This window comes from Bubalus kerabau, chromosome 3 (genome assembly GCF_029407905.1).
Source record: "Bubalus kerabau isolate K-KA32 ecotype Philippines breed swamp buffalo chromosome 3, PCC_UOA_SB_1v2, whole genome shotgun sequence".
Taxonomy (NCBI): Eukaryota; Metazoa; Chordata; class Mammalia; order Artiodactyla; family Bovidae; genus Bubalus; species Bubalus kerabau.
Window position 1 is genome coordinate 22,367,356 of NC_073626.1, and position 71,289 is coordinate 22,438,644.

General features: G+C 41.4%; 1 protein-coding gene, 1 long non-coding RNA gene and 9 other non-coding genes across 12 annotated transcripts; 6 read left to right on the forward strand and 5 right to left on the reverse strand.

The window, feature by feature from the left end:
* Positions 1-2,277: 2,277 nt before the first annotated feature.
* Positions 2,278-2,388, forward strand: TRNAL-CAA (transfer RNA leucine (anticodon CAA)). The gene is made up of 2 exons: positions 2,278-2,315; positions 2,343-2,388. It is a non-coding gene; the product is annotated as a tRNA-Leu (tRNA).
* A 425-nt stretch (positions 2,389-2,813) lies between these two features.
* Positions 2,814-2,885, reverse strand: TRNAQ-CUG (transfer RNA glutamine (anticodon CUG)). The gene has a single exon. It is a non-coding gene; the product is annotated as a tRNA-Gln (tRNA).
* Positions 2,886-7,405: 4,520 nt separating this feature from the next.
* Positions 7,406-7,487, reverse strand: TRNAL-AAG (transfer RNA leucine (anticodon AAG)). The gene has a single exon. It is a non-coding gene; the product is annotated as a tRNA-Leu (tRNA).
* An 808-nt stretch (positions 7,488-8,295) lies between these two features.
* On the forward strand, positions 8,296-8,368 carry TRNAM-CAU (transfer RNA methionine (anticodon CAU)). Its single transcript has one exon. It is a non-coding gene; the product is annotated as a tRNA-Met (tRNA).
* A 2,179-nt stretch (positions 8,369-10,547) lies between these two features.
* Positions 10,548-10,620, forward strand: TRNAK-UUU (transfer RNA lysine (anticodon UUU)). The gene has a single exon. It is a non-coding gene; the product is annotated as a tRNA-Lys (tRNA).
* Positions 10,621-13,548: 2,928 nt separating this feature from the next.
* On the reverse strand, positions 13,549-13,621 carry TRNAM-CAU (transfer RNA methionine (anticodon CAU)). Its single transcript has one exon. It is a non-coding gene; the product is annotated as a tRNA-Met (tRNA).
* An 11,101-nt stretch (positions 13,622-24,722) lies between these two features.
* On the reverse strand, positions 24,723-24,795 carry TRNAF-GAA (transfer RNA phenylalanine (anticodon GAA)). Its single transcript has one exon. It is a non-coding gene; the product is annotated as a tRNA-Phe (tRNA).
* A 753-nt stretch (positions 24,796-25,548) lies between these two features.
* TRNAE-CUC (transfer RNA glutamic acid (anticodon CUC)) lies at positions 25,549-25,620 on the forward strand. Its single transcript has one exon. It is a non-coding gene; the product is annotated as a tRNA-Glu (tRNA).
* Positions 25,621-28,813: 3,193 nt separating this feature from the next.
* On the forward strand, positions 28,814-28,895 carry TRNAL-AAG (transfer RNA leucine (anticodon AAG)). The gene has a single exon. It is a non-coding gene; the product is annotated as a tRNA-Leu (tRNA).
* Positions 28,896-31,075: 2,180 nt separating this feature from the next.
* Positions 31,076-45,638, reverse strand: ZNF311 (zinc finger protein 311). 2 transcript variants are annotated; one of them, XM_055570965.1, is made up of 7 exons: positions 44,391-45,638; positions 44,045-44,251; positions 43,651-43,726; positions 38,103-38,194; positions 37,658-37,784; positions 36,919-37,023; positions 31,076-34,379 (listed from the first exon to the last, which is right to left on the reverse strand). In XM_055570965.1, exons 2-7 carry the CDS (start codon positions 44,096-44,098, stop codon positions 32,791-32,793), a joined length of 2,043 nt encoding a protein of 680 aa, XP_055426940.1. In that variant the 5' UTR covers positions 44,099-44,251; positions 44,391-45,638; the 3' UTR covers positions 31,076-32,790. The 2 variants fall into 2 exon arrangements, with proteins under 2 accessions (XP_055426940.1, XP_055426941.1); XM_055570966.1 differs by having other exon boundaries at positions 44,090-45,638.
* Positions 45,639-46,285: 647 nt separating this feature from the next.
* On the forward strand, positions 46,286-50,598 carry LOC129647468 (uncharacterized). Its single transcript, XR_008712339.1, has 4 exons — positions 46,286-46,341; positions 47,124-47,357; positions 48,988-49,102; positions 50,224-50,598. It is a non-coding gene; the product is annotated as an uncharacterized LOC129647468 (long non-coding RNA).
* Positions 50,599-71,289: the final 20,691 nt, after the last annotated feature.

Consider the following 71,289-nt stretch of genomic DNA (forward strand, 5'->3'; position numbering starts at 1 on the left):
GGACAGAAATGGTATGGACCTAACAGAAGTAGAAGATATTCAGAAGAGATGGCAAGAATACACAGAAGAACTGTACAAAAAAGATCATCACGACCCAGATGATCACAATGGTGTGATCACTCACCTAGAGCCAGACATCCTGGAATGTGAAGTCAAGTGGGCCTTAGAAAGCATCACTATGAACAAAGCTAGTGGAGGTGATAGAATTCCAGTTGAACTGTTCCAAATCCTGAAAGATAATGCTGTGAAAGTGCTGCACTCAATATGCCAGCAAATTTGGAAAACTCAGCAGTGGCCACAGGACTGGAAAAGGTCTGTTTTCATTCCAATCCCAAAGAAAGGCAATGCCAAAGAATGCTCAAACTACCGCACAAGTGCACTCATCTCACACGCTAGTAAAGTAATGCTCAAAATTCTCCAAGCCAGGCTTCAGCAATATGTGAACCGTGAACTTCCTGATGTTCAAGCTGGTTTTAGAAAAGGCAGAGGAACCAGAGATCAAATTGCCAACATCCGCTGGATCATGGAAAAAGCAAGAGAGTTCCAGAAAAACATCTATTTCTGCTTTATTGACTATGCCAAAGCCTTTGACTGTGTGGATCACAATAAACTGTGGAAAATTCTGAAAGAGATGGGAATACCAGACCACCTGATCTGCCTCTTGAGAAATCTGTATGCAGGTCATGAAGCAACAGTTAGAACTGGACATGGAACAACAGACTGGTTCCAAATAGGAAAAGGAGTTTGTCAAGACTGTATGTTGTCACCCTGTTTATTTAACTTCTATGCAGAGTACATCATGAGAAACGCTGGACTGGAAGAAACACAAGCTGGAATTAAGATTGCCGGGAGAAATATCAATAACCTCAGATACACAGATGACACCACCCTTATGGCAGAAAGTGAAGAGGAACTAAAAAGCCTCTTGATGAAAGTGAAAGAGGAGAGTGAAAAAGTTGGCTTAAAGCTCAACATTCAGAAAATGAAGATGATGGCATCCGGTCCCACCACTTCATGGGGAAACAGTGAAAACAGTGTCAGACTTTATTTTTCTGGGCTCCAAAATCACTACAGATGGTGACTGCAGCCGTGAAATTAAAAGACGCTTACTCCTTGGAAGGAAAGTTATGACCAACCTAGAGAGCATATTCAAAAGCAGAGACATTACGTTGCCAACAAAGGTCCGTGTAGTCAAGGCTATGGTTTTTCCTGTGGTCATGTATGGATGTGAGAGTTGGACTGTGAAGAAGGCTGAGCTCCCAAGAATGGATGCTTTTGAACTGTGGTGTTGGAGAAGACTCTTGCGAGTCCCTTGGACTGCAAGGAGATCCAACCAGTCCATTCTGAAGGAGATCAGCCCTGGGATTTCTTTGGAAGGAATGATGCTGAAGCTGAAACTCCAGTACTTTGGCCACCTCATGCGAAGAGTTGACTCATTGGAAAAGACTCTGATGCTGGAAGGTATTGGGAGCAGGAGGAGAAGGGGACGACAGAGGATGAGATGGCTGGATGGCATCACTGACTCGATGGACGTGAGTCTGAGTGAACTCCGGGAGTTGGTGATGGACAGGGAGGTTTGGAGTGCTGCGATTCATGGGGTCGCAAAGAGTCGGACACGGCTGAGCGACTGATTTGATCTGATCTGACTGCTGCTACCAAGAAGATGGAGCCGAGAAAGAGCTTTATTAACCAAAGTTTTTAGGTTTGATGGATTCCACTTTATCAACTTTTTTTTTTCTTTTTGGTTACTACTTCCTGTTTTTGGTTACTGCTTTCTGAAACTCACAACCACATCCAGTCTTCATGCTCAAGGTCTGTAAAACCCACTCACCTGGCCCCTTTCTGGTCTATACTAACTCACCAGTTTTCTCCCCAGGTCTACACGGGCTCCGTCACTACTTCCTCGTTGAATTCCCGCCAGTTCGGTTGGTTTGCCAGGAACCTTCTCGCGAATAGAGCCCGCACTCTGCGTCCTTTCTGGGAACGAGTAAATGGTGTTCGCTCCTGTCCAGTCGGGGATCGGTCCCAGGTCATTAGGATCTTTGAGTTTAAACATCCTGGGGTTACAGAGGGAAGGCGAGGGAAGAAACGTCAAACCATACTCGGGATTCAGAGGTTCAGAGTTGCTGACTCTACTGAGAAAGAAGGTTTGGTTAATTTACAAGGATTCCCATTTTTCCGGAGAAACCTTAAACTACAAAAGAATTTAACAGCTCGTGAGGAATGCAGGTCCAGCGAATCTGAAGGTTTTGTTTGTTTACCCAGGAGAGCCAACCTGTCAGGATGGCCGAGTGGTCTAAGGCGCCAGACTCAAGCTCACACAAGCTTCCTCTGATAGAGGTTTCTGGTCCCCGAATGGGGGCGTGGGTTCGAATCCCACTTCTGACAGACTTTTTTTTTCTCTCTCCTTATCACAAACACTTTCTCAGCCATTGCATTCGTTCTTCTTTCTACTTTCCCCGCCTTTCAGCCCTAACGACTGACCCCTAATGAGGTCCGACCCCTTTCTTTTCCGTTGCTACTTATCATGGATCCCGTTTTTCTCTGTGCTCCGATTTGTCATGAAAGGCGCTTTTCACCGAACGCTTATTAACCTAGGGGCGTCCTGGCAGAAAAAGGAGCCTGATGGAAACGGAAAGACATGTACACAGACTCGGTGATTACAGACTGTCCTGAGATCGCGGGCTCTTGGGATCGTAGTCTCACGCCCTTTCTCACTGGCCGAACGTATCAAAAATTAAAAGTGCAGAAATTGAAAGTAGCTTGGTTCACTCTGTTAAGGGATTGGAATGTGAAAAGAAAAGAAGCAGGGAAGGTTCCACCGAGATTTGAACTCGGATCGCTGGATTCAGAGTCCAGAGTGCTAACCATTACACCATGGAACCGCTCTTGTTGAAGAGTTGCTACACTGTCCATCTGATATCTCTTTGTGCTCTTTTTTTTTTTTTTTTTCCCCTTTCCCATTGAGGTATAGTTGACTTATAATGTTCGTTTCAGGTACACAGCATAGTGATCCAAAATTTTTATAGACTGCACTTCATTTAAAATTATTCTATCCCTGTGCTTTTTATTATTTATTTTTACCAACAGAGATGTATAAAAAACAATTTAAAATGAAACTTGCCACTTTAACCTAAAGCTCTGCTCTTCTTCCTAATTGATTTTTTCTTCTTTTTTAATTTACGGGGGCTTTTTTTTTTTTTAAGAGGGATGGAAAATCTGGCACTTTTAAGGCGAAGGGTGATAGAGAGGCCAAACACAAGGGTGGGAGGTTGTGGGAGGTTGTTGGGAGGGTAAACCTTCCCTGGTTGTTTTCCCTGAGACTTCTTCCCATATTTCTTTCCTTTGATGTGTGGGTAAGGGCAGGATCCTTATCTGAGAAAACGGTTACTTCTGGCGGTTTTGATTTTGCCTTTATTTCCGACACATGCAAAAGCAAAGTGGATTTCCATCTTGCCCTTCAAAAGGGAAAAAAGAAAAATTAACATATATGTATTTTTTCTACAGCTTCGCTTTTCATTCTAGCATACCTGCAGATGCCTCCAGAGCAACCTCAAAGTTTCTTGGTGCTTCCTGCTTAGGTGTAATTATGGATTTGCCATTTTAAAATCTGTCCTTTCGCTCTGAGATGCCTTAAGTACAGGACAGGTTCTCACCTCTCTTTGACACCTGATGGTTCTGGTACACAGTATTAATAGAAACTTAATCTATGGCTTGTTGCATGCTGCTGCTGCTGCTGCTGCTAAATCGCTTCAGTCGTGTCCGACTCTATGTGACCCTATAGACGGCAGCCCACCAGGCTCCTCTGTCCCTGGGATTCTCCAGGCAAGAATATTGGAGTGGGTTGCTGTTTCCTTCTCCAATGCATGCATGCATGCTAAGTCGCTTCAGCCGTGTCCGACTCTGTGTGAACCTATGGACAGCAGCCCACCAGGCTCCTCCGTCCACAGGATTCTCTAAGGCAAGAATACTGGAGTGGGTTGCCATTTCTTTCTCCGCTTGCTGCATGAACACATAGATTAAAGGATGAATCAATGAATGCATGCATGAATTAAAGAAGGAGTGAATAAATAGCCCAGAGTCGGACTTTTTTGGAGGGGTGTCTTTTTCCTTCTCGCCACAGGCTAAATCTGACAAGTCTAAAGGACATAATTGTGGCTTTTTGCCAAGTGGAGGGTTCCTTTCCAGGTTCTAGCTCCCAGGTACGACATTCCAGTAGCCATGAAATGAAATGAAATGAAATGAAGTCGCTCAGTCGTGTCCGACTCTTTAAGATCCCATGGACTGTAGCCATAGGGCCCCACAAACGTGTCCTGGAGTGTGGATGGCCAAGAGAGGATGTCATAGTGCTGGGCATGGTCATTTATTTCTCTAAATTTTCATTTTATTGACATAGCATGATTATTTATCTAGTAATTGTTAAGAACAACATATAATAAAGAGATCATATATGTAGCATCACTGGAAAAAATACTCAGTATAAATTACTACTTTAGTCAGTCTAAATATTAATTACTGACCCTACATTCTTCATGGACCTCTGGTAATCTTCTAAGAATGAATTGCTTATGAATTCCTGAATCATTTTTCTGCCATTCATCTTTTTGCTGGATTTACAACCGAGCAAGTTGCCTGTCACAAAACACATGCTCAGTAAATATGGATTGAAGTGAATATATCTTTGGGGAGGTAGAGAGGGCAACAATGAAATTCAAAGACTTTGCCCAGGTCACTATACAGTTCTCCTAAGTTCTTCCCTCCATGCACATCAACTCTCTATTCTATTATATCTGTTGGTTTTAAAATTAAACCAGAACCTCAAAAGCCTACTCTTCAGCGATATCCTTTAAATTGTCCTCTGAGGCTAGACAAGGCAAAAAGGGGGCATAAATCAATGTTTTTTCAACCTTAGCACATTTTTTATCTCAGGGAAGGATAGTGGTTATGGAGCTGGAAGATAGGGCATCTGGCCATGCTGCTGCTGCTAAGTCACTTTAGTCATGTCCGACTCTGTGCGACCCCATAGACGGCAGCCCACCAGGCTCCCCCATCCCTGGGATTCTCCAGGCAAGAACACTGGAGTGGGTTGCCATTTCCTTCTCCAATGCATGAAAGTGGAAAGTGAAAGTGAAGTCGCTCAGTCGTGTCCAACTCTTCGCGCCCCCATGGACTGCAGCCTACCAGGCTCCTCCCTCCATGGGATTTTCCAGGCAAAATTACTGGAGTGGGGTGCCATCACCTTCTCCGATCTGGCCATGGGTTGGTTTATTTATTCATGAGTTTGGAGTTCAGAAGATTGCTCTTTTCCCTTGGAATCATCCATGGTTGGTTCACAAGGTGAATGTGAACCTCATATCGCAAGGTGAATGTCAACAAAAACCACTGAGGGGAATGTCTAGGGGAAGAAAGGACTGGGTCCAACAATCCAGAAACAATCTGTTCCCTCATAATCTGAGCAAGAATGGTTTACACTTACCTGGTAGCAGAGCTGAATCCAAAAAGAGCAAGTCAGTGTGGCTAAATCAGTGGTCAAGAACCAAGTTCAGCTGGAGTGTCCTGTAGAAATGGGGCTTTAGAACACATGACCCTACCTCAAACTGAAGATCTCAAGGTCTTCCTGGCGCCACAGCTCTATATACCTTACTCACTTCACAAATGAGGAAGATATTCTTTCATGTATTTATTTATTCATTACTACTTACCAGAAATATGTTTAGTTTTCATGATGTGGAGAAGTGAGACATATGGTTCTATACCTGACAAAGCTTATGATGCATAGAGAAAAGCAATTACACAAAATTTTCCAATTCCAAAAGTTATGGTAAATACTAAAATAAGTGATGGCTAGAGTGATAACAGAGCATGACCAATGCAAAACAATAGGAATACGCCATTAGTGTCAGGTAGCAATGAGGAAAACCTGCCAGAGGAAGGGATGGCTGAGCTGAGGCCTGCTACAAGCTCCCCAGCTTGTTCCATTTCTTCTTTGCCTTATTTATCAGATTGGGCTTTAAAAAATTTTTAAGTTACAGACTTGTGAATTCACCTATTGGACTTATAAAATAAATATCCACTCAATCTAACAACTCAAACAAGTGTCTAAAGTACAGTTTATAATCTCCCTGTCCTCTAACACTGTTACCACTGGAAACAATTTGAAGTATGTCCTTCTATACATTGTCTTGAGGTAATGTTCTTTGTCTTGGTAACTATATATTACAATGTCATTCATAGTTTCGTTGTTGGATTCTTTACCAGTGGAAATTGTGCATTCTTGTGGCCATTATCGGAGAAGGCAATGGCACCCTACTCCAGTACTCTAGCCTGGAAAATCCCATGGATGGAGGAGCCTGGTAGGCTGCAGTCCATGGGGTCGCTAGGAGTCGGACACGACTGAGCGACTTCACTTTCACTTTCCACTTTCCTGCATTGGAGAAGGAAATGGCAACCCACTCCAGTGTTTTTACCTGGAGAATCCCAGGGACGGGGCAGCCTGGTGGGCTGCCGTCTATGGGGTCGCACAGAGTCGGACACGACTGAAGCGACTTAGCAGCAGCAGCAGCAGTGGCCATTATGCCTCTATTGCTTGTCTTCTCTCCTAGGCACCAGGGCAGGGACTTTCTTCCTTGTTCCCATCCAGGTGCTCAGTGCCTAATTGTAATTCTGGAGAGAGATCAAGGGAGGCTTCCAGGAGACAGCAACTACCAAGCTGAAGGGTAAGAAACTTTGAGGGCAGGGGGAATTGCTTGGAGCAGAGACCGAGGGCGCCCAACAGAAGACGCAGAGACACCTGCTGAGTGGGGAAAGCGCCTCGATTTAGTGTGAGGTGAAGGGCAGCGGAGTGTAAGAAGAACCCCCACATCTCAGATCAGCATAAATAGGATTTAAAATGTGAAATGAGAAGGCTGCAGTGATGCTGAGAACTGCGGCTGGGCAGGATCTGTCTCCAGTTGCAAATGGATTCAGGGGGACTGACCGCCGTTCATCAGTCCACCATATATGGAATAATGCATCCATAATAACTACTACTGCATTTACGGGGCCTAAGTAAGTACTTAGGAGGTGGTACACAGTAGGATCTGATTTTTTCTTTTTTTACACAAAAGAATGAATTAAAGAGAGTCTGTTATGTGTTCTATACTGCTGGGTGATGAAAATACGAGGGAGTAAATACCATGCACAGTAGATGCTCAGTAACTTTTTGTTCATTGGAATAATCAGTTGAAGGTTTATCATGAGGTGGACACTGTTTCGGGGGCAGTGCCTATAGCTGTCATCTGTCTCTGGTCTCTAGGAAAACAGATGTTGTAGGAGGAGAGGAACCTACCTGACGTTGGAGCCTGTGAGAATTGTTGTGTGAGTTGGACTTGGAATGCCTAGACAAGCTTGAGGTGCAAAAGGACTCTGGCAGCGGTGGGATTCGAACCCACGCCCCCGAAGAGACTGGAGCCTTAATCCAGCGCCTTAGACCGCTCGGCCACGCTACCTCCTATGAACCCTGCTTTTATGTGCGTATCATCTGACCCAAATTGCTACCTATTTCAGGTCCTTTTCCTCTCTCTCGCCCCGCAACGCCCTCGCCACTCTGCACTGTCCCCGGGGCCCTTCCTCCAGCGTTCCCCTCCCCACTCCCACCACAGCCCGAGAACCCCCTGACCCCTGACACTTTACTTTCTCATGGCTCCCAGGTTCATCTTGAATGGTGACGCCGCAGGTGGCGCGGGAAGAGGCACCTGCCCCATCTGTCACCAATATAGGAAAAAAGAGTCACGCAGACTGAGAGTTCCAGTGAATGCTGTGGGCTCCAGATCCACTTGGATTCCGGAGTAAGCCCTCGGACTACAGGAGTGAGCAAGTCCGGGAGTTTTGTTTGAGCCTGGAGAAAGGCTGACAAAAAAAGAGGAAAGAATCACGAGGGTCCCGCCTTTCCCGCCCTCCTTCATCATCTCAAGAGACCAAACTCCTCCACGGAACCTCATGAGGGAGGCAGAGAGTGCAGTCCTTGCTATTGAAGTCCTGTTTGCTTTTCAGAAGGTAGCGCATCTCCACAGGTCCTGGTTATAGCAAACAGAACTTCTGCAAAGTCCAGATTCAGTTGCCCTCACCGCCCCTAAGTCTTCGCAGGACAGTTTTCAGGGGAAACGAGCTGGGCTGAGTGGCTCTGCCTTCCAGACTTTGGATATTTTAGACGCGAATTAAACCATAGTTCCATCTTCTTTTGAGGCATTGTGATTCCGAGAATTTTTTTCTTGCAATAAAGTTGGTAGACCTTTTGTTGAAGGGGGTGGTACAGTTGCCTCCTTAGCGCAGTAGGCAGCGCGTCAGTCTCATAATCTGAAGGTCCTGAGTTCGAACCTCAGAGGGGGCAGCGTGTAGTTTTACTTTTCTGTTTTGTTTTCTTCTCCTTCTGTAGGTCTTAAAAAAATAAACACAAAACCGAGGAAATTTGCTTTGATGAAACCGAACGGGTAATTGTTCTTTTACAGAACCGTGTAATATTCAGACACAAAATAGTAATTTTCAGTAGGATTACCCCAAAATTCTTGTTCCAGTTGTAGACCTTGACTGATAACATATGGGTTGAAGGATACCACACTGTATACAACAGAAGATGCTCCTGATCTCATGCAGTTTATTTGCTATGTTTGAGTGGGACAGGGCAGACAAGACAAATCTGGATTTTTAACAGCAACCTCAGGAGATCCGATCTGAATGCAATCAGCTGAACAAGTTTTTTGAATCCTTCAGCACATATGCAGTTATCTCACGTTGACAATTGTGGAGAAGGTCACTTCCTTCCAATATTCTGATCACTCAGAGCTTGCCTGCTGCTGCTGGTGGCAGAACCCTCAGGTATCCACAAGGCAGATCAAAAGCAGAGCAAACACTTTATGCTTTCCAGAGAATTTGCAAAAGATTCAAAGTGCCCTTTCCTATTCTCTTTCATTTCTGCCTCTCCCAGTAAAGTGCTTATTAGGGCAATGAGTTACAGAGAGAAATGATTTTGACACTTCTTCCTCTCTAGGTCCCAAGGAAGAGTCTGGGCCCAAGTGTTCCCAGTACTGCCATTCCCCAGCACTGCCACATAGTCAGTCAGTAGGCCAAGTCTATCATCTCTTGTCCCATGCTGCCACATTCTTTATGTGAAACCAGTATGCTCTATTTGAAATTATCTCTGACCATGTTGTTCTTCCCTGCTTAAAATCCCCAATGACTTTATATTGCTGCAAGAATGAAGTCTGGATGATGCATTCCTAGCCATAACCTCTGAGCCTGTCAGTCTCTGTTTTGTCTCTGTCTTTCTGTTCAACTTGCCCCCACTTTTATCAATACTGTCCCAAGAAGAGATCTGCTCATAAGTACAACAGGCCTTCATTAAGTTCTCAAAGTGTTCTGCTCTTTGCACTTCCTGGAATGTGGGAGCCACATTTTTGTCTAGTTTATTACTATCAACTTTACAGTACAAAGCCTTTGACTCTCAGTTTAAACATTGTCTTCTGGGAAAATTCTTCTCTGAGCCCTGGAAGAGGTCACCTCCCCTTATAATCCACTGTCTTGGAGATCTGGAGAGGGGGTGTACTTTACTGTGCAGACTTTTAATTTTCTACCTCTATCCTTTATCCTAACTCAAGTCTAGTAATGTTTTTCTTTTTATCTTATTACAGTGAAGTTGTGTAGACCACCTCAAATCTATTTTGAATAGTGGCATGAATAAATACATAATTGGAAATGTATCTCCTATCATCATGTTAAATGCAATCTTTGAGGAAGAAATTTCTGTTGCAGGATTTGAGGGAGGAAAGTGGATGAGAGATTAAGTAATTTGCCTAAGGTAGCACGACCAAATGATTAAATATGATGTTCTAATTCATGTAGTTTACAATAAAAAGAATAATGATGATAACACTTACCTTTCACCGAACCATTAGCAAATCCCAGACACTATTCCAAGAGTTTACTTGTATTACTTCATTCAATTTGGAAACTCAGGTCATGAGATTATATGTTTGTTTCTCTACACATCTCAGTAACCTGTACTTTTTCTTAAGCACATTTATCACAGTAACCAAACATTTATTATGTAATTCGTCATTTAAAAGGCTGACTCCCTTCTAAAGAGTAAAAACTCCACTAGGGCAGAGGTGGTGGCCTTCCACTCTATAAGCCGAGGGCAAAGCTGAGCTGCTTGCTCAAAATAAGTTCTTAAAGCCTACTTATTGAAGGCTTTTTTTGTGCTAGGCATTCTTAAGGGCTAGGGGGAGACTTGGAGCTCAAATTTCGAAGATGAAGGACAAGATGGACCAGGTGACATCTCTAGTTATATACAACATTTAGAAGAAGTTGGTTACTATCACTCAGGTATGAGAATTATTTTTTTCTCATGACCTGGGGGCAGAAGTAGTTGTGAGCCCTATTTAAGGCTGCAAAAATAGATTTAGGAATAAAGATAAAGGAATATGGACAAAATTAAACTTTGTACTTTAAAGTCCGTGTACTTTACTTTTTTTCACGTTAGGATATTTAGGAAACAAGCTACCAGTAAGGGAGCCCGGATAGCTCAGTCGGTAGAGCATCAGACTTTTAATCTGAGGGTCCAGGGTTCAAGTCCCTGTTCGGGCGCTTTCCTAGGCTTTTGGTATCCAGCTCTGACTCCGCCTCCGCGAGTATTTCCGCAGAGGAAAAGTGTAAGTGACTCTCAAGCAAACGCTGAGCTGAATATATGGGATCTCTACATCAGAACGGTCGCAGCTAACGTTTAAGAATGAATCTTAGGGTACATGGCCTTGTACCAGAACAAAAGAATTTCCTAAAAGTGAGTTGGTTGATAATGGATGGCTGAGAAGGCATTTCTGGACTGCAAAGCTCCGTAAGGGTAAAAAGAATATCTACCTGATAATGTGGCTGTATTTAGAAAAACATCATAATAGGATCGGAATTCTATTGTTTTGAGGGGCTTGGCTTGACTATTTCGGTGGTGAGTGCACTGGACCATCCTTGCCTGATATCCTAGTCATTAATATTTTATACTTCCATTACTCTGATTACAGGTGCATAGAGCAATCTTCTAATATTGGTTGCTTTCCACTATAGAGTTTATTTTACATGAGAAAGAATATGCTAATCAAACATCAATATGGCTATATGTTCATATTCTGGCTTGGAATTTCTCTAATATTTGGCTATTGTGATCAGTCCTGCAAGTCTGAAGAAATCTGAGTGAATTAAAAAATAGCTTCTAATTCTATAAAGGAGAGGAACAGATTCAGAATAGTCGTGGCTCCAGTAAGAATCAAGATTCTCTAAGGAACTGCCTAACAGCCAGACAATCCAAACCTTTGGCCTCTCTGCAATCCGTAAGTGCATTGCTTAAACTGTAGCAGATGTAGGCTCCTGGAATCAGAGACTGAGGCTCAAGAGGACGTGGTTAAAATGTTCCCCAGTATACACCTCTTCCATTCTGCACCAGAATGAACTAAGAGAACTACACTGAAATATAGACTGTCTGAGGTCTGGATAGTTAGCAGGAGAAGCCTAAGTATTGTGCTCTCTTTTTCCAGCACAGACTAAGCCAGAGAAGTATAACTGTAGGACGAATTTCAGTAGGTAGGGCTCCTTGCGGGGATTATTGCAAAAATCCAAATTTGTTGTGTTGATTGCCTGGAGTCGCAAAGAGTCGGACACGACTGAGCGACTGAACTGAACTGAATACAGTGATAGGGAATGTTGGAAATGCTCTAGGGGTCTCAGGAATAAGACACAAAATCGAAAATGGCTCGGCAAGGCAGTTTACTTTTGCAGAAGGGAGTCCTATAGACTAAGGTCTGGAGGCAAACACAGAGTTCACTCGGTTTTTGTCCCAAAGACGCAGTTTCCCTCCTTTTGCTCCTCATAGGTTGAGGACCAGAGTTAAAATCTTTCCTGGAGGTCACCTAAGTTTTTATTGGACGACTGGTCTCCATGAGGGCCACGAGTAGCACTTGTTAAGTTCCTGATTGGAGGGTTTATATTAACTACTTTCCCCATTTTTTAGTTCTTTGCGCATGTCCAGGATAAACCCGGCAAAATTAGCCCGCCAAAATGTTCTTATGAGGAAAGAGAATCAAGAAGTGCAAAGAACAGGATTGGCAACGAGCCTCCATTTTAGGAATCTTATTCACAAGATGGCTATATACCTTTCTGTTCAACTATTCTAAGAATGAATCACTTCTTTATTTTTTATAACTTCTCCTTTGATAGAAAAAACCTTTCTTACAGGGAATATGGCAAACACACACACAAAACAAAAACAGCAACATTTAATATGCTAATTAATTCACTGGCTTATTTGACAAGTCTTTATTGCAGAAGGGAAAGGCTACCCACTCCAGTGTTCTGGCCTAGAGAATTCCATGGACTATACAGTCCATGGGGTTGCAAAGAGTTGAACACGACTGAGCCACTTTCACTTTTATTGTTTGTCAGATACTGTGCTAGGCATTGGAAATACAAGAGTGGATGAAACACACTTTCTTATAAGGACACCAGCCACTGAATTTAAGGTACTCCCCCCACCCCCAATCCAGTATGCCCTCATGTTAGTTTAACTAATTACATATGCATACATGTGTGCTAAGTTGCTTCAGTCGTGTCCAACTCTGTGCGACCCTATGGATTGTAGCCCGCCAGGCTTCTCTATGTTCTCTCCAGGCAAGATTACTGGAGTGGGTTGCTCTGCTCTCCTCCAGGGAATCTTCCCGATCCAGGGATCCAACCCTCCTTTCTTAGGTCTATGGTGTTGACAGGCGGGTTCTCTACCACTAGAGCCACTTGGCAAGCCCGATTACATCAGGCAAGCCCAAAACAACTGCAAAGACTAATTCCAATAAGGTCCTTTTCTGAGGTTTTGGGTGCGGATGTTTTTGTGGACCACTATACCGTGGGCTTCCCTGGTGGCTCAGTGGTAATGAATCCGCCTGCCATTGTAGGAGAGGCAGGTTGGATTCCTGGGTCAGGGAGATCTCCTGGATAAGGAAATGGTAACCCAGTCCAGTATTCTTGCCTGGGAAATTCCATGGACAGAGCCTGGCAGGGTACAGGCCATGAGGTCACAAAAGAGTCAGACATGATTTATCTACTAAAGAACAACAACAATTTACTGTAGTACAGGTGGGAAACCAGTTAGAACCAGATTAGATAGGGAGGCCAGGGCAAGGAGACGGCATGCATATTTGAAGAGGAAACAAAAAGCTTACTGAGAAAACTGAATATCAGATTTTAATATATCTGTACATTATTTTTTTCAATAAATTAGAGTGCACCAATAGGATACTGCTCCAAGAAGAAATAGTAATCAGAGGAATTTGGATAAGAGGTTGTCCATTGGAAAGAAATGAAGAAAACAAGTCACTACACATAAAGAGGCACATGTCTGCATATTTTTGTACTTACCAATTGGGAGGAAGATAAAGTTAAATCTTAACCTCTTCGAGGGCACTTTCAACTCAATGGCCAGTAAGCAGACTTTGACGAGAGGCTATAACTTTTTGACGCCTAAGGGCAAAAGTTAGCTGCCCCCTCTGAGGTTCGAACTCAGGACCTTCAGATTATGAGACTGACGCGCTGCCTACTGCGCTAAGGAGGCAGATGGGGACACTCCCTCATTAAATATCTTTAGCACTGGATTTTACTTTGCTTAAATTTTGGTCTTGCTGTATATTTCCCTGGCTTTAAAATTTGGAAATGAAAAGCTGTTCTGCACAAGTGCAACAGCTTCTACAACCTGCGTCAGATGAGGATTGTCGCTATTGATCTCGCTCGTTCTGAATTGATGACCTCCACTTCTCACAACCGAAGGAAAATTTCCTTAACGTCTTGCCCAGAAACCTGCACTAAAACTACACCGGCGTCCATCTCTGTGGTCTCTAGAGAAGAGGAAAACTGCCCACTTCCTCTCTCATGATTCCTCTTTCCTTCAATACTCGATTCTTCTGCATCAGTATTTTGAACACTTTTAAGTGTTTACTGTCTTCAACATTTCCTTTGACTCGGCGCCTTGGTCTCAAGCCGTCGCTCTATATCGTTTGCTCCTTCGCAGGCAAATTTCCCAGAAAGAGGTTTGTCCTCCTTTTTAAACACCTCCCCCAGTCCCATCAGTTTTTCAACGGACTACAATCTTCCTCAACCACCGCTCCTTCCAGAGGAAGTCCAAATGGGGTTCCCGGACTATGTGGCACTTGATGGTTCAAAGAGTAAGGTGTCCTTGCTGCGAACTCGTGGAAATCTGCTGGTATAAGAGTTGTAGTTACAGAAACAAGAATAGGTGAAAAGCCTGGTTTGCCTGCTGTCTTGGAGAAGGAAATGGCAACCCACTCGAGTATTCTTGCCTGGGGACAGAAGTCTGACGGGCTACAGTCCATGGAGTCGCACAGAGATGGACACCACCGACGACTAACACTTTCACTTGGTTTGCAGGAAAAGTCTCGGGAAAGCCCCACCTGCAGGAAACCTCTTCTCTAGTTGAGAAAAGTCAGTGTTTTCGGGCCATTCAGAGAATGGCCATTTCGTTTGGGCTACGGACGGTTGGGGAAAGTACAAAAAATCCTATTACAACTTTATAGCCCCGGGGTTCTCCACCCCGGAAGGCTGAAAGGAACACTGATTTACCTAGATGGATGCGGCACATCTTTTTCAGCTTCTGTAGTTGCAGTCGCTGTTTCCCCCTGGCAGCTGATAAGGGCAATGGTAATTTCTGGTTCGCAACAATGGGCGGTCCATTGTTGCATCCCTCTGAGTGCTGCGGCTTAAATGTGCGAAATAAGTGATCCGTAGTCGTGGGCGTCAACAGTTTGGCTGTGTCTGTAGATTAACTGTTGTGCTTTTTGTCCAAATAGTGTTAGCTTTATGTTTAACATTGCGGATATTATGACCATATTTTCTAAGAGTCTAGATAATGAAAGTGGGAACAAACGAACTCCCGTGGAAATTCCAGCATGACCCAGATCACTGAAAAAGTCTAAATGACGGATTGAAGAACACATACAACTGGATTAGGGAGGTAAATTACAGAAGCAACTGCACAGTATGTAGAAAAGGATTTGGATTTGGGCATGGTGAAAAAGGAGGTGTGAAAGTACATGGGTAGACCGAATCTCCCAAATCTGGGTTTAGACGGGAGAGAACTTTCCAATCAGTTTTTTTTTAGTCTCCAAATGACACCAGTGCTCATTGAAAAATAGAGTTGGGTATAACACTTGAAAAGTCCTAATTCAGAGGTTGCAACCGGGAGGCAAACAAAAAGGTAAATTTCGATACCATGTATTGGTCTCTTGCAACCTGGAGTTGATTCTGTCTGATGAGCTTGCTGTCTACAATATAACAACTTCAAGTGATGTGTCAAAATACGGCAACCAAAAAATGTTTCCCTAGCTCCTACGACTTTCGCTTGAAACATAGTGTCGAAAATCGTATTCTTGACTTGTATGTAGACTTAACAAAACCGCTACATACTTAAATGATTGTTGATATCTTGCTTAACTACAAAATAGGCCTTGTTCATCTGCGGCTGCTGCTGCTAAGTGGCTTCAGTAGTGTCCGACTCTGTGCGACCCCATAGACGGCAGCCCACCAGGCTCCCCGGCCCCTGGGATTCTCCAGGCAAGAACGCTGGAGTGGGTTGCCATTTCCTTCTCCTATCTGCACAATTTGCAGAGGTGCAAATGTGAATTTTGGCAAATTCTATTTAGCCTTACCAAAGAATATGAAAAGGTCTTATCTGCTAAATGTCCTGCACTCCGTGTGCATATAGCATTGCTTTAAAAGATTGTGGCTTGTTTACTCATGATGTTGAGGTTTTCATAGTTTATTGAAGTTTATAGTCAGTTTTATTTTCTTCAAAATGTGCAGAAGCACTTACTGAGACTTTTAACCTCATACAAATGTAATGAGATAAACTTTTTGGGCCTCCAACGTGGCTGTCATTGTTGCTGGCCATAGAAAATACGTTGAGGTTTGGCCTGCTGTAAAATCTTTATTTTCAAAGAATGAGATAAGAAGAATGTACTTCTCTAATTTGGAAATGCTTTAAGGATGGGAATAAGAAAAAGTACTATAGTAAATCAGAAATGTATATGCTCTTTCTCCAGTATTGTTTGATGTTATGTTGATCATGACAAAAACTCATACACTGAAAAAATGATTCATTTTCTGGGAAATATGACTACTTAAGAATGAAATAATAATAATAATACCAGAAAGGGGCAGCCAAATAGCAAGAAAAACAGAATTTTCTTATTTGCTAAAAGTACAATATAACTAATTTGGAATCTAAGTTTTATTTCACACATTTTAATTACTGCTATGATTATTTATCAAGATTAAGAGAACTGGAGAAGTAGCAGGTTTGGGGATGGGTAGGAAATCAAGAGACCTTTGAACATACCAAGTTTGTGATACCTTTTGAACATTCAGTGGAAATGTCAGTCATGTAAATGGATCTGCTTAATGGAGAGGCGGGGTTGAAAATTAAAGTTTGGGAATCATCAGGGTGTAGGTGGCGTTTAAAGTCAGGTGATCAGGTGAGCTCATGAAGGGAGAAGATAAATGCCCGGAATACATGAGGGGTCAGGTAGGGACTTTAGAGAACTCCATAATTTAGAGACTGGGAAGAGGAGGAAATAGAGAAGGAACTTTGAGGTAAAGTTCAAGTGTGTGGCATTGAAGATAAGGCTCCCACTGTGTCCTCATTATCTACTAATATGTAACAAAGAATTCCAAAACACAGTGGCTTGTGGTATGCAGAATAGCGGCCATTCTAAAAACATTCTCTAATCCCTGGAACCTGTGAATGTTACCTTCCATGGTAAGAGGTACTTTTCAGATGTGATTAAGGACCATGAGACAGGAAGATGATCCTAATCACGAGTCCTTAGAAGTGGGGTGGGGGAAAAGACTAGGTAAAGAGATATGATTTTGAGAAGGACTCCGACCCATCATTCATGGCTTTGAAGAGCCAAGGAATGTAGCAGCCTTTAGAAGCTGGAAGTGTCCATTAGCTTACAGCCAGCAGACAAAAGAGACTTCTTTTGTAGTCCTACCACTGCAAAAAACAACTCTGTGAAGCAGGAAACAGATTCTCCCTTTAAGTCTCCAGAAGGGAATGCAGGCTGCCAATACCCTGCCCTCACTTCTTCTTCTTTTTTAATTGTTTAATTTTATTATTGGACACACAGCATGTGGGATCTTAGTTCCCCAACCAGGTGTTGAATCCAGTCTCCCTTCATTGGGAGCTCAGAGTCTTAACCACTGGACCACCAGCGAAGTCCCCAAATGTATCACTTCTGACCTGCAAAATTCTAAGATAATAAATTTGTGTTGTTTCAAGCCACTACATTTGCTGTGATAGCAGTAGAAAACCACTTTATTATCTCTCTTGATTCTGTTGGTTGACTGGGCTCATCTGGGCAACTCTGCTCCATGAGATGTCAGCAGGAACTTCGATCCTCTGAAGACTTGATTGGGCTGAGTTGTTCAAGATGGACAGCTCATGTGACAGGTGTTGGCATTTGGTGTTTGTGATCTGCTAGGAGTTTTGTTGAGACTGTTGCCCAGAGTGCCTGACTGTGGCCTTTCCATGTGGCTGGGTTCTGAAAGGGAGCTTCTCAGGTTGAACATTTCAAGAAACCTCATCAGAAGCTGCTGGGGTTCTTATGACTCAGATGGGCCTGGAATGGGCAAAACATCATTTCAATGAAATTCTACTAGGTCAGCCAAGATTCATTGTGAAAATGTGCTATACAAAGGTGTGATTACTGAGAGACCTGCAACATTGGGGTCGGTTTTGGGAGACTAACTACCACACAAGCTAATACTTTTTTCATCTGCAACATCATCTTAATCTTATTCTCTGGCCTGTACATTGTTGATGCTCTGCTCAGGTCTACTTGAACTTGGAACTAGGGATTTTGACACCTTTTCAGCTTTGTACCTGTCTGACTCTTTGCGAGCCCATGGACTATACAGTCCATGGAATTTTCCAGGCCAGAACACTGACCTGTATAGTCCATGCGGTCACAAAGAGTTGGACACGACTGAGCAACTTTCATCATTTCATCATCAGCTTTGTACCTGTTGATGCTTCATGGAAAGAATCTTTCCATGCCCTATGGATCTGACATAATTCCAACATGTGTGATTTTCCACCACATCACCAAGCAGTTCTTTATACCAGCTGGGTATCCTACAATTCAACTCAGTTCTAACACTATCTACCCAGAGATAATGTCAGATTTTACCAATTAGAGGCTGGGTTCCACAAGACTGCCCTCCACTTCAGATGCCAATCACGAGTCTAGGTTGTCAGCTGTGCATATGATCAACTGATTATAGATGATATTTTTAAAAAACTCCTCTCTCTGAGTTTGATTAATTTGCTAGATAAAAGAACTCAGAGAAACATTTTATATATGAGTTTCAGGTCAGTTTAGTTGCTCAGTCATGTCTGACTCTTTGCGACCCCATGGACTGCAGAACCCCAGGCCTGCCTGTCCGTTACCAACTCCCAGGCAACCCACTCCAGTATTCTTGCCTGGAGAATCCCATGGATGGAGGAGCCTGGTAAGCTACAGTCCACGGGGTTGCAAAGAGTCGGACATGACTGAGCGACTTCACTTTCACTTTTCATGTCCATCAAGTCGGTGATGCCATCCAGCCATCTCATCCTCTGTTGTCTCCTTCTCCTCCCACCTTCAATCTTTCCAGCATCAGGGTCTTTTCAAATGAGTCAGTTCTTCACATCAGGTGGCCAAAGTATTGGAGTTTCAGCTTCAGCATCAGTCCTTCCAATGAATATTCAGGACTGATTTCCTTTAGGATGGACTTATTGGATTGCTTTGCAGCCCAAGGGACTCTCAAGAGTCTTCTCCAACACCACAGTTTAAAAGCATCAATTCTTCAGTGCTCAGCTTTCTTTATAGTTCAACTCTCACATCCATCCATGACTACTGGAAAAACCATAGCTTTGACTAGATGGACCTTTGTTGGCAAAGTAATGTCTCTGCTTTTTAATATGCTGTCTAGGTTGGTCTAACTTTTCTTTCTTTTAATTTCATGGCTCCAGTCACCATCTGCAGTGATTTTGGAGCCCTCCAAAATAAAGTCTGTCATTGTTTCCACTGCATCTGTCTGCCAAGAAGTGATGGGACCATTTGCCATGATCTTAGTTTTCTGAATGTTGAGCTTGTATGAGTTTACTGGCTTATTATAACAGGCTCTGGAATAATTAGAAGGGAGAGTTGCAAAGGGCAAGGTATGGGTAAAGGGAACATGGAACTTCCATCCCTTCTCTGAGCTGGTCACAGTCCTCACATTTCCAAGTCCTCACATTTCCAGCCCCAAACTCTTCAAACCCTGTCCTTTAAAAAAAAATTTTTTTTTAATGGATGCTTCATTATATAGGCACTATTATTAAATCATAGGCCATCAGTAATTTAACTGACTCAATGGACATGAGTTTGAGCAAGCTCCAGGAGCTGGCGATGGACAGGGAAGCCTGGCATGCTGCAGTCCATGCGCAGAGTCAGACATGACTGAGCAACTGAACTGAACTGAACTGAACTAGCCCTTCTCCCCTCCCTGGAGTTGAAGGTGGGACTGAGAGTTTCAATCCTTCAATCAGAAGATTAGTTTCCTTGCAATCTGACCCCTCCAAGTGAGTTGTTCCAAAATTCCATCATTAACATAACAAAAGGCACCTTTATGGCTCTCATCAATTAGGAAAGTCCTAGGGTTTCAGAAACTGTGTGTCCTGTGAGGAAGACCCAATAATATTTATTATAAATCTTGACCACACCTTCCTTACCTGCCTAATCATAGCTCATCTTTAAGACACATTTCAGCTATCATCTCCTCCAGTAAACCCTCCCCATCTTTAGGTTAGGTGTCTGGACTGATGATGTCCTCTACACAAAACCCTGCCCTTACATCTATGGAAGAATACAATTTTTAATTCTCGCTGATTTACTTGTTTGCATTTTTTTTAAAATCAGGCCATAAGCTCCTCAGAAGAGTGCATTTTGTGCTCTCTGATTCCCCAGATGGACAGCACAAAGAGGGGTCTCAGTAAATGTTGGCTGACAGAGCAATAATTGAACAGTTCTCTACATTTATTATTATCTCTGTAAAGAATCTGCCTGCAATGCAGTAGGTCTGGGTTCAATCCCTGGGTCAGGAAGCTCCCCTGGGGCAGGAAATCGCAACCCACTCCAGTATTCTTGCCTGGAGAAATTCGTGGACAGAGGAGCCTGGCCGGCTACAGTCCATGGGGTCGCAGAGTCGGACACGACTAAGCAACTAACATACTGCGTTTATTTATTACTTAGCACAAAGCAGCAAACAAATGCATCCAACATGGTACTGTACATATGTCAAGGTTTCAACCAGGCAAAAAATTATGCATGCAGGAGGGCGGGGACTAAAAAGGGTGCAGGGTCGGGGGTGGTGGGGTAGATGCCTACGATCGTTTGGGAAGGCACAACTGTGGGTATCTTTTATTTTTCTCCATAATGTTCTAATATAAAGCTGTCACTGATAAATAAGAGTGTAGAATTTGCCGCCCGGGCCACTGATTGGCCACACCTGGGAGTTTCTTAGAAATGAAGAATCTCAGAGCTCACCCCCAGATCCATATCATTAGAACCTGCATTTTGGCGAGACCCCCCTGTGATTTTGTACGCATTGAAATTTGCGAAGAACGCTCAACGCTCATCCTCTGATTAATTTATGGCCGTTTATGCAAAGATTCCCAGGACAACACAATAAAAGAAGCGTATTCACATTTCTGCCCTTGCTTTCTGCGTCTCTTGAGCCCCTTCCAGCAATCTTGAGGGGGTAGTGGGCTGGGAACAGGGGAGTCGCCGCGTGGGTCCCGCACCGCATCACTGCAAGGGCAGCTGGCCGCGGCCTCCAGGCCCGCGGCGCCTCGTCTCCCCGCGCCGGGCTCGGTGGCGCGCGCCTGTAATCCCAGCTTCTTGGGAGGCTGAGGCCGGCGGATCGTGGGTGCCCGGGGGTTCGGGACTCCGGCGCTGTGTAGAGCGGGCGTCCGCACTGGGCCCGGCACCAACATGGGGCTCCCGGGGGAGCCCGGGGGTACCAGGTTGTCTAAGGAGGGGGGGACCCGGCCCAGGCCGGACACGGAGCAGGTCAAACTCCCCGTGCTGGGCGGCGGTGGGACCGCGCCTGCGAGCAGTGCCTGCAGTTCTGCCCGGACATCCGACGAGACCCGGTCTCTTTTGTTCACCTTCCCTTTACAGGATTCTCTCAAAAAAAAAAAATTTTTTTTCCCCTCAGCAGTATTCTCGGTCAACCACCTGACTTAAGGGCGCATACTGCTGTTAAAAAATAAACTGAGGCATCTTAAATTTTAAAAAAGATTTTATTTGAACAAAAATCGATGCCAGTGGAGCAGCATCCAATCTAGCGGATAGGAAGGAGCTCCGAGGAGCTGTATAAAATGGAAGGCTCTGGTAGAAGTGAGCAGGAACAAGGAAGGTATATTAGGGAAAAAAAGATGATTGCTGCTGCTGCTGCTGCTAAGTCGCTTCAGTCGTGTCCGACTCTGTGCGACCCCATAGACGGCAGCCCACCAGGCTCCCCCGTCCCTGGGATTCTCCAGGCATGAACCTAGTTATTGCTAAATTTCTTTCCTTTAGGGCATGGCAGGAGCTAGATTATCTAACTAATACTGATCAGGTAGTTCCTGATTGACTGATTTTACATTACATTTCCAGGCGGGCAAAAACGCTAAGTCTGGGCTTGGTGACAATGAGGCTTAGCATAAATGACTCCATTTTGGGCCTGACTTTATTTATTTTTTTTTAACACTACCTGTTTGCTTTATCTTTACATGTTGCACACAGGGGTAGGGTGGTGCAGTCAGGCAAACTGGAAGAAACTCTTCTTAATGACTTATTATCCCGGGGATTTCTCCACTCTGCAATTGGCCTTCCCCAAAACAGTAAGGCTATATTGCATTTTGTAAGTACTGCTTCATTATATTGCATTACCTGACAAGTGTATAATCCAAGACAGATGTGCAACAGGTCTGAACTTCAAGTTATTTTCAGGAACTTCTCACTCAAAAACCTGTACACAAAAGTTCTTCCTCGACTGGACAGAAGACCTGAGGATACATTTCACCAAAGCAGATATATAGATGGCAAATACACACACAAAAAAGTTTTCAACATCATTAGCCACTGCTGCTGCTGCTGCTAAGTCACTTCAGTCGTGTCCCACTCTGTGCGACCCCATAGACGGAAGCCCACCAGGCTCCCCCATCCCTGGGATTCTCCAGGCAAGAACACTGGAGTTGGTTGCCATTTCCTTCTTCAATGCATGAAAGTGAAAAGTGAAAGGGAAGTCGCTCAGTCGTGTCCGACTCTTAGTGACCCCATGGACTACAGCCTACCAGGCTCCTCCATCCATGGGATTTTCCAGGCAAGAGTACTGGAGTGGGGTGCCATTGCCTTCTCCGTCATTAGCCACTAGGGAAATGCAAATTACAACCACAATGAGATGTTACTAGATTCCTATCAGAAGAGCTACAATAAAACTAGTAACAACGCCAAAGGTTGATGAGGCTATATATGTTGCTGATAGGTTAGGGTTAGGGTCAGGATTAGGGTTTAGGGTTAGGGTTAGGGTTTAGGGTTAGGGTTAGGTGCAACCACTTTGGGAAACACTTTCTCAGTTTCTTTAAAAACTAAATATGCAAGTACCATGCTACCCAACAGCTGCACTCCTGAACATATATCCCAGAGAAATGATGACTGATGTTTACATAAAAACTATCTGCAAGTGTTTACAGTATATTTATTCATACTGGTAGAAACCTGGAAACAACCCAAATGTCCTTCAATGAAGAATGTTCAAACTGTGGTGAATAATATACAGAATACTATTCAGTAATAAGAAGGACAAACTATGAAAGGTTCAACAACTTGGATGAATCTCCAGAAAATTACAGTGAGTGCAAAAAGCCAGTCCCAATAGATTATATTGTATATATGGTTCTATTTATATAACATTCTTGAAATTACAAAGTTGTAGAAATGGAAAGCAGATTAGTGGTTGCCAGATGTTGGGGTGGGGGGAATAAGAGGTCAGCAGCTATAAAAGGGCAACCTGAGGACCCTAGTGGTGATGGAAATGTTCTGTACTTTGACTTTATCAATATCAATACCCTGCTCCTGATACTGCATTATAATTTTGCAATGTGTCACTATTGGGGGCAACTCAGTAAAGCATACATGATATCTTTCTTCATTATTTCTTATAACTGAATGTGAACTTACAATCATCTAAAAGTTAAAAATGAATTTTAAAAAGACAGAGGTCAGAACACTGAGAAGAAGCCATTTCTAAAAAGAGTCCTTAGAAGTGGGGGAGAGGGAAGATGGAAACAGAGCAGCCGGAGAGCACAGAGAAGAAAAGGTCCAAGGAAGACTGTGTCGTGAAGGAAGAGTTGTCAATAGTTTGCATTCTGCACAAAATTAAGTTTAGGGCGGGGGAGGCGGGGGGCGGCGGTAGCCAAAGCATTAGAAACTTGAGTGGCTGGTGGTAATGTTTTCTTAGGATTGGAAGGCAGAAGTAAGCTGATGAGCAATTAAGGCAAGGAAGCCGAGACAAATACTGTTCCTGACACAAGTTTGGTGGTGAGTGGAAGGAAAGCCTCTGGGGAAGAAACCTGAGGGCAAGACAGGAGAGCATGTGTTCTCTTCTTGTCTAAAGATAAGGATTAGGCATTTTGTAGTCTGAAGAGAGGCAGGTAAGAGGGAGAGAGATCAAAGACACAAGGGTAGAATGGAATTTAGGAGAAGGTTGTCAAAAGCTCAGCTGGAGTATTAATTAACCTTGGAAATGAGGGAAAACTTTTCCTCTGAGTAGCAAGAGGTTGGAATATGTGAAGAACCAGAAAATTAGGAGATAGGGAAAAAAATAAACCACAGGAGTATCTTGAGTCTTCTTTCTTTCAAGGCTCTGGCTCAGTTTACCACGCACCCTGCCCGGTACTCTCTTCCAGCCAGGAGCCACCTCTTCAATTCAACTCAGATGACTTCATTTTCTAGGAAACTTTCTTCAGTTCTCCTGCCTTGCCTCTCTCTTTCTCTTCAGAATTACATAGGAGTCCACTTATTCAATAAATTTTTACTGAAGGAAAATGATGTCGAAAAAAATATAATTGATATTCCTCATATTAAACTTATCTTTTTCATATCTACCTGGGAGACTAGTATCCTTTGCATTAGAATCTGGCAGAGAATAAGATTAGGGGGAAAGGGGACATCATTAAGTAGAAATGAACGAGAGAAAGTGGAGTCCCCTTGATTTTGGCTTACGGTTGCTGGACTAATTCCATGGGAATGAAGAAGATGTAGGTTTGAAGAAAGAGGAGCATAGCATAAATGGAACAGAATCTGAACCAAGAAAGAAGATACATACTAAATATTACAAAAAAGAAGGGAAAGTGGTTTTCCTTTAGCACATTTGGAACTATTTCCATTTAGTTAAATGTAGAAGTCCATCCCTAGGCTTCTCCGACTGAAAGAATCGTCTTATTGCACAATCCTCTTGTGTCTTCCTTTATGAATTTGAGAAAAAAAAAGTCTCCTATTTTTTTGGTTCTGTGTGTATTTTGTTTACATTAGTACATTCAGTATTTTAGTAAACACTAAAATGAACGGTTTGCCTGCCGAAACCCGGGATCGAACCAGGGACCTTTAGATCTTCAGTCTAACGCTCTCCCAACTGAGCTATTTCGGCTCCGCCCACAAGCCTTTAAAATAATGTGTAATGGCTTTATTCTCTGTCCTTTTAGTCACTACTTATTAAGAATTTGTTTGATAAACATCACGATAAGCACTTGAGGAAGTCAAAGATAAATTTTAAAAGGACTTTCATCTTCTAATGGCTCACCAGTTTATAAGGAGAAAGAGAAGACAATTACAAATTAATGTTTTAGGAACTGCTGTAATGACTTCATTAAATCTACAATTTATTCCTGAGTAACTCCACAGGTCTGGAGCAGGGAGAGAGACTCTGTGAAGCTACAATGCCCCGATTTCTTCTTCTTCGGCGTTGCCACATCTTCCTCTCTTCCATATTTTATTGGTTGGTGCGGACAGACTGCTGCTGCTGCTGCTGCTAAGTCCCTTCAGTCGTGTCCGACTCTGTGCGACCCCATAGACGGCAGCCCACCAGGCTCCCCCGTCCCTGGGATTCTCCAGGCAAGAACACTGGAGTGGGTTGCCATTTCCTTCTCCAATGTATGAAAGTGGAAAATGAAAGTGAAGTCGCTCAGTCGTATCCGACTCTTCGCGACCCCATGGACTGCAGCCCACCAGGCTCCTCTATCTATGGGATTTTCCAGGCAAGAGTACTGGAGTGGGGTGCCATTGCCTTCTCCGGGTGCGGACAGGAGGTCCTTGTAAAAACGAAAGTGATCCTGTTACAGTGTCACTTTGTACCTACGAAACATTAGCCTCGTAGGTTTTTCTTGACAGGTCTCTAGCACCTTCCCTGGTGGTCTAGTGGTTAGGATTCGGCGCTCTCACCGCCGCGGCCCGGGTTCGATTCCCGGTCAGGGAAGAAAGAGTTCGTTTTTGTTTTTACTACCAGTGTTCCCGCATAGGGGAAACTTTAGAAGTGTATGCAAGCTAACTTTTAATTTCCATATGAAACATTTTCGGTTTAGAAGCCCTGCAATGGTTTTGATATTCTAAGCTCAAAATGACAAATGATGTAAATTTCAATGGTTTACAAAGAATGGGTAAATGAGTTAGTTACTTGTCATTGATCAAAAAGCTGTCCACTATTCCTAAATGCCTCAAAATTTTATTTTATTCGATTGGATGATCCAGTGAGAGGGAAATTTTGGAGGCAATTGATTAGCTTTAGGAGTTGATCGAGATTAGCATAACATAATGAAAAAACAGTTACAAATGAAGATGAAAGAAACCGAGAAGCTATTTTCTGGACGTTTGTGTTCGCTGGTTGTGGGCGAGTTTCTGAATCCGGGAGAGCAGCTGGAATTTTGAAAAGCACTCTCTCTGGTGGATTTTCTAGTTTCACTGCTTTGGGAGAAGGGAGATCGCCAGAAATACTGGCAGGGTAATTGAATCTTGGGCCTAGGCGAGCTCCGGACTGCCTGATTTCCCCAGCGCCTCCACCTCTCTTTAGCTACGAATTTACAGTTTGTCTGGGGTTTGCTAAGAAAGAAATTGGGGAAGGCTAGATCATTAAAGGAAAACTGTCAAAAACTAAGAAACAGGCAAAGTATTGAGCATGTCTGAATGCGTACCTGAGAAATTTACTGATAACTACTTGAAGAAAAGCGGATCCTGTTATTCTCCTGACTTTTGACAGTTTCATGCCTTTGTGATAACTAGCTTCTGTCTGACAGTACTGGGGCACGAAGCTTTGTTACTTGGTTTGTCTAAATAACAGTCACAGGTGTATTGCTTATTATTTCCTTCTCATTTCTTATAAAAGTTCAGTGTGCATTTGAACTCTTCACAAATTTCCAAATAGAAATCATGGTGTCCCTGATCTTACTCTACAAACAGATGGTGTTTTTATGATCATGTTAAATGAAACAGTAGTACTCTTTCTAACTAATTGCACATTTCCTGCTCTCCCCCAACCCCCAAATATAAATTCCCAAATTTCAAAACCTCTTTGAGCTGGGACACTCCTTTGTTAGTTTGCCAACAGTCTTCTTATGTTAATACATTTTAACACCTATGTAATATCAATTTATATAAGAAATTTTATTTTTCTCTAAGCATAAAAGTAGTAGTTTGTTGAATTTCTCTGTTTACTGAAGTTGTTCTATGTTTTTTTTGCTTAATGTTTCAGAGGAAATCAACCTATAGGCCTGATGGCAAACACCTCTTGAACAACATCTTCTTTTAATGATATTTTGTCTCCTTTCTATGTAGCAAGAATCTTTTGCTTCATTTCTTTTTAATATCTGTTTTTTAGAGAGGAATCTGGGTAGAACCCTTAAATGTGTTTAATGCTTTTCTAAATATTAAAACTTTTCCACATAAACTTGATTGGATTAGAGACAAAGGACTCTTCTTTGAAAGCTACCTGAATTTTCTTCTTCTGCGTGGAGATCATTTCTCCTTCACCTCTTTCTCTCTGCTTGCATGTCTCACTCCTTCATGAATCTCTGTCTTCCCTCCAGGAGAGGGCCTGTTGGAGGAAAGGGGTTGCAGGTTCAATCTTGACCCTGGCCCCCCTCCACCCAAACTTTCCTTATTACACTTCTCACCAGGTCTGTCTCACTTCAACATACATTCCTCAGTGCATTCATAAATTCTTCCAACCAGACCTTTCCAGATCTATGCTAAGTTAGCTCTTCCAACTAAATGTGAACGCAGCCCTCCTTTATTTACAACCCTGAGTTATAATGACCTGATGAATGTTTGCCTTCCCTGGTAGTTCTGAGGGTGAGGATAGCACTGGTCAAATGTTTCTACTGAATATTCAGTGTACAGCTTAGCGTCCAGGTGCCCAGGATCAATACTTGTTGAATGAATGAGTGGGCTCCTGATGCCCGATCTTTGATAGTCAGTTTATCTCAATTTATTTCTTCAATTTTCTTTTTTCCCCTTGTTAGTTTACCATGTAGGAATGCAAACCCCAGAAAGAGAAAACTGGTCTCTGAATTGATGCCTTTGATGGATCAAGATGACGCTGATGAAGTATTAAACTAGTTAGTACCTAGCAGGAGGATATCATTGGTCTTTGTGTCTGAGGGTTAAACTTGTCACAAAGTGGTCGGTTTCCATCAAATTATGTCCATACTGCCATCCAGGACTGGTGGGAGTACATATTAATAATACTGATAGTGGAGGAGAGTCTACTGGTGTTGTGAGGGACCGAGAGGGAGAACCACGGAGAGGGCTCGAAATGACACAGCAGATGAGAAAAGAGGCTCCTAGCTTGGGATATACGGAGAAACTAGGGAAATAAGCTTTAGGAAGAGTAGGGGGTCACTATGTTGCTTTTGCTCTATTGAGAATCCTTTTTCTTAGTGATTTTCCTAAGGTAATCTCCTTAGAAAATAACACCTGGTAATTGATAAATTATTGCAGCTAAGGATAATGCATGTATGCATCCTAAGTCACTTCAGTCATGTCTGACTCTTTGCGACACCATGGACTGTAGCCCGCCAGGCTACTCCTCTGTCCATGGGATTCTCCAGTCATGAATACTGGAGTGGGTTGCCATGCCCTTCTCCAGGGGATCTTCCCGTCCCAGGGATGGAACCCGCCTCTCTTTATAGTTTTGATTTAAACCTTGGCGTTTCAAAATGAACCGCCCAGTGCCTTTGGTCCTGGGGGCATTTCTGCAGAGACCGCGTTCGTCCTGAGAACTGGGCTCTGTGCTCCTTTCGTCGAGTTGTCTTTTCCCCCTAGCGTCCCCTCATCCAAAACCACTCCTGGACTCTCAGCTGTGTCGCGGCTCCGGGGGACATCACCGTCCACCGCGGACCTGCAACCCACACGACCACCTGCAGCTCTTTCCTCCCGGGTTGGTTACAATCGGGCGGGCGGCTCGGATCCCCTGGTTTCCTTCCCCGCTACTCCCAACTGTGGGGAAATAGGGTATCAGGGATCAGGCTGGGTGGTGGTTGAACGCCAGGCAGAATTCCATGGCAGAATTGGTGAGGAGAACGCCAAATAAATGTCCTAGAACGGAAACGTGAAGGAACCGTAAAGGGAAGACTATCACTCTTAGTAAAAATGCGGAAGACATGCACGCCGGAAGAGGTAGCGTGGCCGAGCGGTCTAAGGCGCTGGATTAAGGCTCCAGTCTCTTCGGGGGCGTGGGTTCGAATCCCACCGCTGCCAAGGCTGTTTTCTTTATTGTGAGACTGCCTGATGTTAGACGACTTTTCTTCATGCCCGAAGTGGGCAGTTCTAATATTCTACAAAGTCAGTCCTTATCTTCCCTCGTTTTGACTTCTGTTTACCCAAGGGCCATAGGTAACTACCCCAAAACAATGCACAACGGAAAACATGCGCTCAAATAATCTATTAGTCTATACATTGTTGTTCAGTCTATTTGAGCGGCCAGTATATTTTCGGCATCATTCTAGGCCCTGAGGATGCAACAATCAACAACACAAACAAAAAGTGCTTTTATGCATACAATCCTTATTACAAACAAATGACTGGATGTTAGATTCCTGGGAATGCCCTGCAATTTAATATAGATCCTGGCAGTGCCTCCGAGGGAATAATTTATACTGAAAATAGTCACTATCCTTTCTCCAGCCTCTCTCAGCTCACTTCCTTCGTGTCCTTCTCTAATTTGGAAATACTTATAGGATGGGAATGGAGAAAAGTATCAAAATCGTCTTGTTTCGGCTCCTTGTTTGAAAAATCTTTCTTGACCTGAGGGCATACAAACATTTTCCGAAATTTACGACTATATAGTAGAGTCGAGTCTATCCTAATTTCCCTGGAAGAAGAAATGACAACCCACTCTACAGTTTTTGCTTGGCAAATCCCATGGACAGACGAGTCTGGTGGGCTACAGTCCCTGAGGTCTAAAAAAGAGTCAGACACAACTGAGTAACTGAGCATTCACCCCACTTTGCTGCTGCTGCTGCTGCGTCGTTTCAGTCGTGTCCGACTCTATGAGATCCCATAGGCGGTAGCCCACCAGGCTCCCCAGTCCCTTAGATTCTCCAGGCAAGAACACTGGAGTCGGTTGCCATTTCCTTCTCCAATACATGAAAGTGAAAAGTGAAATTGAAGTCGCTCAGTCGAGTCCGACTCTTCGCGACCCCATGGACTGCAGCCTACCAGGCTCCTCCATCCATGGGATTTTCCAGGCAAGAGTACTGGAGTGGGGTGCCATTGCCTTTTCTGTCACCCCACTTTAGGATTCTTTTAAAATGTGCTGACTTTTCCACAGGTAAAATATCCTAAACTTCTTAAGCGTTTTTTCATAATGTTCATTTTCAGTGTTAAAGAAGTATCAAAAGATTCCTGGAGTTTGAGCTAGTAATTTGGGGGTTTTTACTGCAGGACTGAGAGTCAGTTGGGAGTTTTAAAGGCAGTTGTACACCTGAAGTGAACAAAATATTGTAATCAACTATACTTCAATAAAAACAAATAAAGCCAGGTGTCACGATCATAGGACTATTTTAGGGAGACAACAGTCATGTTGAAGATGGACTCATGAGGATGAAGTCTACTCTATCTGGGCCCAATACAGAGGTTGCTCAACTTTCACAATGGGATGTCAGGCTTGCCACCTCCTTCAGTTAATCAGTGTCTGAAAGACATGACTGTGCAGTCAATAACACAAAACAGCAACACTCCAGAATTGTCCAGAATTTAAACTGGAATTGAAACTTTGCCAGATTCTGTTAGAAGATGGACTAAAGAAGCAACATGAAAGGATGCACTTGAGGGTTCTCCTGATAGGCTAAGGACTTTTGAGTCCAAAATCTAAATGCACGTCATAATTTGCAGGTAAAATAAACATCCTGAACATGTATATACATTTTACAAAAGCATATATGCTGTTGTAATTAATGAAACCTCAGGTTTCTGGAGAACATGACAACATTTTGCCATCAGCATTAAAGTACAACTACTTGTAGTACGTGTATGCATGAGGTGTTGGTGAAAAGTTTTCATCATCAAATAAGGGGTCTTCATACTTAAAAAAGACTGGAAAAGCACTATGAATTCTCCAGACATATCCTGAACTCTGTTCTTAAGTCACACTGTATCTATCATCTGAAAGCCACATATACAGATTTTCATCTTCCATAGAAGCAATTTTAGAGTTAGAGCCGAAATGTTTTCATCTCAGTTTTCTTCAACAAACTATATAAGAAATGCCTATATGAGGAACATGCTCTAATATACTGTAGACACTGAACCTGAAGACCAATGTTTAATCTGTCTATTGTGTAATAAGCCATGTAATTCCCTTTGGAATTTGTTACTAGAAAATTGTATATCTTGGACTCTGTCCAATTAGCTAAGGTGTAACCATTTCCCAAAATGTTTTCTGTGCAACAAGAGGGCATGAAGGTGCTCCTCCAAACAGGATTCTTTTTGTCCTTCTCTTTGGGAAAGCAATGCTTCTTACAGTTCTTTTGTTCAAGATTTAGAAACGACATCAGCATATTATAAACCCTGAGAAGTCTTTAAGGGAAGAAAAATCCCCACCTAGCCAGCATTTCCTAAACTTGTTAGTTTTAAAAAAAAATTAGCTTGTAAAACACCTTTGACAAATACTGGGTAACCCACTGCTCATCTCTTTCTTGACCGGTCAGGGAACTTAGAACTAAATTTAATTCTCAATTATGGTCATTATGTTAACTGACACACACCTGCATCCTCTTCTAGGATTTTCAATTTCTATCTTAATAGCCTTATTGAATGTGGTGGTTTAGTTGCTTAGTCGTGTCTGACACTTGTGATCCCACAGACTGTAGCCCATCAGGCTCCTCTGTCCATGGGATTTTTCAGGCAAGAATACTGGAGTGGGTTGCCATTTCCTTAGCCTTATTGCATGTGTATATTTAATTCTGTCTGCAGTAAGAATCTGTAACATTTGAAAGAGAAAGGATAGATGTTAAGAGACACTGAAAGACTTGAAAAGATATACATTTATTAATCCTTGTGAAAGAGCATTTCATATGTCATGCAGATAGATAAAACAAATATTTAAGAAATCAACACCTTGAAGACCTTTTAGTACATTTATAACAAAGTGGGACAGGCTTCATGCTCTTTCCATATGTAAACTTCCACTTGAGCTGTGTACACTTGACTTCTCTGTGTGTACTCAGTCACATCCAACTCTTTGCAACCCCATGGACTGTAGTTTACCAGGCTCCTCTGTCAATGGAATTTTCCAAGCAAGAATATTGGAGTGGGTTGCCATGTAGTGCTCCAGGGCATCGCCCTGACCCAGGACCTGAACCTGCATCTCTTGCATCTCCTACATTGGCAGGCGGATTCTTTACCACTGCGACACCTGGAAAGCTCACACTTGACTTCTATTTATTTGTAATTAAAAAAATCTGCCTTTGCCTTGTCTTCCTTCCTCTGCTGAATCTCAGAAATTCTGAATCTATATAGAAGAGTACCATTTAAGCTTTAATGTAAAATTTGCTGGAACTTCCCTGGTGGTCTAGTCGTTAAGACTCCTTACTTCCACTTAAGGGGCACAGGGTTGGTTCTTGGTCAGGGAACTGAGAACTGTGGCCAAAAAAAATAAAAAAACTTACTAAAAGTAATCAATGTTTATGAATCAAAAAAATGTTCTGTGCTAAACTGAGGTATAGCTTCACATTCAAGAAATGTGGTACAGGATTACAGAAATTGCTCAGAGAAGTCTGAGCATTCAGCAGGCATTTGTTTAGAATTTACCAGTTACAGGATCCATGACAGGTTTCTTAATTTTTTTATGCTTCAATTTCCTCATCCCACAGGGACGTTGTATGATTAAATTATTTAAAACTGTAAAGAATAGTGCCTGGCATGTGTAGGGCACTAGTATGTAGTATTACAGTACTATTATTGATAGACAAAATCTTGGAAGTGAATGTGCTCACCAAAGAAACACTGAATGGGAAGGTCAAGGACAAAGGCTTGAGAGATCTCACAATTAGAGGGGTCAGGGAACCAGGAAGAACCAACACAGGAGACAAGAGTGATCAGTATAAGACGTAGAAGAAGAAATGATAAAGTGTAAACACCAGAATCACTACTCTCAGTTGTTGGTGGTCAAAATATTGATGAATGAAAAGGTCTGAGAACCAGTTACTGGAGAGAGAGATTTCCCACTCTCTCCACGTTTGTGGGTTTCCCACACTCTATGTTTTCTTTTCTTATGTCTAGTAAGATTTGAGCTCACTCTGAAAGCTTTTCCACACTTCTCACATATATAAGGTTTCTCTCCAGTATGAACTCGCTTGTGTCCAATCAGGGCTGAGCTCTGACGGAAAGACGTGCCACACTCATGGCAGGTAAATGGCTTCTCACCCGTGTGGATTCTTTCATGCTGTCTCAGGACTGAGCTCTGATGAAAGACCTTTCCACACACCTCACACCTGTAAGGTTTCTCTCCAGTGTGGATTCTTTGATGATTGGTCAAGTTTGATTTCCCACTGAAAGCTCGACCACAGTCTGAACATTTATAAGGTTTCTCTCCAGTGTGGATTCTTTGATGGATGGTAAGGCAGTGTTGATCTTGGAAAGTTTTCCCGCAATCACCACATCGATGGGGCTTCTCCCCAGTATGTCCTCGTTCATGAGCCCGGCATTTGCAGTTATGATGAAAGGTTTTCCCACACTCCTTACACTTATAAGGCTTCTCTTTGGTGTGGATTCTTCTATGTTTGGTGAGCTCTGCCTCGTTGCTGAAGGCTTTTCCACACTGAGGGCACTCACAATGCTTCTCCTGAGTGTGGAGTCTTCTGTGTTTGCTTAGGTCTGAGCTCCAGCTGAAGGCCCTCCCACACTCATTGCACTCATAAGGTCGCTCCCCAGTGTGGACTCTTGTGTGTTTGATGAGGTCTGAACTCCCGCTGAAAGCCTTCCCGCACTCCTCACATGCATAGGGTTTCTCCCCAGTGTGGCTCCTGCTGTGGATGATGAGGGAATGCTTAAACTGAAAGGCCTTCCCACAGTCACTGCATTCGTAAGGCTTCTCTCCTGTGTGGATGATCTGATGCATCCTGAGACAGTACCTGGTCTTGAAGGCCTTCCCACAGTCACTGCACGGGTGTGGCTTCTCCCCATTGTGGGTTTTTTTATGTCGGCAAAGAGCGGATCTACTACTGAAGGCCTTCCCACACTGGGTACAGTTAAAGGGTTTCTCCCCTGTGTGGATTATCTGGTGCATGGAAAGTTGATTTTTGGTCTTGAATGCTTTCCCACACTCATTACACACATAGGGTTTCTCGCCAGAGTGAATTCGCTCATGGAGAATTAAGTCAGAATGCCAACTGAAGTTTTTGCCACATCGGGTACATTCATGCTGTTTCTTTTCCGTAAGAACTCCATACAGAATACATTCTGAGTTTGGACTGAAGTGTTTTATAAGTCCCTTCTGGTTCTTTCCTTTCCTGAAAGTTACCTTATCACAGCTTTCTTTCTCTTCTCTCCATTTCTCCCTCACAGGCATTTCCCATTGATTCTCTAATTTGACATCTTGTACACAAACTTCTCCAACCTCTGGATCCTGGGAAACAACTTTTAGGAGACTTTTAAATTTCACCCAGCATACTTCTCCATTTTCAAAAACCTCCTGTTCTGATCTTGCCTTCTCACTCTCAGGCCATGTCTTGGCAGCTGATACTTAAACAAGAAAATAAAAATGTCAGATAGAGGAAAGGAGATAAGTGAGTTGGACAGGGGAAGCAATGGTAAGTTGTTGGAAGAGTAAATGACTTTCTCACGCTTGAAGAATTGCTAACATTATGGCAAAGGTCAAAGGAGGCTGAAACACTGAAAAGTATGAAGATATTCAAAACTGAGTAAACCTGACATAAATCTTTCCAAAGTCTACCCATGTTCTAGAATCTCCTAGTTTCGCAAATTATAACTTCATACACCTAAGCCCCTAAACAGGAAACTGGAAATCATTTTCAACTCATTCTAATACTCACGTTTTACAAATGTTACTGGTGAAGTGAGCTGCAGAGGTGGCGCTCAAGTGCCAGTGCAGCCCCCTTTGTAAGGATATGTCTGCTTTGTTCCTGACGGTGGACCTTGGGGAGCCTTATTTCTGTGGTGTACCTCTGCCCACTTGGGTAGGATAGGTTAGATCTGGGGAAGACCTGATCCAAACCAGACCAGATTCTCTCCTCATGAACTCTGGAATCATGATATGAAAGCAGGTAAGGCCCGGCTCTGAAGACGGCTGGATCTTTAGCACTTAAATTTGAGTGGTGTTGGGATATGGGTGCTGTATAGGGGATGGAAAGCTCTGTCACTGGGACTGACAAGCAGAGATCGATCTGCCAAGAAAGAAGAATGGAGCAGACCCACAGAGTAGCAGAGAAGACAGCTGGAGAGCAGGGCCTGATGGCATTCCAGCCCTTCTTAAGCCTCCTGTATACTTGCTCTTAAGTTCTATGATACCCTGAATAATAAGTAAATTTGTTTTCTCTTGCTTAAGCTAGCTTGAGTTAATTTTTACTATTGGCAACCAGAGTCCAAATCTATCTCTTATTATCTCCTAACTCTATCCCTTCTTCATTTCTATTTCTAGTGCATTCTCACTAGCTAACTTCAATACCCCTCAAAAGTCCTTTAGTCTGCTTCCTCTCTAATCCATCTTGTACACTGCTTCTAGATTATTCCTTCTAAAAATCAAATCTAATCACATCACTTTTTAGCTTAAAACACTTCACTGGTGCTCCATAGTTAACCAGACAGGAAGTAAAATGTACAGTCAAGAGCCCCAGCTCACTGTCCTAGTTCTGACACCTAACAACTGTGCCAACTTGGGAGGATGATGTAACTTCTCTCTGTGACCCATTGTTTTTATCGATAAAATGGGGTCTAGGTTACCCATGATAATGAAATGGATCAATGTATGTAAAGCACCTGCATCACTGAAATAAGTACTTAATCATCTTACCTGTTAGTATAAGAATAAAGTTCAAGGTCTGTAGTTTACCAAAAACTCATTCAGTCATGATCTTGCCCCTGTCCACTGCTTCTGTAGTGTCTCCACTGGCTACTGCAAGTCCTTTGCTCTGGTCATACTGACCTATTCACAGTTCACATTCTTATTCCCCTCTGCCTAGAAGGACTCTCCCCTCCTTCAACGAAATGACCTCACTTATTCCACATAACTTAGTTCAGTTGTCATTCCTCCTGCAGTCTTTTGGTCCCCAGGTCAGACTTAGGTGTTTTTCCTCTCTGTTTATGTATATCAGGTGCTTATCCTTATCTATATATCTCAGTAACTCCCATCATACTGGACTGTATAATTACTTCTTTACCTATCTGCCTTCCCCACTAGAAAACAAGCTTCTGGAAGTCAGGGCCCATATCTTATCTGACTGTCTATTTGTAGAACCTTATGTAATAGCTGGCACATAACAGTTGCCCAATTATGCTTTTTAGATGGAAGGTAGGACGGAAGAGTAGGTATTTGGATAGGGAAGCTGGAGTTGCCCTGTCAGCAAAGGACAATTTTTTTTGAATGATAAATGTAGAAAATAGTTTAAATGAAGAGCTGGTAATATTTCATGACTCACTACATAAGAGGTTCAGGGAATGGAAAGAAAAGTAAGAAAGAGGTAGAACCAGATATAGAAATAGGGAGAGCTTAATGAAGAGACAGCCTTGGAGGGAGAGATGAGTTTGTCTTTAGATATGTTGCTTCCTACATGACAATGCAATATTCAAATAAAAATCAGGAGTTAGAAACATGAGACTGCTGCCCAGGAAAGAGGTAAAAGTTAGCACTGTCAGTGTGGCAGGCATCCAGCTTCACAATAAGAGAGAATAGAACAAGACAAGGGTCAAAGGCTCAGGACTCTGAAAGAGGGAAGGTCCTAAAAAACAAACAAACAAAACCCCCTAAAATCCAGAGGCAGAAAAGCAATGTTCTCTGAGCATTGCAGTAAATGATACACAGAGGGCAGATAAATTGTCAGAGCCTTTTTGCAAGAAATTGAAAAAATTCTATTAGATATGTTGCAAAGAGCCAATTAGATAGTGACAGAATAATTACCCAAATAGTATGTTTTCTCTGCCTTTAAGATTTCCTAAATAGATTTCTCTGGGCCCTTGAGGATGGATGGCCCACCACTAAGAACATTCTATAACCATTTTGTCACGTGAAACACACAAGGGGACAGGCAGCTTCTCTGGCACTCACCTGGATAGGAGCAGCTCAGGAACTCCCAGTCCTGTCGATCCTGAACATAGGGCTCTGCACCTTGCTCCAGACGGGAGATCAAAGGTGGTTTAGAAAATGAAAATCCTGGTTGTACAGAGGAAGAAGGAATAAGTGTGTATAGCAACAAAGAACTGTCCTAACATTTACCTTGATCCCTCTGTTTGCATATGAAAATAGGAAAGAAATGTTTATTTGGGCAGAGAAAAGGGTTTATTCAGGGGTCTGGTAACCTGTAAATGAAACAGGTTGAAGGACTTTCTCAGAAGTCAATACTCAGAAAGGCAAAGAAAGAGTTTCTGGAAAACTGTTGGTTGGTTATATTTTCCCTGTTCTTTTTAGGAGAATGGGAGTTTGTAGAGGAAGGCTAATCTGCTTTCAGCCACTAGGAAGGAGTTCATGACTAGGTGATGGATACAGAGCATTTAATAGAAAATGAGAGGCTTGAGGAGGCAAGAATCTAGGGAGAACAGAAGCTAAGCATTTCTGTTCTATTCAGAGAGAGTTTCATTTCAGAGAATCAGAAAACAGCAACTAAGTTAGCCAGGAAATTATCTTGTTATGTAAACAGGGACAATTCAAAACTAATTTGGGAGGAAGATGCTGATGATAAAGAACAAGGGCTCTGATTTTCAATATGAGACCTCATACTCATCAACAAAACAATGAAAAGAAAAAGGAAGGGAGAAAGTACTAAGCCAAGTGCAGGGAACGTTCTTACCAAGTGACACCATGTTCCCATAATTTTCCAACATCACATCTTTATAGAGGTGTCTTTGAGCGTGGGTCAGACACTGCCACTCCTCATGACTGAAGTTCACAGCTACATCCTCAAATGTCACTGACTCCTGAAACAACATGTTCCTGCTTTTGTGGGAGGAAATTTCATAGTTCCCTCAGGAAACAGAGGCAGAAGAAAAGAATTTGTAGGGAGAAGGTTTACAGAAGTGAAAGGCTGTTACTGGTTGGTGTATATCTGGGGACGAGGTGAAAAGGAGCATAGGCTTTCAGTAGCAAAAAATAACGAACAAACAATCCACAAATGGTCTGTCATCCAAAAAAGCATCTCTTATGAGAGGGAGCACCTGGACTTGGGAGTGAGGACAAGGCCACATTTAGGAGACAGTGATATATTTTCAGGAAGGAAGGAAGGGGCCTTAGCTCACTTGAGGCTGGCTCATCCCTGTATGTTTTGCTCCTGGCAGGTTTCCTTGGCTTCCATCTCTGGCTAAGGCAGGGCACTGAGGAAATGGTAGAGCTGAGAGAAGGGAAATAAGCCTAGAGTCAATTCAGCACAGTGTTAATGAAGCCTACTTTCATCCTCTCCTCCCCCAACCTAGAAGCTTATGAAGCTCTGATCTAGGGGGTAAGTTGACTGTGTTACACTATCCTCTTTCTCCGATATTCCTCTAGTCTCAGTTTCCAGTGTGAGGTATCATGACTTGGCTAGCAGCCAAGCCAACTGTAAGTGCACTCTTCTTTTCTCTCACCTACTAAATCCTTTACTCTGTCTCCCTTTATCCTAGAAGACCTAAGAGGCCCAAATCACTGACTACCAGCTTAATATGATAGCTTGACTTCCTGTATTTGAATGTTGCAGTAATTTTGTCCAGAAAGACTTGGGGTGGAGGTGGAGGGGAAAAAAGGACAGGTATGCATCAGAAATATCCACAGAGGGACTTCCCTGGTGGTCCAGACACAAATATGATCCTTGGTCAGGGATCTAAGATCCCACTTGCCACAGAGCAACTAACCCTGGACACTGCAACTACCAGCTGAAAGACCCCGCATCCACAATTAAGACCCAATGCAGCCAAATAAGTATTTTTTTAAAGGAAATATAAATAAATATAAATAAAAAGGGATAGGTCCAAAGCTGACTTCCTTATGTAACTTACTACTTGGTCTACCTCCACTTAGTTCACTAGAAAAAGTTTTTCTCTTGTTATTAGAGAAAATCACTTCCCTGCTTTGATTCTGAGTCTTTTTCCTGTTAATTCCTAGTATTAAGCAATTCTGCTCCCCGCCCCCAACTGCCCTTCCAGTATAGTATAACACACACCACTTTTTAAAATGCAGAAGAAACTTTTTCAGAGTGTACAAATGACCAAGTATGATCCATATGGATTGGGAAAAAAGTACAGTTTCACATTACGGGTTAATGGGGCCCTGTTTTATTCCTTGCAGGCCAACCTGGCCTTTCTGTAGCTTCAGTGTTTATGGTGGTTTATCTTTCTTTATAGTTCTCAACATACTCCCCAGTCTAAGACCATTCCTTTCTGGTCTGAAGTCACCTATTGGTAAGACTCTAGGGTCATCCCTTGGCCTCAGGACCCCAAAACTCTCACTTCAATTTCACCAAAACCTCAATTTAGGAAAAAATTGGCTTTTTCTTCAGAAATATGCCAAGAAGATTCTTCTTTGGTCTATGTCACCCTTAGCTTTTGATCAAAACAGGTCTGTGTTCAATCATTGTGGATTCCACACAGTTTCCTCACTATCTCCTCTGAAAGTCTGTTACTTTATAACTCTTTGTCTCAGAAAGTTGGTTGGTTGGCAAACCAACCACCTGGCAGGCACAGAGCTCACAGCAGATACAGGCTTTGTTCTGAAATGTTCCATAACAGTTCTTTTCCTTATAATATCAATAAACTTTAACCTCCCAATTTTTTTTTCAGTCACCATTTTATAATGAACATTTTCAAATATACATAAAAGTTGAAAGAACTATATGGGAAACATCCATATACTCACCACTGACATTCTACTATTAACATTTTGCAATATTTGCTTTATCACATATCTGTCCATCTAACTATCTATAAATTCATTTTATTTTTTGTTGCATTTCAAAGTAAGTTGAAGACATCAGCATACATCACCCCTAACACTATGCCACATATCATTAACTAAAGTTGAATATTTGTTTACATTCTTATTTTTAAAGTAAAATTTATATACAGTAAAATGTATAAATCTTAAATTTTTGACAAAGCATACTCTTATTTAACTCAAACTCTCCTCCATATGCATCCCAGTTGGATTTTTACCATATCTTCTTCATAAATTACAAAAGTTTTGTTACTTTGTAGTGGCTTTTTTTCCTAAGTGTTCCTTACATTAAAAACTATTTTTAAATGTGGTAAAAAATATAAAAGGAAATTTACCATTTTAACTATTTCTAAGTATTTCAATAGTGTTAAAATATTCACAATGGGGGGCGGAGGATGAATATGTGGAACAGAATTTTTAGGGCATCAAAATAGTCTGTATGCTACTTTAATAGCAGATATACAGTATTATCCATTTGTAGAAACCCATATAAATGTATAGCACAAAGCATGAATCCTAATATAAACTGCTGCTGCTGCTGCTAAGTAGCTTCAGTCATGTCTGACTCTGTGCAACCCCATAGATGGCAGCCTCTGTCCCTGGGATTCTCTAGGCAAGAATACTGGAGTGGGTTGCCAATTCCTTCTCCAATATAAACTAGGGAGTTTAGAGTTTAGTTAATAATTATGTGTCAATATTGGCTCATCGCTTGTAACAAATGTACCACACTAAAATCATAAGAATGCTCAAACTACCACACAATTGCACTCATCTCACATGCTAGTAAAGTAATGCTCAAAATTCTCCAAGCCAGGCTTCAGCAATACATGAACCGCAAACTTCCAGATGTTCAAGCTGGTTTTAGAAAAGGCAGAGGAACCAGAGATCAAATTGCCAACATCTGCTGGATCATGGAAAAAGCAAGAGAGTTCCAGAAAAACATCTATTTCTGCTTTATTGACTATGCCAAAGCCTTTGACTGTGTGGATCACAATAAACTGTGGAAAATTCTGAAAGAGATGGGAATACCAGACCACCTGACCTGCCTCTTGAGAAACCTGTATGCAGGTCAGGAAGCAACAGTTAGAACTGGATATGGAACAACAGACTGGTTCCAAATAGGAAAAGGAGTATGTCAAGGCTATATATTGTCACCCTGCTTATTTAACTTCTATGCAGAGTACATCATGAGAAACGCTGGGCTGGAAGAAGCACAAGCTGGAATCAAGATTGCCGGGAGAAATATCAATAACCTCAGATACACAGATGACACCACTCTTATGGCAGAAAGTGAAGAAGAACTAAAGAGCCTCTTGATGAAGGTGAAAGAAGAGAGTGAAAAAGTTGGCTTAAAGCTCAACATTCAGAAAACTAAGATCATGGCATCTGGTCCCATCACTTCATGACAAATAGATGGGGAAACAGTGTCAGACTTTATTTTTTTGGGCTGCAAAATCACTGTGGATGGTGATTGCAGCCATGAAATTAAAAGACGCTTGGTCCTTGGAAGGAAAGTTATGACCAACCTAGACAGCATATTAAAAAGCAGAGACATTACTTTGCCAACTAAAGTCCATCTAGTCAAGGCTATAGTTTTTCCAGTGGTCATGTATGGAAATGAGAGTTGGACTATAAAGAAAGCTGAGTGCAGAAGAATTGATGCTTTTGAACTGTGTTGTTGGAGAAGACTCTTGAGAGTCCCTTGGACTGCAAGGAGATCCAACCAGTCCCTCCTAAAGGAGATCAGTCCTGGGTGTTCATTGGAGGGACTGATGTTGAAGCTGAAACTCCAATACTTTGGCCACCTGATACTGAGAGCTGACTCATTTGAAAAGATGCTGATGCTGGGAAAGATTGAGGGCAGGAGGAGAAGGGGACAACAGAGGATGAGGTTGCTGGATGGCATCACTGACACATTGGACATGGGTTTGGGTGGACTCCAGGAGTTGGTGATGGACAGGGAGGCCTGGTGTGCTGCAGTTCAGTTGGATACGACTGAGTGACTAAACTGAACTGAAAATCATAACAGATCTCCAGAACTTTTTCATCTTGCAAAACTGAAACTCTATACCCATTAAACAACAAAACAACAACTCTATTTTTCCTTCTCCTCAGCCCCTGGTAACCACTGTAGTGATTTTTTTCCCCAGGAGTTGGTGATGGACAGGGAAGTCTGGCATGCTGCAATCCATGGGGTTGCAAATAGTCGGGACAGACTGAGACTGGACTGAACTGAACAGTGCATTGCGGCTTGTGACATCTTAGTTCTCCCATCAGTGTTGAACTTATGCAACAGCAGCAGTCCTAACGACTGGAGTGCGAGGGAATTCTCTTCACTGTAGTGATTCTTAAACTTTATTTCTTAGTTTCTGAATTTGAAAGATCAGTTAAAAATGAACTTGGGGGAATTCACACATGGGTGAGAGTCTCTTCCTTTTCTAAGGACACTCATCTCATCATTGGGGTCCCACCTTCATGACTTAATCTAAAACTGATTACTTCCCAAAGCCTCACCCCTAAATATAACACTGGGGTGGGGGTTAGGGCATCAACCTATGAATTTTGAGGGGATATATACATTCAGCCCATGACAAAACTATTTGTTAAAGCAATGTACAGATATTATCCAGGATGAGATTAACTCATTTACATATTATGCTAAGTAATTGTAAACCTTATGACCCTAAAAATCACTTATAGGAAGATAATTCAATACATTTTGAGAAAAAGAAGACTGGAATACTCAGGTCAGATGTGAACCATAAAGTTATATATATTTTTAAACTTTTAAAAAAATGAAATAGAATTAACAACCACGTTAAGCAATATCCATTGTTTTCTACCTCTTAAATTTGTGATAAATATGTTCTATAGTATTAATTTTTCCTTTATGATTACTTTACAGTAGAAATTTCAAGATTTCTCTTCTGGAAGTTCCAATAATATGCTTAGAAATTCATTTTACCTTTTTTTTTTCTTTGCACGTAATATGTATCATCCTAAAAGCCTATTTTAGGGGTGTCCAGGTGCCTAGTCCTCTGTCTAATAGCCTCTGTCTATACAAGACGGTAAAGAACCCGCCTGCCAATGCTGGTTAGGCGTAAGAGATGCTGGTTCCATCCCTGGATGGGGAAGATTCCCTGGAGAAGGGACTGGCAATCCACTCCAGTATTCTTGCCTGGAGAATCCCATGGACAGAGGAGCGCGGTGGGCTACAGTTCATAGGGTTGCACAGAGTCAGACACGACTGAAGAGACTTAGCACAACATACAAATCTTATCCACTTTTCTCTTCATATATGCCACTGAAGAGCATTTCTAAAGCCCAGTCCCACATTTCCCCTTCTTTATTTTTCCCAGAGTTTCACAACAAAACCTTTGCTCCTTCTTTTGCCATGGCTTTATCTTCTATTTCTCAGTTATACTATAATGTAAAAATCTCAGGGTTAACAGATGTACAGAAATAAAATGACATACAATCAAAATTTACAGTTGGTAAAACTGGGGAGACGTTACCAAATTATACAAGTTTAACATGTGCAAATATTCATATACACATATGTAAGTTACTTGTCATATATATATTGAGTTGAACATATAATAAGTGGATGAATACATTCACTATCTTCCATAAACTGCTTTGAAGAATCTTTTCTTATGAATTTTTATTTTTTTCCAAATTTGAATTAAGACGAGGGCAGAAACTGAATAATTTAGTTCCTATCAATACCAGGAAAAGCCTAGTATAGAAATAATAGATTTTTCTATAAATACTCAATAACGAGCATATTTCCAGGCCCCAGGAAGCATCTCTCACCTAGTCTGTGTCCCTGCCCCATTTTTAGCTGCCATAACTCCTGCCACAATACCCTGTGTACATTACCTCTTTCCTGTAGGAACATGCTATCAGTGATGCAAAGCTGGTTTGGTGATCCTGGACTCTCATCTGATACCACGATCTATTGCAAGGAATAGAAAACATTTGGAGAAGTTATGGAGGGACAGAAAATTTATGGGAAGCTGCATATTGGTTGGTTATGCAACCAACTATAAAGTTCTATTCGTGGAAGTCAACTCTCCAAACTACCAAAAAGGGTGAGAAAAACATGGGCTCAGTCTCTGATATACCTTATGAAAAACAGAAATGGCATCCAATTATTCTATAACTTAAAAACATCACCAGGTAATCCAGAAAAAGTATTTTGAAGGAGAAAACTTCCTCACAGTCAATCCAACCTCACCACACTTCCAACGCTTTCCTCCTTTCCCGGACTCACTTCTTCTTTCTCCTTGTGATATACTGCAGATTCTCCTATTTTTACCTGCTGCATGTCTTCTTTTCCAGTCTTCTTTCTTTCTTTTCTTTTCCAGTCTTCTAACACTGTCCGAGTTTCTTCTCTGCTGGTTGGATCCAGCTCCTAAAGTCAATCCTGGCTTTGCCCAGATAACCAGTTTTGAAGTGGCTCCAGTGGATATCAGCCTCCCTTCAGGGATATAAGCCTTGGTGAGACCAGTCAAAAGACTGCTCTTGACCCACAGGGCAGCTGCTTTTTGGTTTGATGTATCAATACTGCCCTAGATGTGGGGTTTATCAGCAGTAATAAGCTAGAGGTGATCCCATACCTTGTTTTCCTGTATATTTGATGAAGGGAAGAGAGAATAGAGGGATGTGACCAAAGTGAAAAGAAGGAATCACTGAGAATCTGGAGTATCTATGAGAGATGAGGGAGAAGAGGAACAAATTGAAGATGATAATATATCCAGAATACAACTTCTCCTGCCACCATCTTGGCCCAAGCCACCATTGCCTGCCTTGACCTGTATTGTGTTAGCCATCAAACTGGTCTCCTGCTTCTGTCCTTGTCTTTTGTCTTCTACTTGTCTTTTCTCAATACAATAAAGTGGGCTATTTAAAACTTAGTTGGATTATTTCAGCTCTCTGCTTAAAAGCCCTCAATGCGTCTATCTTACTCAAAATAAGGAGTAGCATATAAGGCCCTAAAGAATCTCATTGCATCGCCTCTGTTCATTCAAAATAAAAGCTAAAGTCCTTACAGTGGCATATAAGTCTACAGGGTTGCTATTACTTCTCCTACTATTCTCCCCCCCATTCAACCCCCTTCAGTCCCGCAGATCTTTCTCTTCCTTTTTAGGCACGGTTCCATTTTAGGGACTTTGCACTGGCTGTTCCCTCTACCTCAAGCTATCCTCAAGATGAATAATCTTGCCTCCTTCAACTGTTTGCTTGCATGTAATCCTCCCTAGGAAACCTACTCTAGGTGCCCTATTTAAAATTGCAGACTACCCCCTCCTTCCAATCCCGACATGCCTTGCTTTCACCTATACAGCACTTTCCAACAAGGTGCATAAGTTAATTATATACTTTCCATTGTTTATTGTAGGTCTTCCTTTCCCTATAATGTAAGCTCCTAGGCTTTTGAGAGCACGGACTTTTTGTCTATTTTGTTCACTGATCTATTCCCAACGTTTAAAACAGTGCCTGCACCAGCAGTCGCTCAGCTAGAAATTGGCCAAATGAAAGAACGCACGAATGGATGCTGCGGAGGAAAATAAATGAGAAAAAAAAAGTAAGGGGCCGCTGAGAGCAAGAAGAGCGCGGGGGAGGCGGAGGAAAAAACCCTGGTGGGGCAGCAATCCGCGGCGGACTCCAGATCCCGGGGAACCTGGCCCCAAAGCCCCGCCCCATCCCCGCCCGCCGTTCCGGGCCCCTGGGAGGAGGTGTATTAATATTAAGATTTAAGTGAAGCAGGTGGCGGTGTCGGCCTCCTTCCAGCCGCCCCTCGGTGGGTTCGGAGACCCCAGTGGCAGCTTGGGAGCCCGTCAGCTACAGTCCCATCCCACGTTGGCTGGAGACACAGACCTTCCTGCCGATATTCTCCTCTAGAAATGACAAAATAAAGGAATCTATTCTAGCTCCACTTCCTAGTCCTTCAATAATCATTTCCGGTGACTTTCTAGGAAATCATCAACTCTCTGGTTGAGGAGTTCCCTAGAAACCCTCCGCAACCGCAGCGCAAATGTGTTATTTCTTGTTTTACTTTCTTCAGAATGCATCTGTTAAAATAGAACCACAATGTCATTATCCCACCTATCAAAATTAAAATAACTCCCGGGTACCATCTAATACTGAGTCCATATTTGAATTTCCCAAATAGATAAAATATGCTGCTTTTTTGAATCAAGATCTAAAGTCTATGTACTTTATTTGGTTATTTGTCTTAACTCTTTTAAAATTTAGATCTAGAATAGTTCCTCCATCTTTCACTTTCTCCCCTATCGTACACATTTGGTCATTTGTCCTGAATATTCCACATGCTGGCTTGGTCTAAGTCCATCCCCATTTAATCTGTTTCTCTAGCTTTGTATTTGTTAACTAGATGTTAGCTCTAAAGGTTTAGAGTTTGGTTTACCTTTATGGGTAAGCATTATTTTTACGTGGTGCTACCTACTTCCGTTTGCTTTACATTAGGAGGCATATAAAGTCAGATAATTTCACTCTCTGTGAGGCTGAGATCGATGAGTGAATCAGCATTTGCTAGTTGGATCCTTCCAGGTAAAGTTCATCAACCTTTCATCTGGTGGTTTCATCCACTGATGATCTTTGCCTGAATCAAGTATTTTATTGCAAAACCGGGATTTTCTATTTCAGTTTTTTTTTTTTTTCACATTTATGATTTGGAATTCCTTTTAAAAGAAGGATTTTATCTCCTTAACCTATCAATTCAGGGTTGTTTGGTTATTCTGAAATGTGAGTTCTAACAGAAAAGACAAAATAAATGTTTACCTTTCTATTTAACTGCCAATTTTCAGGGTAAACAGCCGTGCCCTAGGTGCCATGGCTGCTGTTATTACACATTAACCATTCTTCAAAATAATCATCAATGAGCACTGCCTTCCAGTATTCATACTTTTGTGTAGCTTCTTCCCATATTATACCAATTGGTTTGTGTGACCGATTGAGTATGGCAGAAATGATATTATGTTCCTTCTGCTGCTGCTGCTGCTAAGTCGCTTCAGTCGTGAACGACTCTGTGCGACCCCACAGACGGCAGCCCACTAGGCTCCTCTGTCCCTGGGCTTCTCCAGGCAAGAATACTGGAGTGGGTTGCCATTTCCTTCTCTAAGGTGTGAAAGTGAAAAGTGAAAGTGAAGTCGCTCAGTCGTGCCCGACTCTTCACGACCCCATGGACTGCAGCCTACCAGGCTCCTCCGTCCATGGGATTTTCCAGGCAAGAGTACTGGAGTGGGTTGCCATTGTGTTCTCTGATGTTACTTCTAATATTAGGTAATACAAGAAACTGTGGTGTCCATTTGGTCTCTCTTTTTCTCCCATAGTCTCAGATCACTCACACTGGGGAAAGCCAGCTGCCATACATTAAGGAGAGACCCAGGTGGTGAGGAACTAAAGCTTTCTGCCAACAGCCATATGAGTGAGTTTAGAAGTGGAACTGTCAGCTCTCTGCCAAGCCTTCAGATGACTGCAGCCTGGGTCAACAAATCGGCTGCAACCTTAAGACAGAACCAGAACCAATCTTTAAGCTGCTCTCAGGTTGCTGACCTGTAGAAACTGTGTGAGATAATATTTGCTGTTTGACTCTAAATTTGGGGGTAGTTCATTATGCAGTAATTGGTAACTAATATTTCTTATTGTTTTCTTTTTTTGAGCATCATTAACTCACAGGTTTTTAAAAAACATTCAAGGAGGTTTTTTTTTTCCCTTCAAAGGAGTCTTTTTTTTAAAAAAATTATTTATTTATTTATTTTTTGGAGGCTAGTTTCTTTACAATATTGTATTGGTTTTGCCATACATTGACATGGATCTTCCATGGGTGTACATGTGTTCCCCATCCTGAATTCCCCTCCCACTTCCCTCCCCATCCCATCCCTCTGGGTCATCCCAGTGTACCAGCCCTGAGCACCCTGTATCATGCATTGAACGTGGACTGGCGATCTGTTTCACATACGATAATATACATGTTTCAATGCCATTCTCTCAAACCATCCCACCCTCGCCTTCTCCCACAGAGTCCAAAAGATTGTTCTATACATCTGTGTCTCTTTTGTTGTCTCGCATACAGGGTTATCATTACCATCTTTCTAAATTCCATATACATGTGTTAGTATACTGTATTGGTATTTTTCTTTTTGGCTTACTTCACTCTGTATAATAGGCTCCAGTTTCATCCACCTCATTAGAACTGATTCAAATGTATTCTTTTTTAATGGCTGAGTAATATTCCATTGTGTATATGTACCACAGCTTTCTCATCCATTCGTCTGCTAATGGACATATAGGTTGCTTCCATGTCCTGGCTAATGTAAACAGTGGTGTGATGAACATTGGGGTACACATGTCTCTTTCAATTCTGGTTTCCTTGTTGTGTCTGCTCAGTAGTGGGATTGCTGGGTCATAAGGCAGTTCTATTTCCAGTTTTTTAAGGAATCTCCATACTGTTCTCCATAGTGGCTGTACTAGTTTACATTCCCACCAGCAGTGTAAGAGGGTTCCCTTTTCTCCGCACCCTCTCCAGCATTTATTGTTTGTAGACTTTTGGATAGCAGCCATTCTGACTGGGTGAAATGGTACCTCATTGTGGTTTTCACAATGCAAAATTTCTCTGATAGTGAGTGATGTTGAGCATCTTTTCATGTGTTTGTTAGCCATCTGTATGTCTTCTTTGGAGAAATATCTGTTTAGTTCTTTAGCCCATTTTTTGATTGGGTCATTTATTTTTCTGGTATTGAGCTGCATGAGCAGCTTGTATATTTTTGGGATTAATTCTTTGTCAGTTGCTTCATTTGCTATTATTTTCTCCCATTCTGAAGGCTGTCTTTTCATCTTGCTTATAGTTTCCTTTGCTGTGCAAAAGCTTTTAATTTTAATTAGGTCCCATTTGTTTATTTTTGCTTTTATTTCCAATATTCTGGGAGGTGGGCCATAGAGGATCCTGCTGTGATTTATGTCGGAGAGTGTTTTGCCTATGTCTTCCTCTAGGAGTTTTATAGTTTCTGGCCTTACGTTTAGATCTTTAATCCATTTTGAGTTTATTTTTGTCAAATGAGTCTTAATTGCAGTCATTATTATATTTTCTTTTTGATGTTTAAGTGATTCCATCTTTGGCCAGTGGGAGTCCCTTTATTTTGTTTCCTGTGTTCTTTTCATCTAATTCTGAATCTTTGATAGTTTTTTTTTTTTTAGTTCTGGCAGGACAAGATATTTCAGGATCATTTTCTCTATTTCCTGCTCCAGACCTGGAATTAGCCATTTCTCCAAGGAGTCTTGGTTCCTTTCAGTGGGATGAGTGATTGCATAGGTTTGTGAATGGTTATAACTTCTTTTACAGCTTATCAAAATCAAATAAAATTAACTTCATTATGAGATTGAATTCATACTAAATTACTTGGTAATCAGGTACATGAGAACCTAAGCAAGGTCCAAGGAGACAATATACGGAAATCATTTAACAAACACATTACCTGGCATCAAATTTCATGATTCAAATAATAGAACTGCAAGTCTGAAAGAGACCCTAGTTTTGACCAAGTAAGATTCATTCATTCACTCTTGAGAAACCTGAGGCCCAAGAGATTAAAATTCTGTCTAAAACTACAAAGGAGGATAAAATTAGAAAAGAAACTAATGACTCCAGAGTCCTGGATCTCATACTGGGGCTATTTTGATAAAAAGCAGTCTTCCAGACCTATCGGGGCTTCTATCTATTCAAAAATAAAAGAGATTTGAAAGTACTTGGCACATTAGTTATAAAACAGTGTTATGGAAAGTTCATCAGTCTTATGTTTTGAAGACCTGATTCCTGGCTCTGCCACTCACTAGCTTGATATTTTGGGCAAGTCATTTAACTGCTCTGCATCTCAGTTGCTGCATCTGTAATACTGTAATAAATTCTTTAATCTCAGCTCATTGTAAGGTTAGGGTTTCCCTGGTGGCTCAGTGGTAAAGAATCTACCTACCAATGCAGGAGATGCTGGTTCATACATGGAGAAGGAAATGGCAACCCATTCCAGTATTCTTGCTTGGAAAATTCCATGGACAGAGGAGCCTGGTGGGCTATAGGCCATGGGGTTGCAAAAGAGTTGAAGAACTAAACAACAACAACATTGTGAGGATGAAAATACAATATATTATATATGAAAGTGCATAGCTCATAATTGCTAAATAATGATCATCATATTAAAAATTTTCTTCAATTCTCCAATTTAATACAAATGTATCCTTCTCCTCTAAAGGAAATTGGGTTTTGATTAGACTGATCCCTAAGTACCTAATTCTGAAATTGAGTTCAGGGAATACTACACAAAGGCATTGAGCAAGAGGCTGCAGGAAAGATGCAATACATGGTTCCTCAGTGTCAGGGGACGTTCAACATTAAGGAATCCACATGTTGTTTTCTTTTTTTGTGTGCTGTTTCTCAAGGGGCCTCTGTTCCTTATCAGTTCCTGGAAAACAGGAAGGAGCAGAGTTGCACAGTTCTCAGGACAGCGGTCATGAGACAGAGCGCATGCATGGATTCCCTTCGGTGCCCTTTTACTTTAATGTAATCTATTCAGTCACGTCCCTATTACTCAGGATATGGATTGTCTTCTGGCCCTGTGAAGATTGTTATTCGCCTAGTTTTGTTTTTGCTCAACTTTATTTTTGCTGCCTAAAGCTTCCTTGTATGGATATATATAAAGCACACGCTGCTACAAATAAAGTACCTTTGTTTCACTTGAGACTTGGGTCCCCTGTGTCCTTCTTTTTGTCGACTCCAGTCCCCAGGTCCTTGTCTATAAAGACGGTGACAAGTGGCGCCTGAACAAGAACCTGGTGAACGCCCTTGGCAGTCGGACGGAGTGACTGATAGGACCTACGGAGGTCACTAAGTGCGGGGTTATGGGACAAACGGCTGGAAAGCCCCACCACTTTTCTACTTTACTTCACTATTTATTTAAGGTTCAGGGACTTTCAGTTTCACGTCAACGAATAGAGGCTTGTCTCCAAACGGTGGTTGAAGGTAATCCCTGGTTCCCCGATGAAGAAAATTTTCATTTTAGTGGACAATGTGGTTTCATGATGTAGCCCTAGATCGTGCCAATTCTAACGCTCGAGCTGGCACTCCCCAAAACCAAATTACTTTTGAAATGTTAACCGGTACAGGGCAATTTGATGAGGTGAAAGCTCAAATACAATGCCCTCCTTTGTTGCATGAGCAATTGAAAGAAGTTGCCCTTGAAGCTTGGGATCGAATTACTCCTCAAGAGGAACCTAAAGGTAGCTACACTAAGATATTACAAGGGCCTAATGAAGCCTATGCTGATTTTTCATCTAGACTGGAAGTTGCTTTTTCCTGTAGTGTAATCAGAGAAGAAGCCAGAAATGACTAGCCTATTTGGACAGAGCAATGGCCCCTTACAAAAGCCCCTTAGAGGCTACTAAGGAACTTATAGATACACAATTGAAATTAAAACATATTGAGGAATCTTATTCCCCTTGGAATTCTCCCATTTTTGGAATAAAAAAGAAATCTGGCAAATGGCGTCTCTTAACAGACCTTAGAAAAGTTAATGCATCTACGAAACCTATGGGTGCATTGCAACCAGGAATTCCATCACATACCACTATTCCTCAGAACTGACATATTACTATTACAGATTGACAAGATTGCTTTTTTACTATGCCCTTACACCCTCTAGACTGAGAGAGATTTGCTTTCTCTCTTCCTTATCCTAATCATATTGGGCCTCATAAACGGTATCAATGGACTGTGTTGCCTCAAGGAATGATGAAGTCTCCCATCATGCGTCAATATTATGTAGCCAAAGCCCTTGAACCTGTGAGAAAACAATTTCCTAACTTTCTTTTTATTCATTATATGGATGATATATTGTTTTCAGCTCCATCTGTTATAGAAACTCAACAGATGTTTGACATAGCTCAATGATGCTTAAAAGACTCTGGATTAATCATTGCCCCTGAAAAGATTCAAACCTCTACACCTTACCATTACTTAGGATCCATTGTTAATAGACAACATATTACTCCCCAACTAACATAGATTCATGTTGGTAAATTATCAACCTTGAATGATTTTCAAAAACTTTTAGGCGACATAAACTGGATTAGACCCTCTTTAGACATTGCAAGTTATCAACTGACTAATCTATTTAATACTTTGAAAGGAGATCCTGATTTAAATAGCCCTTGTTCACTTTCACAAGAGGCACGAAAGAATCTCTGTTTAGTACAAAATAAATTGTAAAAGCAGTTTCTTACTCATATTAGACTTGAATTACCTCTAGAGTTGTTTATGCTCCCCTTTCTCCATTCTCCCACAGGACTTCTTGCCTAACAAGAATACCCAATAGAATGGATATATACTCACTTTAGAGGGACAAGGTCACTTACACCCTCTCTTGATTTGATCACTCTAATCATTATCAAAGGAAGAAATAGAGCTAAGACTCTAATTGGCTCCGATCCTCATAAAATTGTAATACCTATTAATAAATCTCAATTCAAGAATGCATTACAAACTTCTACCGATTTCCAAATAGCCTTCTTGGAATATTTTGGAGAAATTTCATTTCATTATCCCTCTAACAAACTTTGGAATTTCTTCAAAAATACTTAATTTATTATCTCTTGCATTGTTACATCACAACCTATACCTCAAGCTGATGTTTTCTATAAGATGGGACTAAAAACCTCAAAACCTCATTCTGGTCTCTCAAAGAATATAAAGTCTTTTATACTAAATTTCATTCTGCTCAACAAAACGAATTATATGCTCTTATTCAGGTTATTCACCTATATCCTTACCCTATTAATATAGTTTCTGACTCCTTATATTCAGTTTTTATATTAAGAAATATAAAAACCTCTACTATAAATTCCAATCAACCTATTATTCAATAGCTTTTTCTCGAACTACAGTCTCTTATTAGGAGCCGCACTTCCCCCATTTATATTACCCAGATTCGAACACATTCCTGCCTTCCTGGCCCCATGACTCATGGTAATGAACAAGCTGATAAACTTGTCTCTTTTGCTACTCCTGAGGAGCAACATGCTCTATTGCACAATAATGCTGGCTCCTTACACCAAATTTGAAAAATTCCATACCCCACCATGCCAAGAAAATCAATAATTGCTCTACTTGTAGACCCCTACATTTTCAACCCATTGCACAAGGTATCAATCCTTGAGGATTACAACCCAATGAACTGTGACAAATGGATGTAACTTGTTGCCTTGAACTTTCTCCATTTTCTTTCTTACATGTCTGTCTCGACACAAATTCTTCTTTTATCTAGGCCACACCTCTTCAAGATGAGGCTACACGGCACATTATAACTCACCTATTAGCTTGTTTTGCAGTAATGGGAACTCCTAGTTCTATGAAAACAGACAATGGTCCTGCCTATGTTTCTAGGCAATTCAAACAATTTTTACAATCATTTTCTATTAAACATATTACAGGTATTTCTTATAATTCACAAACACAGGACATAGTTGAATGAGCACATCACACACTGAGACTACAAATAAAAAAATTAAAAAAGTGGGAATACGCAGGAACACTTCTATCTTCCTTATCCAGAGCAGACTTTACTAGATTCCAATGCAATATATTCTTTAATCCTATAATGACTGTTAATACAGCTTTATTTGTTTTAATATTTTTAAACTTATCACAAGGAGATATCTTGACAAGATCAGAAAAACATTTCGAGGAATTGAAGGGCACCTCTCTTCCTCTGCCCATTGGTTTCAGTTCAGTTCAGTTCAGTTGCTCAGTCGTGTCCGACTCTTTGCGACCCCATGAATCACAGCACGCCAGGCCTCCCTGTCCATCACCAACTCCTGGAGTTCACTCAGACTCACGTCCATCGAGTCAGTGATGCCATCCAGCCATCTCATCCTCTGTCGTCTCCTTCTCCTCCTGTCCCCAATCCCTCCCACCATCAGAGTCTTTTCCATTGAGTCAATTCTTCGTATGAGGTGGCCAAAGTACTGGAGTTTCAGCTTTAGCATCATTCCTTCCAAAGAAATCCCAGGGCTGATCTCCTTCAGAATGGACTGGTTGGATCTCCTTGCAGTCCAAGGGACTCTCAAGAGTCTTCTCCAACACCACAGTTCAAAAGCATCAATTCTTCCGCGCTCAGCCTTCTTCACAGTCCAACTCTCACATCCATACATGACCACAGGAAAAACCATAGCCTTGACTAGACGGACCTTTGTTGGCAAAGTAATGTCTCTGCTTTTGAATATGCTATCTAGGTTGGTCATAACTTTCCTTCCAAGGAGTAAGCGTCTTCTAATTTCATGGCTGCAGTCACCATTTGCAGTGACTTTGGAGCCCAGAAAAATAAAGTCTGACACTGTTTCCACTGTTTCCCCATCTATTTCCCATGAAGTGGTGGGACCAGATGCCGTGATCTTCATTTTCTGAATGTTGAGTTTTAAGCCAACTTTTTCACTCTCCTCTTTCACCTTCATCAAGAGGCTTTTTAGTTCCTCTTCACTTTCTGCCATAAGGGTGGTGTCATCTGCATATCTGAGGTTATTGATATTTCTCCTGGCAATCTTGATTCCAGCTTGTGCTTCTTCCAGCCCAGCGTTTCTCATGATGTACTCTGCATAGAAGTTAAATAAGCAGGGTGATAATATACAGCCTTGACGAACTCCTTTTCCTATTTGGAACCAGTCTGTTGTTCCATGTCCAGTTCTAACTGTTGCTTCCTGACCTGCATACAGATTTCTCAAGAGGCAGATCAGGTGGTCTGGTATTCCCATCTCTTTCAGAATTTTCCACAGTTTATTGTGATCCACACAGTCAAAGGCTTTGGCATAGTCAATAAAACAGAAATAGATGTTTTTCTGGAACTCTCTTGCTTTTTCCATGATCCAGCAGATGTTGGCAATTTGGTCTCTGGTTCCTCTGCTTTTTCTAAAACCAGCTTGAACATCTGGAAGTTCACGGTTCACATTTGCTGAAGCCTGGCTTGGAGAATTTTGAGCATTACTTTACTAGCGTGTGAGATGAGTGCAGTTGTGCGGTAGTTTGAGCATTCTTTGGCATTGCCTTTCTCTGGGATTGGAATGAAAACTGATCTTTTCCAGTCCTGTGGCCACTGCTGAGTTTTCCAAATTTGCTGGCATATTGAGTGCAGCACTTTCACAGCATCATCTTTGAGGATTTAAAATAGCTCAACTGGAATTCCATCACCTCCACTAGCTTTGTTCATAGTGATGGTTTCTAAGGCCCACTTTACTTCACATTTGGTATCAAGACGGGCTAACTGAACAATGGAAATCTGGAAAATTAATCTTACAGGGAAAGGGGTATGCTTGCATTTCTCTAGATGGATCCGACAAAATCAATTGGCTCCCTCTTAGGAAGATTCTCCCAGGGGAGCCTCCAGTATTCAAAATAGAAAAAAAAAAAAAAAGACAAAATCCCCAGGAGGAAGAAATTTCAATACAGGCATTGGAGGCTCTAAAAATCTCCAAGAAGCACTGCCCTCGCCGTCATCAATCTCATGTCCTCCCTACTTGGGGACAGATAAAAACCCTTACTAATCAAGCTGAAAATCTGGTTTCTCAACAGGGAATGCCTCGGAATCCAGAAAATATTTTTGTTGCTATGCTTGCTTTTGCTTCCCCCACTCAAGCTGATTTGATGAATCATACTTATTGGGCCTATATACCTAACCCCCCTTTATTGCAGGTTGTAGAATGGACAGATAAAGGACCGGTCATATCCACCAATGACTCAGTACATATGCCTCCTCCTTGGAGCTTGGAGGGGCCCTCTCATCCTGAGGAAGAAGGAAGACTAATTAATATTTCTCTAGGTTATGGAAGCCTTCCTTTATGCATGGGTCCAACAGAATTATGTATTAATGTTAGTTGACAAATGTGGGCTTTTGTCCTGCCTCCAAAAAAGAACTTTCGTACATTGCTTAGACTGTTTACTGCCCTATCTTTCTATGAGAACCATGTCAACACTACTAAAACTCTAAGAAAAGGACAAAAGTCATTATGCAAGGGGTTTACTTATAAGGACTTTAAATATACTCCTGTTTATTGGGATAGATGTCAAGCTAAATCAGGGAAATTAATGTTTGTGGCCAATTATACCATTGCCAACTGGGGACCCCACGGTATGTGGTTATCTAACCGCTTAGATGATATTAAATGCATTATATGGGATTATGCTACTCAAGTAGCATGGAAGGTTACCAAAACTACAATGGAACATTTCCATGACAAAGGACTTCTTGGTTGGCTTGATGGTGGAATGGCACCTCCTCACCCTCAAATCATTCTCAATAAACGGATTGGGCCTGAACAAAGGGACATCTAGAAACTTGCTGTGAGCACCAAAGAAGTCGGAACCTGGACTGGATACTTCACAGGGACCAGTCGTAGTCATAGTGACTATTCCTTTCATTATAATTATTTATATTTCATACCTTCCTTTTGTTATAGCCATATGGAACTTACAGTACAATAAGTTCTGTAACTTCTATAGATTGCAAACTATATACTTGTCTTAATTCCTCTATTTCTATAAAAAATGAATCCCTTTTGATTCTTTGATCTCGACGCAATCTGTGGTTGCCAGTAGATCTCCAACGACCCTGGGAGGAGGGTCCCATGGCAGGACTTGCCTCCCGGTTACTCACTAAATTACTCCGGTGATCTAAACGATTCATTGGATGGCTAATTCTTGGCATTTTGGGATTAAGAGCCATTTGTACTACTACCACTGTAGCAGGCATCGCTTTACAAACTTCAATTCAAACACAAAACTTTATTCAAAATTGGACCAAAGATGCTCATACTATGTGGGCCACATAGGCTCAGATAGGTGAAAAAGTTCAAGATAAAATACAGGAACTGAGAACAGTCATCCAGTGGGTCAGAGATCAATTAGTAGATTTACAAAAACAAGTATTACTAAAATGTGATTGGAATTCTACTCAATTGTATCACTCCTGTTCGGTTCAACTATAGTGCTTACAATTGGGAACAAATCAAATTTCACTTGCAAGACAAACATGATAATGCTTCCTTAAATGTACAATTATTAAAAAAAAAATCTTTAGAGCCTTCTCTAAGAGTCTGCTCTCTTCCAACAATTTGGAAACTTTAGCTGAACAGCTAGCTGATCAATTATCTGGGCTAGACCCTCGAGGATGGTTCCAAAGCATTACTCATAGTATTGGGTCTGGAACTGTAACATTGATAATTGTCCTAGTAATTATATTTGTAATATACCGATGCCTTTTAACTAAAATTGTTCAAACTAAATAAACTCAGTTGGTCAGGGCTTTTTTCACAAAAATAATAAAAAAGGGGGAATTGTCAGGGGACGTTCAACTTTAAGGAATCCACGTTGTTCTCTTCTTTTGTGTGCTGTTTCTCAAGGACCCTCTGTTCCTTATCAGTTCCTGGAAAACAGGAATGAGCAGAGCTGCATGCAGTTCTCAGGACTGAGGTCATGAGACAGAGTGCATGCGTGGATTCCCTTCAGTGACCTTTTATTTTAATGTAATCTATTCAGTCACGTCCCTATTACTCAGGATATGGATTGTCTTCTGGCCCCTGTGACAATTGTTATTCGCCTAGTGTCACGGTCTTTGTAGGCCGGGACCTGGGGACTGGAGTTGATGAGAAGAAGGACGCAGGGGAACCAAGTCTCAAGTGAAACAAGGGTGCTTTATTTGCAGAAAAGCATGTTTATATATCTTCATACAAGGCAGCTTTAAGCAGTAAAAAAATTGAGCAAAAACATAACCAAGCAAATAACGATCTTCAAAGGGCCAGAAAGCATTCCATATCCTGAGCAAGAGGGGCATAACTGAATAGACTTCCCTGGTGGCTCAGACGGTAAAGCGTCTGCCTACGATGCAGGTTTGATCCCTGGGTCAGGAAGATACCCTGGAGAAGGAAATGCCAACCCACTCCAGTACTCTTGCCTGGAAAATCCCATGGACAGAGGATCCTGGTAGGCTATGGTCCATGGGGTCCCAAAGAGTCAGACACGACTGAGCCACTTCACTTTCACTTTCAAGGTCACTGAAAGGAATCCAAGCAGGTGCCCTTTCTCATGATCTCAGTCCTAAGAACTGCATGCAACTCTGCTCATTCCTGTTTTCCAGGAACTGATAAGGAATAGAGAATCCTTGAGAAACGGCACACAAAAGAAAAGAATAACATATTGGATCCCTTAAAGCTGAACGTTCCCTGACAGCCTAGTTTTGTTTTTGCTCAACTTTATTTTTGCTGCTTAAAGCTTTCTTGTATGGAGATATATAAAGCACACGCTGCTACAAATAAAGTACCCTTGTTTCACTTGAGACTTGGGTCCCCTGTGTCCTTCTTTTCGTAGACTCCAGTACCCAGGTGCCGGTCTATAAAGACCGTGACAACTCACCCTCCAGGCTGAGTTGATACAGTCTTTCTTCCTGATATCAATCTTCTTAACAGTATTAACCTCCAGTACACATATCACAGGGTACATTTATGAGAGACTTTGCTATAACCTTTGCGGACATGAAGATACCTTCCTTACACAGCAGATCCTCAGACTACCACTTAAATAATCTAGCCCAATTGAGATATAATTCATTTACATTATTCTTGGTTAATGCTAAGCTCATAAAGTCTCCTAAAATAATTAATGCTGGAATTTTGCCAGGGATCCATGTCAAGCTTTTCAGCCTAATTCCACAGTTCATCTCTCTCTCTCTCTCTCTCTTTTTTTAGTTTTTGAAATTTTGGATATTTGCCAATCTCAGCCAAGAGTCACACTTCTTAAAAATGGCCTTCAGGGGCCCTGTGGTCAATCTACCTGCAATTGGTATTTTGAATTCTTATAGCCATTTTATTTGGATATGAAGACTTGCACTCATTTAAGGCAAGTAGTTATTCTTTCATTATCTCCTTGGATGTCCCGAAATTTACTTTCCTCATATTAATGTTTGTCCTACCATTCCCAATTTGAAGATTACTATCCTTGATGGAGAAACAGAAGCCTGATTGGTGTTAAGTAATTCTATAGCCCCTCTTCTGTCTGTTGAAATTACTAAATTCATTTTCAGGGGCTTTTAAAAAAAGACAGCAAATATTTCAGTCTTACAAAACAATGATGTAAGAAACACTTAACATCTATCTTAAGACATAAATGTTACAGATATAATTATATCCCCTTGTCTACTCTTCTCCAATTCCTCTCCTCTTCCTTTCAGGTTAGCTACTACCTTGATATTGATGTTGTTATTTCAAAGCGTGTTTAAATATTGTTAGTACATATGTGGGTAGCCATAAACATTTTATAATATAATTTATCTGTTTTGCTAATTTTATACATATAGTTTCACTCTGTACATATTTAAGTTTGAAAGCCTTGATTTGATTTAGGTTGAGTATTTTTGGCAAGAATGCTTCATAGGGGTTATTATGGACTTTGTACATGCTCAGCTTCATGATTCTGAGATTTATCCTTAATGAAAAAATTATCTTTAGCTCGTTTGTCTTATGTCACAGGTATTTTTCATTTTCCTTCAAATAATCTTGTTCATTATTCTGATTATTTTTCCAGTTCAGCTCAGAATTCAGCAAGTATTTGTTTTTAGTCTTTGAGTTTATGGATTTCATTTTGTTTATATTGGCTGTCTTTTTGAAATCATTTTCTTGGAGTTTCCCCTTCTAAAATGATTATGTCCCATAACTTTACGCCAGCCAATTCATATTCCAGTGTAAGAAAGGACAATCTAAAAAGTATTTGCCATTTCCTCAAATTTTTAAATATAACTTTTGTTCTTACTTACATATGTTAAATATTTTCTGTTCAAGTTTCTACTGCTAATCATTACACTGAAACATAATGTAAGGAAAATATAGAAAATATAACATTTTAGAAATATAATATTTTTGAAAATACATCATATGTTACTTATAATGTATGCTTGCGAGTTTTCATGATCCCTAAATTATAACATATGTCAATGTATGTGACACATAGTTCTCTTTTAAATAAAACTACCAATAAGAGGCAAATACTTATATTAGTAAATGATGCTTTGCGGCAATAGCTTTTCAGAATCATTTCAATTCATTCATTTAACAAGAATTTCTTCCGCAACTCTTCTAAGAGCTTGGTTTACATAAATAAACAAAGATCTCTGCCTGGTGGAGCTTACATTCATGTAATTCTGATTAACTCGGTGCTCCATTTTCTTTCGTGGTTTTCCCTCTTCACACGCTGAAGAAAATCAGTTTCATATTTAAGCTCATCTGTTCTCCACGTGGCATCAGTCCCAATCTAGTAAGCAGGGACTGGGACCGTCCAGCTTCGTAGGGTTGCAGCGTTGGACCAAAGAGAAGAGTCCTCCGGAGGTCCTAGAAGGGCAAGCCGCGCATTACCATAGAGACCACAGACTGGAAAGGCGCTATCTGCACTTCCGGGCTCAGCCCCTAGACTCTGAGGTAAGGATGGGGTGTTTCTGGCCTCTTCTGAGGAGGTCCTTGGGTTTCTTCGGCCCCACCGCGGCGAAGACAGGACCGGCAAGACTCGGAAAGATACGGAGGTCGCGGGGCAGGTCTGTTAGGCCCTTGCCGGGGTTCTGGCGGGAGCCTCTTTCTGGCCTTCTGGGGCTGGGCCTGCGATCTGAGGTGGGATGGGATGCAGGAGGGCCTGCCTGCTTAAGCCTATTTTATCTTTACTTCTTCTAGTCATGTTCCCCTCCCACCCCCCCCCCCATCTCCCCGCCCCGCCCTTGCTCGTCCTTCTTTAGACTATTCTTTAATATTACAATTAAAAATTTTTTATTTGGCAAACCGGTTAATATAGTATTTATTTTGGGTCAGGCCTTGGTTCTAAGTGCAGTATATGTATTAACTCCTTTAATTCTCAAACAATCCAATGAGGTAAGTATTATCACTCCCCCAGTTTTTAGATAAGCAACTTGAAGCCCAGCTATACTAAAAACTTACGTACAGTCGCATAGCTGCTAAGGTGAGGAAAAAAAACCTAAACGATGTGGTGCTATTAACCTCAACACTAGTTTCCTCACGAATTCTGAATCTCTGATTAGAGCTTTAACTTCCTCTTTGCCACTTTCTTTCCCGTCAGGCTGCTCGGCTCTTTTGTGAGTTTTGTTGATGTGGTACTGCTCCCATTCATGACTTTCCCTCTCTCTCTCTTTTTTTCCCCTGCCCTTTTCTTTCAGCCCACTAACCTAAAATGCAGAGTGGAGCTTCTAAACTTAACTGGTCTCTAAAGCCATACTGCCAGTGGACAAAAAATGCAGAGTGGCTCCTGCCCCTTGGCTTAAAATGTCAGTTACTGGGAGAAGGCAGTTATTTTGATGGGGTTCACAGGGCTTTTGCTCCCTTGAGGAGGCCTATCCTGAGCAGCAGGCCCTGGATGTCCTACCCGGAGAGAGACGGTACTGGGTATGGTTACATGATTCACTTAGTAGAGAGATGGTCACAGGAGTGATGGGAGATTGAGAGCCAGATCTGGATGGAGAAGAATGGGTAAGGGGAGGCCAGGGGAGAGAAACAATGAATGATGTGATTTTCTTAATGGTTAAAGAAACTACTGACAAAATACCTCATTTGAGATTCTCCCTTAACTGCTTTGTAATTGACTGTATTGATGGTCTTCAAAATTGCATGCTTTTGCAGGAAAGACTGTATGTATTGTTTGTCTTTTCCTAAAATGGAATGAAACTTGGATTTTCCTTTTCACTGTAATCCAGAGAGATTGCTCTTTTATATCTTTACTGGGATTTTAACACGTAAATAATCCTTTTTTTTAAAAAAAATTATTTATTCATTTGGCTGCACCAGGTCTTAGTTGTGGCTTGTCAGATCTTTGCTGCAGCATGGGAACTTTTAGCTGTGACATGTGAAATCTTGTTCCTTGACCAGGGATTGAATCTGGACCCTTGCATTAGGGGCACAGTGTCTTAGCCACTGGACCACTAGGGAAGTCCCTTCTTTCCTTTTGATGACATTCTTACATTTAGGTTCCATCCAGTACCCAAGAAGGGCAGAGTTTGGGATGTGAGATTTTGGCACTGGCTTTTGATTCACTGTTTACTCAACACTGGCCCATAGTCATCCAGCCTGAAAATATCATTCCTTTTTCTTGAATCCTGCAAAAGAGAGGTGAGGAGCTAGCAGTCATCTTTCTGCTTATGAGGTGAATTTTGCTGGAAAAGGAGCATATCTTTAAAATGATGGTACCAAGAGCTGATTTTTAGTTGTTACACATGTGAAGTGAAGTGAAGTCGCTCAGTCGTGTCCGACTCTTTGCGATCCCGTGGACTGTAGCCTACCAGGCTCCTCCGACCATGGGATTCTCCAGGCAAGAATACTGGAGTGGGTTGCCATTTCCTTTTCCAGGGAATCTTCCCAACCCAGGGATCTAACCCAGGGATGGAACCCAGGTCTCCCGCATTGGAGGCAGATGCTTTAACCTCTGAGCCACCAGTGGAACTATATGACTATTACCAAAAAAAAAAAAAAAAAAAATAGACCCAAGTGAACACTGGGCTGTACTATACCTGATATATCTATGGGAGGAGAGGCCAACCTTCAGTTTAATAACACCAGCTTTCCCTGTCAGTGCCTTGTACACCTGGAGCAGATGCTAAACAATTCATTTATTCATTTAATTCATGCATTCACACATTCATTCACACATTTGTTGTGTGTATTTGAAGTGCCAGGTAATGATTCTGATACCAAGTATGGTACCTCAAGTTACTTCAGTCTGGTTAGTGAAACAGACTAGAAAATCTGTGATAACAATCCAGTGTGATAAACACTGTGATAGAAGCAGGTATAGGGTGTTATGGGAGTAGGATCAGAGGTAAAATGGGAATAAAATATTTGGCTTAAAAATTTTTGGCTTTATGTTTGAGTATATGTATAGGGTATATCAGAGAAAAGGATTTGAGAAGCATTGTGCTAGACTGAGATTTTTGCGGCAAGAGACTGGAGTTATCCCTAGAACATCATGACATATGATTTGTGTTTAATAAATATTTGTTGTATGAACACTGAAAAAGCCCATGTATATACTGGTCTCTATTTCAGGTGTTGGTGCTATGTCTGCAGTCTATAGACAGCATCATTGCATAATAGACAGTTGACAATTGAACAGCATAGGTTTGAAATGTGTGGGTCCACTTACATGCATTTCTTTTTAAAAAACATACTGCACGACTTATGGGAGGATATAGAACTTTGAATATGGAGGGTGGACTGTAAAATTACAAGCAGATTTTTTTTTTTTAACGACTGAGTAATAGTCCATTATATATTTGTACCACATCTTCTTTAGCCATTCATCTGTCAATGGACATTTAAGTTGTTTCCATGTCTTGGTTATTATAAATAGTACTAATATGAACATGGGGTGCATATATCTCTTTGAATTATAGTTTTGTCCAGATAATATACCAGGAGTGGGATTGCTGGATCACATGGTAATTCTATTTTTCTTTTTTTTTTGTCGTTTTTTCAGGAACCTGCATACCGTTTTCCGTCAGAGAAGGCAATGGCACCCCACTCCAGTACTTTTGCCTGGAAGATCCCATGGATGGAGGAGCCTGGTAGGCTGCAGTCCATGGGGTCACTAGAGTTGGACACGACTGAGTGACTTCACTTTTACTTTTCACTTTCATGCATTGGAGAAGGAAATGGCAACCCACTCCAGTGTTCTTGCCTTGAGAATCCCAGGGACGTGGAAGCCTGGTGGGCTGCCGTCTATGGGGTCTCACAGAGTCGGACACGACTGAAGCGACTTAGCAGTAGCCGCAGTATACTGTTTTCCATAGTGGCTGTACTAACTTACGTTCCCACCATCAGTAGAGAAAGATTCCCTTTTCTCCACACCCTCTCCAGTATTAGTTATTTGCAGACTTTTTAATGATGGCCATTCTGACTGTGTGAAGTGGTACCTCGTTGTATATTTTTGTGTTGTTATTTATTTTGACCACATCATGCAATATATGGGATCTTAGTTGCATATGATCAAACTGGTGTCCCCTGTGTTGGGAACATGGAGTCTTAACCACTGGACCACCAGGGAAGTCCCTACATGTGGATTTTTGACTGAGCAGAGGATCAGCACCCCTAACCCTCATGTTCAACTATACTGTGTTTATATTGGGGCTTCCCAGGTGTTGAAGAACTCGGCTGCGAATGCAGGAGACTCAGAGTCCATCCCTGGGTTGGAAAGATCCCCTGGAGGAGGGCATGGCAGCCCACTCTAGTATTCTTGCCTGGGGATTCCCTGGACAGAGGAGCCTGGAAGGCTACGGTCTGTTGGGTTGGAAAGAGTTGGAAACGACTGAAGTGACTTAGTATGCATGTGCTTATATTGAGGATATGGTAAGTCCCCTACAAATGAACAAGTCCCATGAACAAGTTCCATTCTGAGAGTGTGTTTGTAAGTCCAGTTATTCATAAGTCCAACAAAGTTAGCCTGGGTACCCAATTAACTATATACTCAATCAACTATTTAGTACTGTACAATAATAGGTTTATAATACTTTTTACACAAATAATATATAACAAACAAAAAATAAAACATTTTAAATCTTATAGTACAGTACCTTGGAAAGTACAATAGTACATTACAACAGCTGGCTTACAGTGGCTGGCATCTGTCGAGTCCAGCTCGACAGCACAGGTTCCTGAAAGTGCTGCATGATGAAAGAATGAGAAACCCTCAAGAAAGTTACAGCAGGGATCGGGACCGACACCATCATGAGGTGAAGATGCCCAAACTGATCTCAAGTCTGCTTTACTATACTTTTTGAGACTTGCTTGTACGTGTTTATATGAGCATAGCAGGCCACATGGCCTTCGGTGATAATCCTATGCAGTTAACATTTAACATTTTTGTATCCCTGTTTTTCTGCCTCAAGGACAAAGATCCAGTTAATCTTTATGTGCTTCCCAGCCGCCAAAGATAGGAACAATCTGTTGATGGCTTTTCATTCCCAGGCATACATCCTACTTGCAAGATGATTTTTGTTCCTTCTTGGATTCCTTCAGGAATCACATAGTGAGTCATGTCCTCTCAGCAAGATTGTTTAATTCTTTTGCCAGGCCTTTTAGTAGGCCTGTCTCCTATAGGCATTGAGTGAACAGGCAAGAACTACTGACTGGAGATGGGAGAGGATGTGGAAACTGGTAGAGCTGAAGGATTGTCAGCAATAGTAGATAGGGCAGGCTGCAGTTTCACTCACACCTGACATCGATGGCACAGGTTCTGGTTCTGGTTTGTTGCTTTGTTCAATTCTGTCTACTTTCTTGAAAAATGATTCCATGATGTCTGCGTCGTAGCTTTTTTTCTTGTCATAGATGACATAGTGGCACTGGATTGCATTCTGAATGACTGCTGCAACCTTTGTAATCCATTCTACATTTGAGTCTTATGCCTCAAAAACTAACAATGCCTCCTCAGAATCCTCTTGCCATTTCCTGTTTTGAATGTCTTCAGTTTTTGAGTTTCTTCTTCCTCTTGTCTTTGTCCTTTCTCTGGGCACACTCACATCTTTGAAGATTCACAACTTGAAGATTTGTATGTAGGGGACTTCCTGTAACTTTATTTTGAATTTTGATGAAGAAATTATTCCTAGAAAAGGTAGAATCTATGCCAGAGATTCTGCGTATTCTTTACATTCTTGTTTGGGAGACAAAACAAATATATGACCTAATTAGCTAAGATTTAACAAAATAGTGTATACAGCAACTCACATACTAGTACACAATGAACAGTAATTTTTAAGAGAACTCAGAGACAAACTCAGTTGTTGTATGACAAAGGTTGGATTGAGTTAATTGGGAAGTTTCCTATAGGAGGGGTGTTCAGTGACTTATATATAGAGAAGAGGAATTCAGAGATATAGTTTGAAAGAAAATACTGAAAATAACGTAGCATTCAAAAGAGAATGTGTTCAAAGTGAGATGTGTGACATTAGGCCTGGGCTAAACAGATTCCTTGAGTTGCTCTTGTTCTTGAGCCTCCTTGGTGGGATCACTGCAAATGTAACCTGTCTTTTAGTCTAATTTTGTTCAGTTTGGAGGGTATTCTGAGGTTATGAAAAAATCCCTCTTTATGTGCCTAAGATTTTCCATTTTATTTTACCATGTATTTTATTTCCTTTTGTTTTCTGCTTCAACTCATTTTCGTTTTCCTTTATATTTCTTGGATAGCTCTCTCCTGGTGTTTCTTAATTTTGTCTGTTGTCATGTCCCTAATATTTAAACAATGTTTAGGCTTAGAAAATGTCTCGCCATAGCTCATTTTTCTTCTTCCATATAATCACCATCCATTCCCCACCACATGAGTGCAATAAACAAGTGACATTTTCTTTTTTCCTCTCTTCTTTCTTCTTTTCCTCTTTTCTCCTTTCCTCCTTTCTTCTTCTTCTCTCTCTCTATTTTAGTGTCCAGTGATAAGATCAAGATTGGAGGTAGGGAATCAACTGAAAAACTATCTTTTGAAAATGAGAAGTGACAAAGTGTCATCTTGACAAATACTCATAAAAGTCAAAGTGGAAAATCTACAGAAACACTAAAGAATAAGAATAGAAATTCTAGGAAGCTGAAAGACAAAGGTAAGAAAATCCTCATTTCAGAACAAAAATATAAGGATTTAGAGGAAGACTTGTGCATCAGCTCAGAATATGCCAAGTATGAGAAAATTTCAAATGGGAACAGTTTCTTTGAGTGTAGTACAGGTTGTAAAGGGCTGCCCTGGTGGCTCAGAGGGTAAAGCGTCTGTCTGCAATGCAGGATGCTCGGGTTTGATTGCTGAGTCGGGAAGATCCCCTGGAGAAGGAAATGGCAACCCACTCCAGTACCCTTGCCTGGAAAATCCCATGGATGGAGAAGCCTGGTAGGCTACATACAGTCCATTGGGTTGCAAAGAGTCAGACACGACTGAGCGATTTCACTTCACTTCACAGGTTGTAAAAACATTTGTCAGTAGTCAGATCTTATTCTTCATGAGAAAATGCATGCCAAAGAGAAACTGAATGTGTTGAATATGGAAAAAGCTTTCAGGGTGATTCAGCCCTCACTGTACATAAAAGAATCCACACTGGGGAGAAACCTTGCAGATATGAAAGTGTGGGGGAACGCTTTCAGCTGGAACTCTGCCCTAATCCAACACTATAAAAAATCTACAGTGGGGAGAAACTGTATGTGTGACTAGTGTTACAAAGCCTTTAGTGGGAGCTCAGCTTTATTTTTATAAACATAAGGGAATTCACACTGGAGGGGGACCTATGAATGTGAGGACTGTGGGAAATCCTTTAAGAAAATCTTAACCCTGTCTAAACACCACTGAATCCATAATGGGGAGAAACCCTTGGAATGTAATGAATGTTGGAAGACCTTCAGTAGCAGGTCAGTCCTTTCTCTGCATAAAAGGATACACAATGGAGGGAAATCCTCTGAGTTCAGTGACTGTAGGAAAGCCCTTAAGACCAGGAGCTGCCTTACCATGCATCAGAAAATCCACTGTGGGGAGAAGTCTTATGAGTGCTCTGACTGGCAATCCCAGTTTAGATGCTACCTTACAGTGCATCAGAGGATCCACACTGGAGAGAAGCTCTGTGAAAGTGCAGAAGTGGGAAGGTCTTCAGTGGGAGTACAGACTTTACCAAATGCAAAAGAATCCACATTGGAGAAAGAAAAACCCTACCAGTGTGCTGAGTGTGGGAAGGCTTTCAGTTGCAGATCTGACATCAAATATAATTTTCTATGGGGAGAAGCCATATGGTTGTAACCTGTGTGGGAAGGCTTTGGGTGGGAAGTCTTACTGAACACAAAAGAACCCACAATGGGGAGAAGCCTTATGAGTGTCAAGTGTGTGGAAAAGCCTTCAGTTATAGCTTAGGCCTAAGGCACCACAGAAGAGTACATATTGAGGAGAAACTCTTTGGATGTAGGGTGTAGGAAGACCTTTCATCCGAGCTCAGACTGTAACGTACACCTATAAGTCCATACAGAAAGAAACCATATAAATGTGAAAAGTATGAGAAAGCTTTTAGAGTGAATGCAGATCCCAGTGAACATAAGAGAAGAACACATATTGAAGAGAAACTTTCTGAGTGTGAAAGTAAAAAATTAAGTCCAGTGTTATTTTCTCAGCCATATCCATATTTACCTCCCTGTAACATTTGACACCAAGGAACCCTTATTTTTGGGGGGAACTTAACCTTATTTAATATTGTATCCTGCCTCTTGGTATTCTCAATTGCTTTTATCCTACCCTACTTTTTCCCATGCCTCTTAATAACTTCTAATACATACTTCATTTATAATGTTTATTATATGTATTATCCCTTTCCTTGAATATAAACTCCATGAGGACAAAAAACTTAGTCTCTTGTTTACTGATAGATTCAAGGTCACTGGAACCTTGTCTGGTAAATGTGGTCGGGGGGGGGGGCACAGTAAGATTTTTTTTTGATTGGAATGCTTGGTTTCCATCATATACTTTTTCAGGGTTGCCTTTGAATGTTTACAACTGTTCCTTTCCTCTTGCTTTTGCTGACTCCTTTTGGTTCCCCTGTTCTAAGTTGTGGCTGAGTATCATGCTCTATTCTTTAGGCAGGTGGTCTTAATTGTTTGTGTCTTCTCCTGACCCTCACTCCAATCCTGTTAAACTAAATGATGCTCTGCTATCATCTCTATGTCAGCAGTATGTTTACATAAACCACACACATGGTATTTCTGTATTCATGGGGTCATTTCAAGGCAGATGGTGAAATGGAAAAAATAAATACCTAATGTTTATACCACTCTCTTGAAAGTCGTCTTCCTTTTTTTTTTTTTTTCACAAGAAGACATGCAAATCATGCTAATGCTATATTTAAAATATATCCTGAATACATTTCTCATTGTCTCCATTTAGGTCATGTCACACTGGTCTCCCTACAGGATAGATGCAGACAGACTACAGAGCAGTCGATCAGATTATTTGAACATGCAGATCAGGTGCTGTCAAAATTTTCCAGTGGCTTCCCATCACTCCCCACTTTTATAAAACATTTTTGTCATATTTACTTTGCCTCTCTCTGAACCATTTGGAAATGAGTTGGAAATATGATACTTATCCCTAAATACTCCAGAATGCTTTCCTGACACTAGTGGCATTCTTTTTCATATCATGACAATACCATTATCATACTCAAGAAAATTACTAATTCAATAATACATCTAACATCCAGCCCACATTCAAATTTCCCCATTATCCTCAGAAGTCTTATAGCTGTTTTTTCCCCATCAATTGGAATTCAATTAAGGTAAACACATTGCAGTAGTTGTGTTTCTTTAGTCTGATTTAGAACTATGTGGAAATGGCAACCCACTCTAGTATTCTTTCCTGGGAAATCCCAGGGAAAGAGGAGCTTGGTAGGCTACAGTCCATGGGGTCACAGAGTCAGACATGACTTAGTGACTGAACAACAGATGCTGTCTAATGCAATGCTCTCTAATATAGTAGACTCTAGTCACATGTAACTGCTGAGCTGAATGCTATTAATGTGATTGAGATGTGCTGTCAGTTAAAATCCACACCAGTTTTTATTTTGTACAGAAAAAAATAAGATATCTCAGTTTTTATATTGATTACATGTTGAAATAATATTTTAGATATATGAATTAGTTAAATGATTAAAATTTCAGCTATTCATTTAAACCTTTTTAAAAATGACTGCAAGAAAACTTAAAATACTTATATGACTTGCATTTATTGCTTATGTGGTATTTCTTTTGGATATGTGGAACTAGAACAAATCACTCAACTTTTCTTTCATGGGAGAAGGCAATGGCACCCCACTCCAGTACTCTTGCCTGGAAAATCCCATGGATGGAGGAGCCTGGTTGGCTGCAGTCCATGGGGTTGCTAAGAGTCGTACACGACTGAACGACTTCACTTTGACTTTTCAGTTTCATGCATTGGAGAAGGAAATGGCAACCCACTCCAGTGTTCTTGCTTGGAGAATCCCAGGGATGGGGGAGCCTAGTGGGCTGCGTCTGCGGGGTCACACAGAGTCAGACATGACTGAAGCGACTTAGCAGCAGCAGCAGCAGCAGCAGCAGCATTGATTGTTTAAATAAAGAGTTGAGGCAATCTAATTTATAGAAAATGGGTCCCCACCTCTGAGATCTAATGCTTGATGATCTGAGGTGAAGCTGATGTGATAATAATAGAAATAAAGTTCAGAATAAATGAGCTTGACCCATTGCAATCCTTCTGCACCCTGCCCCCTGCCCCTGAATCTGTGGAAAAATTGTGTCTTCTATGAAACCTACCCCTGGTGCTAAAAAGGTTGGGAACAGCTGTTATAGAACCATCCTACCTTCTGAATGATCACCTTCAGAATATAGTATGTGAAGTATAAGGCCTCTCATTTTAGCTCTGTCCCTGTAGAAAGAATCTCCAACAGTTGCACCACTTGCTTTACACTGACTTTCTTGCTGTTTGGCAAACGTGTGAAACATATCTTTTGCAATTCCTGGGAATTCTCTTTCCTATATTTTTTTGCAAGACTGACTTCATTCAGGTCTCTGCTCACATATCACATACTCAGAACTTCCTGACCATCCTTTCTAAATAGCACTTTCCATGATTGTTTCCCCTTACCCTGCTTTGCCTTTCTTTTTAAAATTTCACCTTTATTGAAGTATAAAATTGTAGGATATTTAAAGTGTACATTGTGATTTGATATGTGTATGCATTATGAAAGGATATCACCCTCTTCCTCACCCATCTAGTTAATTAATATACCATCACCTCACATATTTATTCTTATTTTAGGGGGAGTGAGAACATTTAAGTTCTCTCTTAATAAGTTTCAACTATAAAATACAATGTTATCGACTGCAGTCACCAGGTTTTACATTAGCTCTTCAGACCTTATGTATCTTATAGTTGAAGTTTGTAACCATTTCCCTCTCCTCCTTTTTGGTCACACCATGTGGCTTGTGGGATCTTATTTCCCCAACCAGGGATTGAACTCAGGTCTATGACAGTGAAAGCATTGAACCTAACCACTGGACTGGCAAATAATTCCCCATGTAACCTTTTATAAATCTTTCTCTATTTCTCCATTCCCTAGCCCCTGTCAACCATTTTTCTACTCTTTTTTTCTTTTTAATCCACATGTAAGTGATATGAAATTTTTCTCTGGCACATTTCACTGAGGGTCCATCCCTGTTTTCACAAATGGCAGGATGTCATTCTTTCTCATGGCTGAGTAATATTCCATTATGTATTCTACATCATATATACCACATCTTTATCCATTCATACCTGTTGATTGGCACATAAGTTGTTTCCATATTGTGGCTATTGTGAATAACAATGCAATGAAAATGGGTGCAGATATAATTTTGAGTTCTGTTTTCATTCCTTTGGATATATACCCAGACGTGGGATTCCTGGGT

Coding starts and splice junctions, on each gene's coding strand:
- ZNF311 (XM_055570965.1), bottom strand. CDS start 44,098: ATGCAGCAGGTAAAAATAGGAGAATCTGCAGTATATCACAAGGAGAAA. Junction 37,785..38,102: donor CAGGGATGAGCCAGCCTCAA/GTGAGCTAAGGC, acceptor ATGTTGTTTCAG/GAGTCAGTGACATTTGAGGA. Junction 37,024..37,657: donor TGGGAACATGGTGTCACTTG/GTAAGAACGTTC, acceptor CTGTACAACCAG/GATTTTCATTTTCTAAACCA.